Genomic DNA, 72,089 nt, shown 5'->3' with positions numbered 1-72,089 from the left:
TTGTTTTTCCTTGTTCATCTGACCTTGATATCTGATGTCTTCACTCGATAGATGTATATAGCTTTCCTCGCCGCTGTCAAGACTATTTTGACAAACCACGGGCTCATATTGACATGGACGTAAATGTGTAAGGTCAATGAGCTAATGTTTCATCGATGTCATTGTCTGGTGATGCCATGGTAAATACTACACAGACACAGTGATCGTCTGCAAGTCAACTCTCCACAGTGACATCAGGTCACGTGGTGACACTTCTGTCATTCATTCTAGGGTAGTTTCCCGAATACGAGTAGTTTTTTAAACTTATTTTTGGCTACTGGTATTGACTTTGGATTTCCCCCTTCAAGATACCTTGTTTTAATGTGTTTATAAATGATTTAATCCCATATTTATATTGTACATCACTTTTAATCCAATATTTCTGCAACACGAACGTGAGTAAGTGGAAACAAATAGAAGAGATCTACTTCACCCAAAATAGCTTTACAATATGCACATTTGCCAGCTCTAACAAAACGTTCAAAGAAAGAGGATGAATCTTGTCAAAAACTTCATGGTATCTTGTTCCCCAACTTTCTGTACCTTATAGCAGAATGGGGGCAGTTTTACCGTAAACAATGCTACAAGCTGACTTAGGGGATAATTGGTAATTTCTATTAAAAACAGTTTGGAATTGGAATCATTGCTTTGCACTCATGGCTTTGACTGATTAAGAACAGATAAAACTGTTATGCCAAAATATTAAATAAAATGTACAGCTTTCAGATCTGCATTGCCAATATTCCATTTTTCATGTTGTACTATATTTTCCCCATTACGGAAAACGATAGCATAACTTACTTCCAAACCCCAAGTTTGACAAAACTCGTCAAGCATAATAAGTTGCATATGGTGACCATTCACACAAAATGAAATTGCTACAATGTCACCAGTAAACAGTATACGCAAGAGCAGAAGATTTTCAATTTCTCGAGTTACACAATACCCACAATTACTACATTTATTCATATTCAGAACAAAAAACACCCCGGTCATACACCCATGGAAAATGCTTGAGTTTTACACACAGAAGTTAAAAGAGACGTCTTAACAGATGAATACATATTATTGAGGAAAGTATATATTTTACCTGAAATTAGAACAAAAACTATCTACAAAATCGAAAGGTTTTTTTTAAGTCTTGAAAGCACAGAAAAAAAACTATGGATATCTTTCAGTTGTTATTTTTAGAGTTGGTTGGTTGGTTTGTTGGTTGCCGTACTCACAATTACATTGATCGATGCTCATGATATCAATCACTAGAATGTCTGGTGCAGACTCGATTATTTACATTCCGCCGTCATATAGCTGGAATATTGCTGAGTGCGGCGTTAAACAACAAACCAACCAACCAACCAATCATAAGCATGTGTTTAGGAATCACCATCCAATAGTGATGATACAGGTGTTTGCCGAAAGGTAAGCGTTTAATGCTGCCCTACCAGTGGCACCTGTCAAAACACATGCAAAGGCAAGTCCGAGAGACCACGTTACCTCCCCTACTGTTTACACGAAGTTCATAACTTGCTTGCCAAAACCCATTTACAATTATCAGATTGAGGAACGATCGCGAGAGATATGGATGTTGATACTGGAACCAGGTGGTGAAAATCGGGACCTATAGCAAACGTAAGCATTGTCTAAAGTGACAGATTGAAACACTGACAGTATCGTTATTTTGGCCCCGGTTGTCGTGTGGGCATGTTGACTATCACAGTGTGTGGTGATGTTGACACTAATCCTGAAGCAACTGATCTTGCCAGAAGGCAGTACACAGTAAGTGAACTTTCAGCGAATGTTAGAGGTCTCAAAGAGGAATAGTTAAGTTAAAGGATCAATATGAAACTTGTTCATGAAAAACACCAGAAATCTCGTCAATAAGCTTGATCCAAAGTGAGAGTTTGTCATGCTACAAATGTCGCTGCGGTTTTTAGGTTGGTTGAAGAGAGAATTCTGCAGAGTTGAACAGAAGGGACTGACTGATTTCAGCATGGCTGTTTAAATTCGATAAGACAATGTGTAAATATAATGTTTGGTTGTTGTTGTTTTAAAATTTGCTATGGATGAAATCGACGAACGTTATAATGAATTTATATTATTAATTATGGTTACGATGATTACAGGTCTGATAACGGTGTGATAATGATGATTATGTTGATGATAGTAATATAGACGCTACACTACATTAATCCAGACAGTACCATTCCGACTCATGTACTTCTCCTCTTTTTATCACATTCCGGATTTACGTTTTTACATTATTTATGTAGACCTTCCCAACACCCGGATGTGTTACCGGAGGAATTGGAGAGTGTCACTGCTCCACACTGCGCCACATTTTCCTTCAAAGCATGAGTTTTCATTGAATGATGGAAAATAAATGCAACTGTAACAATGCCAAAACACTTTCAGAATGTGTCTGTCAAGTTCTTAACAGTATCAGTATGTGGAAAATCATACTCCTATATATGATCAGTGTGCCAAGGAAAATAAAAAAATGCGTCCTTATCTTCAATGCAACTTCATCCGACCCTCTCGATATTTCAACTTTTTTAAAATATAAGTTCCAGTCTTGGTGGAACTTGGTGAAACTTGGTCGACATTTAAACAATGTAATATAAAATGTCTAGTATTCGGAATATGACAATGTGACAGATTTGTCAAGGTGGCCGCTGACGATTATACATCACTTGTCAGTTCTTCACATATAGGTTGCACCTATACCCCCATCCCCACCCCACCCCACCACCCCCCACACCCACACACATGATAAAGCAATGATAAGAAAGAGCAAGTCTATTTCTGTTCATGTTTATTGTTGAGGTGGCATAAATAAAAACGTATATACATGTATAGTACACATTCGTTCAGTGGCAAACATTCATATCAGTATTTGTCCGATATCATTATCTTTACAAATTTCAATAGGCTGAGTGAGCTAATGAGTTTAACGCCGCTTGGAACAGTATTTCAGTTATATCACGGTGTGTCAGCTTAATTTGGGAGGAACGCCCGAATCTATGCACGTCTCGGATGTTTTCACTTTGCTGACACCCAAGGGTATGGTGCTGACAAACCCAGAAACATAATCGGGGCCAACCTGGATTCGAACCAACCATCAAAGGTTGTTAGAGTAACCAAGGGACTCAGCTTTGCACATCGAATTACTGTGCCTTTAGATGGCTTGGCCTTATGTTACTCCACTCGATCCCACGTCCCAACCCAAACAGATAAATGTTTATTAACATAATATTAACTCTTATGTACTCATTGACTTTGTGAGTATTGTAAGTTCGTTTCAGCTACAATTGTATTTCGCAGTGAACTGTTTGTACACTTAGTTTACGATGACCACCACACTATGACGTAGGTCAAGGTTACGTATAAGGTCGATATAGGTCAAGGTTACGTTTAAGGTCAAGGCTTATGCCTTCATCTCCTCCTCGTCCTGTTTGCCCTTCAGTTTGCCTGTGAAGGCCACATAGTTGAACTGGCCCTTAGCGATAGGTGCTTCCTTCCATGTCATTTTGATCTGGATTTAAAAAGACTCAGGTGAGTATTCATTTCATATCATATTTATACATTTTAATCCATAGATGAAAATTCAAGTGGAGCACCAATACTAGTTCATGGTGTTGAAAGGATTCGGCCTGTATAGCAAATATCCCAAAATAGTCGAGTTCTAGTTGACGAGGTATTGTGTTGTATCGAACTTCGTGATAGTATGGATGAAACGAAGCCGGATATAACGGAGTTATCACTCTGAGTAATAACGGAGTAGCTTCCCTTTATCTGTATAATGACCCTCATCTGCATATTGCATTATGAACTGTTACTGCACGCTTGTGTTTCGTGAAGCTCACCTCATCTTGGGTAAAGTTGTCTCCCATGTTCTGCAGGAGGTCCTTGATGCTGAAGTTGAGATAAAGGATATATATGGTTAGTGAGCTTCAACGAAACAACGATGCACATCTAAGTCATAAATATGTGTGCCAAGTTCTTATTCACTATTGATTTTAACTCCTCTTTTGAACACTGATTCAATTATTTTACGGCGTGGCTGTTTAATACGATACAAAGACAATGGAAACAGACCTTGGGATTTGAAGCCAAGATCAAAGCCTGGCTTAAGATGAGGGACAAATATTGCCATTTTGGTCTGGACAATACATATTTATTTTACATATCTTGAAGAAATTTCTGTGCATTTTAAAGTAACACTTGTATTATAGACGCAAAGATAAATCCATGTCTTCAAAAGGGGATATTTCGATTGGATGTGAACACCAGCCATTTCTTTCTTTGATCAAAATCGGGAATTAACAACAAAGTATTTGAACTGCTTACTAATCCTCGGGCAGTGTTCCTTTGCCATCTTCGTCAAACATAGCGAAAGCATTCTTGATTGTTTCTTCCGAATCAGTACCTTGAAGAAGAAAATCAAGTTCATAATTGAAACCGGTATTAGATCATAGAATGTACCATAGGAATGACTAAAAAATCCATTTCGTGCAGACAATGTTAAACATTACTTCTTTTAGAGTATTTACGTCACTGGTTTAATATTTATTCTGTATCATTTGGAGACTTTAGGAATACAATGTTTGCTATGACGTTATGATTTTGTCAGTAATATTGCTGTGTGACCTACCTCCCATCTTCTCCCCGAACATGTTGAGGAAGGTGGTGAAGTTGAGGGGACCAGGTGCTTCCTTCAGCATCTCCTGCAGTTCTGCGTCCGATGGGACCTTTCCTGGTGATATCAAGGTTCAGCTCAGTGAGTGAGGAGATATCATTTAAAGTCAAAATCAGCATTAACTCGGAACTATTCTGACATTGGTTGATCTTTTTAGCAAAGAGATGAAGCAGCCACTTTGCCTGACATTGAGACTATCAACTCTCATGACTGACAACCAAAAAAGTCAAGGTTTACAGTGGACATCGTCTGCCATTCAATTCGACCAATTTTTCACAAACGACGTAACTACTAATTAACATTTAATAACTATTTTGAACTACCATTATTTTCCCTGGACATATTTTATAACTATGTGGTCCTAATAAGTGAGTTGGACATGGTACTGGATCATAATCAGGACCACTGGCGGATCATGACAGGCTCATGGAACCTGTGCCTACACTTACATTTGAATAATGTCATCACAGGTGACACTTAATATAAGAATGAGATTTTCTGTTTAATATTCTACACAGGCATCCTTACCCAGGTTGGCGTAGATGCTCTTCAGGTCATCAACCTGGATGATTCCGTCCCTGTTGACGTCGATCAGAGCAAAGGCCTGAAATATACATGAAATATTCATGAAATATGAAAGAAATAAACATAATAGACACATGCAACAATATCATAGTCAAAGCTAAGCCCTTCGCATCAGCTTCTCGTAAATGTCATAAGAGCATTTTGTGCCAATGCAATATTAAGTAACATGTTTGCTAAATGCTTATTTAACTTATAAGACATCGCATTAGACAACTTTATATACTGTCAATCGGCAATATATCCCATCTTGTGGTGAACCTTTTCATTACAAAACTTGAACATTTCGGATTTTAACTTTTTCTGCGTTATTGCCGAATGATCTAAATTATAAGATTATGATATAAGTTTGTAGATAAGTAAATTGTTGTCACAATTGTCGTGCCAGAGCTGCAAATCGGTCTTATATTAGGTCCGCATAAGAAAGTAATTTTCATATTTTGGCATAGTTTCCAAAGATTAAGACTCAATTCTTACTCAAAGTCGTTTTTTATATTTTTAATTGACTTTTAAAAAGCTTCCCTCCTCCTCTGATTTTATTGAACGGATATCGCTGACATGGTGTATATTGTAACAAGGAATATCTTTCTTGACAGAAGTCGTAATTGTAGCCCATGTTACATTAATAAAAAAAAACCTTCTCATCACCAGTAATGTATTTCCATATTGGTGACACTGTCAAATATCTTGATTACAAGTCTCTGTCATTCCTGCGTACATTGAGGAATTCACAATTCAAAATCTACACTTACCTCTTTAAATTCCTGGACCTGAGCAGGGCGGAACATAGCGAGAACGTTTGTGGGAGCCATTGTTGATATCTACAATAGGAGAAACATGTCTTTGCTAAATAATAGAAATGCGAGATAATAATCTTCCTTAATTGTCGGAACGTTTTAACTTTCAAACTTTTTTTCCGAAAAAAATACGAGTAATCACGAATGTAAGAAATCGTGACTACTCGTGTAAGTTCGGTTGAAGAAAAAGAATTGAACTGGTTCCACTGACTGGATACGCAGTTAGGTATGCGCTTTTACTTGGAGAAATTAGCCCAAACTAGAACTGACAGCGGATCGTAAACAACAAGGGACTATATGAGATTTATAAATTCTTATCGAGTTTTTATGTAGTGAATCGAAATTAGAATGATTTTGATACAGTAACATGTACAGATTCTAGAATGTCAACAAATCTGTCGATCTTACCTTGAGTCAGCTGCTGCGAGCGAAGGAAGACTTGAAATATCTTGCTGGAAGACGAAGTGATACTGACAACCCTGAGGTCGACAGTGTTTATATACACCCATCTACAATACGTCAAAGCATATCAAGTGTCCGTTTCTCTGTGTAATGAGTCAACATTGCGTCACTTAGACGCATCTAATGAGTCTGGCCACGTGGTCACTCTGGTAGCGGTCATTTGAGCAGCCGCTAATGTTCTAACCACGTGCTCTCGGCTGGGGGTCGAATGTACTAAGTGAAATATACACGAATACAATATACACCACTGTAATATACATGTTGTGTGTTATGTCAGGACTCATGAACGACACATTACCCGACGGGGCGTGTAAATAACATCAGGCAATACACTGAATATGGCCGACTGCAGGGAATATAGGTAATTTGAATTATGTCACTGCATACTAATACATATAACAACCATTTAAACAGAGGGGCAAAAGATGATTTTATCATATGTTTGACTTTCAATTGAAAATATCACAACTTCGCGGTATAATACCCCCAAAACTGTACTGGCGCTTAGTCAGCACTCAAGGTATACTTCTACAAGGTTTTATATTGTAAATTAAAAGTTGATTTAAAACATTTATACATTAAGAAAACAATTGCGCATGTTACACAACTGCAGATGGGTATCGTAGACATGTTATCTTTAAAAATGAATAAAAAATCGGCACAAATTTACATTTCAAACCTTGCAGGTGTCCTGTGGTTGCAAATTTATTTCTTACCCCAGTCTTCATTGAACCAATTTATTTTTACTTTTACACATATTTACAAACTGTTGCAGGAATGAGTGATCGTTGAATAGATAAAATCAAATTAGGGTAGCCCATGGGTACCAAGTGTGAATCTCATTTCTGATGTCCCCCACCCTGATATTGCTGGAATATTGCTAAAAGCGGCGTAAAACTACACTCACTCACTCTTTCAATTTCCTGTTTCATAAAAAAACTCGGTATACTTTCTTTTGCCCCTCAGTATACTTTCAACTATCTTCCAAAACAGTCTAAATTACTAAAGTTATTATATGAGGGTGTGTTTTTTTCAGGAAGACTTTATTTTATACTGTCCTGCATAATTTAATGTGTATATGGCCTAACATGTGCAGTGTGTTTATTTCTTGAAACATTTCGAAATTATGTAGAAATGGTGTGTATAAGGCTCAACGATGCGTGTACTTAATGTGATTATTGTTTGGGGCATTACAAAATGATGTATCAATGTGCTTAGGGTAAATAAAAGCGACAAAGACATTTCAATAATCATAAATATTTTGAAGTTCGTTTCTTATCGGCGTGTAAATATATATATTTTTCCATTTTTTAAATTACAGCAATGGGCTAATGGCAAATAAAAGCGACGAAAATGACCTCTTCGAACATTATTAATTTGCCAGTTGAGTCAGTATATGAGTATAATTTCACGCCGCATTTCAATATTCCAACACCATCACAGCGAGAGATACTAGACTGGGCTTTACATATTGTACTCGGTGGCGAATCAAATCCGGGATTCGGCTTGACGAGCGAATGCTTTCACCACTAGGCTATCCCCCAATCGATTTGTCAATGTTCCAACAATATCAAGACGAGGGATACCAGAGTGAATTCTACCTATTGCACCCATGTGCGTAACCGATCAGTTACTGGGCTGTCCCAGTAACAGCCGAGTTTGAATTTTGTTTCTTATCGGCGTGTAACTATATATGCATATTTCCATTTTTTTTAAATTATACTCTTCCAAACAAGTTGGGGGTACTCGTTAATAACTTAATTTTCAAATTGTAATATGTAATACTGTCACGATTTGTCAAACATTTACTCATGTGATCACTTGACGAGGCATACTGCATTTTGAGTCTCCCAATGACGATTTGAGGGAAAATGTCACTCCTCTTGCAGAGCCTGGCCAAGTTAAACCAACGTGGTCGGCGGCCTATGACGTTGACGCAGACGTCTCCCTATCATATCCCAGACGTGTTAAATGGGGGAAAGGTCTGGGCGCATTGCTGGCATGGCATTCTTTGGATGCTGTGCTGCTGGAGGTGAACATTGACGATTCGTGCACGGTGAACACGTGCGTTGTCATCCTGAAGGACAAAACGTCGACCGAGACGCCTTGCCAACGTGACAACAAAGGATGCCAGACTGATGTTTCCATATTACCGTCCAATGACCCTTTCTTGCACAATATGAGCCTCGGTCAGTCATAGTGATGCCACTCCATGTCATAACCGACCCATCGCCACATTTGTCCTGAGATCTCAGGTTGACATTGGCTTGACAATCATTTCCAGACACAACCACGCTCATCAAGGTAGTGCAAACTGAAACGGGGCTCATCTGAAAAAATGAGACGTGACCGGCGAAGATCTCTGTAGAGTGAGTGAGTGAGTGAGTGAGTGAGTGAGTTCGGTTTGACGCTGCTTTTAACAGTACTGCAGTTATATCGCGGCGTGTCAGCTTAATGTGGGAGGAAAGCCCGAAGTGATGCAGGTCTCAGACGTTTACCACTTCGGTGAAACCCACGAGCATGGTATGGTGCTGACAAACCTAGAAACATAATCGGGGCGAACCGGGATTCGAACCCACAATCATAGGTTTCTGGTGTGCCCAAGGGACGCAACTGTGCACAGCGAATCGCGGCGCCTTAGACGACTGGGCCACCCGTGCCCCCCCCCCCCCCCCCCCCCCCCCCCTCCTCCCGTGCCCCACCCGTGCCCCCGTACTCTGTAGCTCTGTAGAAGACTGATGGGGGATATGATAAGATTTAAAGTGGCGGCACAAGCGTCGTCAAGCATGTAGATGAGCTGCATGTAGAAAATTTCCGCAATTGACCCTTAACTCCCACTCCAGTAGCCTGATGAAAGTTTGCAGCAATTTGATTCGCCGTTTGAGTCCGATTTCGTAGAGCCTGGTTTATGATCAATCCATCCTGAAGTTTTGTCGTTGACATGTTGGCTTTATTGGTACATGTTCCATAGCCTGATAATCATAGCCTGGGACACATTGAACGCATTGGCCACTGCACTTTGACGTCTTCCAGTTTCCAGCATGCCAATAGCCCGAAGGCGCTCAGCACGTTGCAGACGCTGCATCGATAGTTCATAAACAAACAATGAATAAAATCAATTAAATCACAACTGTATGATAAGCAGAACCAATAAAATTGACAGAAATAATGGTCCACAGAGATAAATCGTCCTTCCATCCAAGTGTCAAAATAAAAAAAAAAACTTTTTAAGACATCCTATGCACGTGTGTGGCGCCAGTGAGTGCAGCACGTGCAAACTATAGGGTGCGTTTTGTTTTTACAGAAATGAAGGTTCTTGTGTAGAATGTTTGCCGTCAACACAACATATTTGTTCTAATACTTGGTATTAATAATTATGTTTCATTACGTAAGAGTATATATATTTGGGACGGTAGGGCGGACTGGCGAAACATTTTTAATTTCCTCTTTTATTATAGTATTTTGAAACTAACGTCTGTTACTGTTTAAACAAACCTTCTCAGTACTTGATTCAATATTTAATATATAGGTAAGGGTTATTTGCTTAGTGATCAGTGCATACCAAAATCAATAATAAATGTGTCCAAAGATTCATTTAAACTCGGCCTTTGTATACCGCCTCAAAGAGAAGAAAGCAGATTTAAGGCGATGGTTTAGACATCCTTTACAGATTTGAAAGGTTACGTCTTTACATATATCCTTTCTGTTGTAAAGTTGTGTTTTCAGAGTTTTTTTTGCCTTGATGTTTAGTGTTTCATGAGTTGTATGTTTCCAGCTTTCTGTTACCATGACACCAGCTCGATTTTGTTGACTTGCTTTGAGGTAACGCAAAAGTTTGCTTCACTAAACCTGCAACATCTAAATGAGCTGATGGTGATACAAATGTCGCTGCTTGAATTCAGTAACACTGTTTAAATTTGATAGGAAATGAGTTATTTTGGTGGGGATTTATATTTTTTGCAATGTGTGAATTTGACGATTTTGATAATGAAATCATTATCTGGGTTATTATGTTGACGATTATTACAGTTATGGTAACGGTGAGATAATTATTATGTTGATGATGGTAAAATAAGCGTTACCCTGCATTAATCCACACAGTTCTGTTCTGACTGAAAAAAGGGCGGTCGGGTAGCCCAGTGGTTAAAGCGTTCGCTAGTCACGCCGAAGACCCGAGTTCGATTCACGACATGGGTGCAATGTGTGAAGCCCATTTGTGTTGTCCCTCGCCGTGATATTGCTGGAATATTGCTAAAAGCGGCGAAAACCTCACTCACCCACTCACTATGACTGAAACAGTTATCTTCTTTTTATCACATTTCCGGATTCACTATTGAATGTTTTTGTTATGATGTCATGTTTTTTTTATTCAGTTTTTCCGGATCAACGGCATCCGGAATAAAGAATTTAACTGTATTTCCCCAAAGTGGAATATATCACACTGCGTCACTTCTTATTCGCAAAACACAAGTTCCCCTTTAAATAATCTTAAATAAATTTAACTGGCATGATGCCGTAACACTGTCAGAATATGTCTTTCGGCTTCTTAACAGTATCAGTATGAGGAAAAGCACGATCATATATAAAAAAGTGTCCCAAGTAAAATACAAAGTGTCCTTATCTTCAATGAAACTTTCTCCAAAACAGAAATCTCGGTAAAGTACAGTTATATAAAATAAGTTCAACGCTTCGTGCGTCACTTAACCGCGTCGATATTTACACAATCGTATCATTACTAAAATTGGGAATATGAGTGAGTTGGGTTTAACGCCCCTTTTAACAGTATTCCAGTTATATTGCGGTGTGTCAGCTTAATGTGGGAGGAAAGCCTGAAGTGATGCAGGCCTCAGACGTTTACCACATCGGTGAAACCCACGAGCTTGGGAATGATGCTGATAAACCTAGAAACATAATCGGGGCGAACCTGGATTCGAACCCACAATCATAGGTTTCAAGGGACGCAACACTGCACAGCGAATCGCGGCGCCTTAGACGACTGCGCCCTCGGAATATGACAAGCGTTCTCATACAGATGATTGTTTCATAGAATGTATTTAACAATTAATCTGACTTTAAAATCAAACTATCTTTCGTGATATTCGGATATCCGATCCGTTAAAACTAATGATGCAAAGATGAGGTGAGGTGAGGTGAAATTGGGTTTAACGTCCAAGATCATTGCACTTATATAGCGACGTGCATGTACGTGTGTGTGTTTGTGTGGCTGCTTGTACTAGTCCGGACTGATGCCGATTTATAGTGCTAGCCCACTGAGATATCATGCCGCAGTTTAACATGAATAACCCACTCAGACACAGTATACTGACTCCGAGCCGACCAGTCCTTGTTTTAGCCCCTTAATGCCGAGCGCCAGACAGGGTAACAACAAGTACCATCTTTTAACGTCTTTTGGTATGACGCGGCCGGGATCGAACCCCGGACCTTCCACTCTCCGGGCGGACGCTCTACCACTAGACCACGGAGGCGGTAATGATGCAAAGAACAACACCACAAGCACATATGAATATGCATATTTTTACCACGACATTTTTGTTCGGTGTGTTTTATACAACTAAGTATGTCAAACTAATTGGAAGATATAGTTATAATCTACTGCTGAACAAAATGACAGTTCAAGTGCAATGGGAGGTACAACTTTGCAGAATTCACGGATCGTCACATCTGTAAAGCAAACAATACAGTATTCAAAACATCGAAAGCGGCACGAAAATAATAATTTGATCTTGTTATGTCAATTTTAAAGACTGAAGACGAACAGACAGGGGAAGCGAAGACTTTATGATATAGAGGCTCCATATATGGTCAGGCTTAGTCTGCCTGCTTCCGCCTAGGAGTTTTTAATCGCTTTGCGGAGCTTTTTCTGTCTACTCATCCGTTTGACTATCGTGTCCACAAGTCAAGTACTTATGCCTTACTATTAGCAACATTGACGAAGCCAGTTGAGAGGTAAGCCATGGCTGGCATTTACGCGTGGCAGTATTACCGAGGGCAGCATTGGTTTATGGTACCCAAACAGGAGGTTGGTTATAAAAAAGCTAATCACAGACATTAATTGTCCTTTGATTTATTCCCCATAGCAGGATCAAACGTCCTTAGATCACTCAACATTGATGCTATTTTATTTTGGTAGGATTAACCGAAATAGCACACACATAGATTGATTGCATCATGTGTATCCTACTGATGGCATCACAAGATAGAGTGAGTGAGTGGGTACGATATTACGCCGCTTTTAACATATTCCAGCAATAGCACGGCGGGGGACACAAGAAATTAGCTTCAGCCATTGTATCCAAGTTGGGAATGGAACACGTGTCCCCCCCCTCCCCCCCCCCCCCCCGCACGTTGCAGTGTAAGTGCAATAATATTAAACGCGACGTATAAATCAATGTTACCACACCTCATCACCCACTGAAAACATTCGTCACGCACGGCTGCACAATTGCGCCAGTGCTTCGTGATTTCAGCACTTTCAGTTTTTGTATCGCGAACTGACTTAATGTAACTAGGAAAATTGATATTCACAACAAATTCGCAATCGATTTTATCACGTTAAGAAAAATCACGACGTTCCACGTGAAGCCCCTGATCCGCAGAATTCCATGCAGTCAATAACAACAGAGAGGAGGTGGGGCGGGAGAAGATTGATATGGCAACAGTGCATGACGTATTCACAGAAGAACACGAACTCCACTGCACTAATTTTCCCCTGTTCCGTTGACATGGAGTCTTCTCTTGCACTTCTATCCAATAAACGCGGTCTTCACGCCGTTGTTTCTCAAATTTGTCTTGCTGAAAATATATTAATATAGACAAAAATACTTATAACGTGTTTAATAAAAAAACACCCAGTGCTACGAGCCCATTCGATTGTTTCAAAACATCAATTTCATACCTACACTTCAAAGAAATGATTTAAGAATGACATTTTTGTCTTGTTCTGATTGTATGTTAGCGTCTTCGGTTCAATATTTGCAACATCGCGTGGAGCGTACGATCAATAAATATTTCAAAGCGAACGAGAATCGTTTTATCAGCCGAGGAAAGAATGTATTCTTGAATCGACAATGATAGCTAGTGCACGTCATCCGCAACCGCATGTTTACATAAATGTTTACAAAGACATATTTTCCACCTCACTGCTTGCTTTTCCGATTATTATTAGCGACAGACACGGGTTAATTATACTGCCTTCGAGATTCAGGGAAATTCGAAGTTTATAGCTTTCATGTTTCCTTTGAGAATACAACGATCCATTCGATATTAGAAAGCGTAGGACGTAGGGACTAATATGGTAAAAAGTTTTGTTGCTAGGATTGGCTTTTCTTTTATAATAGAATCGATGATCATCATAGGTGGTGAATGTCATATTTTTATATCAGCAACCTTGGTTCATGTCGTAGTTTGCTTTAATAAATATATTGATAAAAAATGTGATCTTGGAAGCCATGTCAGCTAAATATTGATTCGACTTCTATGTATTTTGTTTTCATTCAGGCGCGCGAGCTAAAGTACAAGTGCGGGATTCGAACCCTTACTCATAGCTTTCTGGCGTGCCTAAGGGACGCAGTTCTGCACCGCTAATTGTGGTGCCTTATACGACTGGGCCACCCGTGCCCCTGAAGCAGAGTGAGTGAGTGAGTATGGTTTTACGCCGCTTTTAGCAATATTCCAATTATATCACGGCGTGTCAGCTTAATGTGGGAGGTAAGTGAAACCCACGAGCACGGAAATGGTGCTGACAAACCTAGAAACATAATCAGGGCGATCCGGGATTCGAACCCACAATCATAGGTTTCTGGCGTGCGCAAGGGACGCAACTCTGCACAGCGAATCGCGACGCCTTAGACGAATGGGCCACCCGTGCCCCCCAGAGCGGAACCATGAAGATTTTTATGTAATAAAAATATTAAGATATAAGAAATTTACCCCGTAGCAACTGTGTCCTCGGTAGCAGGGTGAGGTGAAATTGGGTTTTAACGTCACGTCCAAGATTATTGCACTTATATAGTGACGTGGATGTACGTTTGTGTGTGGCTGCTTGTACTAGTGCCACTGAGGTACCCACTCAGACACAGTATGAGCCGTTTTTCCAGGACAACGTATTCGAAGGTTCTAAAGGCATTGCTATGGCATCAATAATCGAAAACCCTTCCCGATCGACCGGGTACTTTTACAATAGCTAGAGAATCTGATATCGGACCATGGTTTATCATGGGTGAGGGGTGTTTTAGGGTGGGTGTTGTGTCGAGGCAACCGTTATGTTGCATGACCAAGAATGCTATACTGTTTCCATCGAAAATAGTTCACTGAGTTTATCCGTTCATCACAATACGTACCCATCTCTAGAAGATCTATGACTCATTAGCTGTGGCAAGTTTCCCAATAATATTCCTTGTCATTTTTCCTGTTTTCAATGATTGTACGATCCGCTGCGATCAATTTGAGTCTCTAAAAGAAAACACAAAAGACCTCGATTGAAGAATCAATACTTTTCAAAATAATTTTTTTTTTAAAAGCTTCAGATCTCGACAAATGTCATCAACTGTCTCAAGTAATATTCATGACGAGTAGTATTATGGGTAACAAATTCTTTGTTACTTCTTCAGCGCTACTTTTTGCTCCTTCATCTAGTGGAGGGTACATATTAGACACTGAGTACAAAATAGTCATATATATATATATGAACAGACATGCCCATGTAATAATGCATCAGGTCGTTATCAATCGAGGTCGAGGTTTATTTCACACATATACATGATTTCGTAAGGACACATGGGTGGTAGTTAGAAGACAATTAAAGTTTCAGATTGCTTCAGAAAGAATTGATTTTCACACAAGAGTACTAGATATCATGTGTTATCTTATGTATGACGTCATGAAGTGCACTTTGGGTGTCAGATAAACACTATTGATCATAACTTCACTGATGAACACTATTGATTATAACTTCACTGATAAACACTATTGATTATAACTTCACTGGGAGAACGGCTTGGCTCCATCGATTGCGTCCAAACCGTACTTTGGTTCTCTAACTAATGAATGATTCCGAGTTGTCTACAGGCATGTGACTTATAACTGTTTGCAAAGAAGTGAAGTATTTATTGCCTTGTTGCCACTGTAGACCAGTACACACAACGTTGGGTGTGGTTTGTGCCTCTGACTTGTGCAGTGACCCAGTACGCAGGGTATTTGTGTGAGAACATCATGCACAATGGAGTATTCATTTTCAAAGATACGATCACTGACGTTTTGAAGACGAGGAAATACGTAAGTATGCCAGTATTTCTGGAGACACACATCTACTTTATAATGACGGCGGATACGAGAAACATGTGACTGTGTCCTGGGAAGGGAGGGGTTTTATTATTATTATTATTATTATTATTATTATTGTTGTTGTTGTTGTTGTTGTTGTTGTTGTTGTTGTTGTTGTTATTATTATTATTATTTATTCATCCTCCGAGTTGGGAGATAACAATAACATGCTAAGGAGATTATGCAGTTGTGTACATAATTGGACGTGACTTATGATATAAACATCATTATTTATTTCTATAAAGTGGAGGGATTGCCAAACAAGCAAATTTTGCTTATCTGAATGCCTCTCCCAAACATGATCCTAAACAAATTACAATATATTGAAAGTGACATGAGAAATAGCATACAATATATAATTGATATTAAAGGTAAGTATTGTTATGTAAGTGTTTTATTACTGGATTATCTTTCGTAACTACAGCTACGTTATTATTTACATCCAGCACAACCACATCGCATTATTCATATTATAGCAAAGCCAACATCTCAGACAAAATCTCTAAATCGGCAAAAAGATAGAATAAAACTGTGCACTGATTTCAAAATTTCAAGATTTGTTACAGTCGTTTAATGTGAATTACCATTTAGAATTGAATTTAAATCGTAGAATTTTACGAAATAATACACATTTTGCCTTCATGTACTGTTTAAGGGACACGTAAGAAAGAAATGAAGTGCATCTTCCGTTTGATAACCACAACCACATCTCGGGCTGTCGGATATAAATCTGGCAAATTTGTCGGCGTTTAGATCACTGCAGCCAAGCTTGAGATGGGAGTGTATAACCCGACAGAATCTTGATCCACAATTTACAACAAAGTAAATACCGTTCTTATCATTGCTTTTTATTAAACTTTAAAAAAAAACCTAAGCTACTGGCATAAGTGTATTCAATGGGTAGTGATCATGAGTTCCAAACATTAACTTTATCTGGAATAAATTATTTGGCATAATTATGTTTTACACTTTATGTTTTGCAGCTGTGAGTAGTTTCTCAATTTATAATCACTTGCATCCGACACTCTATTTGGAACTAAGGATGAGAGATAACCCGGTACTAGATTGTTAACCATTTTATAAAAGATATTTAACTTTTGAAAATGCCTTCTTTCTTCTAATGACGTAGGATTTGTTTCTTTACCGTGACTAGTGCCACGAACAGTGCATCTAGATTCAAATTTTCAAGTAGTAACGCCTGCTTGTTTGTGCAGTTGTCCCATATGTGGCAACATTAATCAAATATCCGTAATATGAAAGATTTATACATAATTTTTTATTTTATTTTTCTATTTAAACGATACTTGAAACTCCTGAGATAGTGAATCATTGGACTGACTTTCTTAACTTGGCTGTCAACGTGACTCTTCTATTAGCAAGGATAATATATATATCGATGGCTTTAATGAACGTTCGTGTATCTGTTTGAAGTGTAGCTGGCTAATTATTCATATCATTAGAAAGCACATGTCCTAACGATGACAGACATTTATGTATACATATATGGAGAATTGTCCGTGAGTTTAACTGCCCGATAACAAATATCCACGAAATTTCCAGAGTATAAACACAGTGGGCGGAAGTGGGCGTGGTTTGTTGTGAGTAGACTAAAGAATAGGTTGCAATAAGAATGTTTTATTATATACCCTGATGAAATTACGGCGACGTCCATATACATATGTAGGTTTCAGTGTCAGCGCCCTTTTTCTTTTGGGGAAAGTATGCATGGGACATTTTCAAAGGTAGACAAAACCGATGTCCAAATAATCCATACAATCCTCAAAGTCACATCGCTCACATCACATTTGTATATGTGTATTGTTTATTAATCAGTAATAACATTGAGCTAACGTACCATCACCAAGGTCAAGTTGACGTGTTTTCAAACAAAATCGTTGAAAGCCTTTTCAGCGGCAGCAATTGTATTAAAACAACGTATTTTCGATCACTCGTAACATGGGCGCCATATGATATGATATATATAAGCATCGCGTTGTTGTGCACCCACGCAGACCGCTTATCAAAACGTCGAGTATTATCGCCGCTATAGTGTGTTGTGGGAGTTTGAAATGGAATTGATAAAAGTTTAAAATATGAACTAATTGGATAATTTTAATAGTTGAATCAGAAAGCGAAATACGTATCGAGTAGGCTATTTTTTTTATACAAGGCAAACGATACCCAGGTGAGAGAGGAAACTATACTCACACGCAAAAGAAACGCAAGTGGTTTTAAGAAAATAGGTAACAAACACGGAACCATAAATTGATACGAGTATTAGCATGTAGAGAAGCCGGATGGTGTTATCAATATTTTTGGTTGCATTTTGGAAGCCCCGAGTAAAAACGCAACATAAAAAAACGATTCGCCTAAACGCACCATTTCAATTAATATGTGGGTATCGTGCACCCAATTCTCGCGAAACCGAAAATGCACGAACTGTCACGAACTGTCACGAACTGTAGGGGGTATAAAACTGTGGCCGATTCTTGGACCTACCACTCCTTGGTCAACAATGCCACGCCTAACTCAAATCCAGGGAAACCAGGCTATCGGACGTTTGGCAGCTGGAGAGTATGTCCAAGATGTTGCCTGTCATTTCAACGTTAACATAACCACAATTTACCGTCCGCTGCGTCGATACAATGCTACACAGACCACAGATGACCTTCCTCGGAGCGGTCGTCGTAGGGTCACCACACCTCGACAAGATCGGCAGATTACTCGTCAACATCAGCGACATCAAGTGAAAGTGCTCAACAGACCATAGGAACACTTAATCGACACATTAGCCGGGACGCTGTGATCCGACGTCTCCGTCCCAACAACCTCAGATGTCGCCGACCAGCACGTCGTCCTGTTCTCCAACCACGGCATCGACCAGCACGACTTCAGTGGGCACAGGGTCATCACATATTGGCGTCATCGTGAGTGGAGGCGTGTAATCTTCTCTGATGAAAGTCGCTTTTGTGTCTCCAATGCAGACGGAAGAGTCAGAATTTGGCGGCGTCGAGGTGATCGTTTCGCTGACAAAGACGTTGTGGAAACGTATCCATGGGGTGGACCTAGCGTCATGATATGGCAGGGATTGGACTTAATGCGAGACTTGGACCCATGTGCTTTCTGAATGTTGCTCAAGGTCGGGGACACGGCGTCACTGCTCAGCTATATATCGAGCAAGTGATCAGTTGTTCCATTTTTTGCACAACACCAACAACACATTTTCCAGCAGGACAACGCTCGTCCCCATGTTGCCAGAGCTACCATGGCCTTTCTGCAACAACACAACATCTGTGTTCTACCGTGGCCAACCCTCAGCCCTGATCTGAACCCCATAGAACACTTGTGGGATGAGGTTCAAAGGCGTCTGCACAATGTGCGCCCAGTCCATACAACTGCCGATGAACTACGACATCTGCTCTGGATGTGTGCAGGAGGATCCCCAGGGCCTTCACAAATCGTCTGATCCACTCAATGTACAGGAGATGTGTGGCCGTGATCAATGCTAATGGTTGACATTTTTTTGGTATTGACCCGAAACTGTGTAGAGGGCTAGAAGACCTATCCTACCCTGGATCTTCACTGGCCCTGCCACAACACCTTCGGTAAGAAGTAAAAGAGGAACGCAACGCAAACGTTTTCTTGTTAAACTATGTGACCATGTGAATGACGACCCGTGAAGATTCCGGGGTAGAGTAGGTCTTTAGCAACCCATGCTTACAGTAAAAGGCTTCTACGCTTGTCGTAAAAGGCGACTAACGGGATCGGGTGGTCAGGCTCGCCGACTTGGTGGATGCATGTCATCGAACCAAATTACGTGGATCGATGCTCATGATATCAATCACTGGATTGTCTGGTCCAGACTCGATTATTCACAGACCGCCGCCATATAGCCGGAATATTGCTGAGTGCGGCGTTAAACAACAAACCAACCAACCAACCAAATCAAAGGAGAGTTCTTGTGGTGGAGAAAATGGTTAATATCAATAATTTTTCTTTATCAACAAACAAACAACCAACCAACACAGACTCATTTAGGAGAGAACAATAATATTCGTTCGAATGCATAATCTGTTCACAGATTCCACTTTTGTATGTTTCACTGTTGTTTTTGTCTTATATGCGGTTACCTCTCGAACATTCCACATTCATAAACTTCGTTGGAACCCCGTTGGAACCCCGTGGAATAAGCGTGGAAGGCTATTCAGTCTCCCCCTCTTTATTGTAAGAAATTTAGGGGTTTCGTAAAAAAAAAATGAACCACTAACAACATAACAGGAATTTGCAAAACACATATATCAAAAATTAATTATAGCAGATAACTGTAGACAAAATTAGAAATGCACGTATTTCACCTTTTTCTCACCTTTTTGCGAACACCTGGTATCATCACTATTTGATAGTGATTCATAAACATTTGCTAATGATATAATCGGAATCGCTTTTAGCAGGAATTTCTTATGAATATGGAAAGGGTTTTGTCGCTTATATTCCTATACAATTACCAATAAACTCTTATGTCCCTACAGACTTCTAACACAACTGTACATGTTACAAATAGATCAGATAATGGAGAGAGTGGTATCTCTAATTTAATCTAGCTTCTATGTTGTTTGTAATACACAAGATTATTTTACATATATATATACAGACTGTTAAAGAAACACGTAATCGTCTTCCATATTAATTATGTTCTTGCGCGGATTTTTTTAACATTTAAATAAAGATATTTAAGATCATATTTTAAATTTTATTAAATCTGGTTTTGTTGCCAAAATGGTATGTCCCTCAGCATGTCTTTATGAATTTCTAAATAGGGATGGTACCTGATGTTCGCGAAAATGTGAGCGTATCCTGTCACACCCGTGGCAAATAAAACAAGTTTCCTTACCTGAATAAACACTTGCGGTTTGTTTAAAACCTGAATTGATTTCCGTTACAGTGTAGATGTATTTACATGTATGTTTCATATTTTATGTCATCCTCGTTTAGATAAGAAACAAGGCCACAATGAAGTTGCTGATGGTGATCCTGGTGCATAGTGGTGAGTATATCAAGGACACGTGTTTTTCCTTTTTTGTTGTCTGGTCCTTTCCATTCTTTGTCGTTGGTATTATAAGCCTGGTGCAAGCTGGTAAGCATATCAGAGACACGTCCTTTCCATTCTTTGTCGTTGGTATTATAAGCCTGGTGCAAGCTGGTTAGCATATCAGAGACACGTCCTTTCCATTCTTTGTCGTTGGTATTATAAGCCTGGTGCAAGCTGGTTAGCATATCAGAGACACGTCCTTTCCATTCTTTGTCGTTGGTATTATAAGCCTGGTGCAAGCTGGTTAGCATATCAGAGACACGTCCTTTCCATTCTTTGTCGTTGGTATTATAAGCCTGGTGCAAGCTGGTTAGCATATCAGAGACACGTCCTTTCCATTCTTTTTCGTTGGTATTATAAGCCTGGTGCAAGCTGGTGAGGATACCAGAAACATGTCCTTTCCATTCTTTGTCGTTGGTATTATAAGCCTGGTGCAAGCTGGTGAGTATACGAGAGACACGTCCTTTCCATTCTTTGTCGTTGGTATTATAAGCCTGGTGCAAGCTGGTTAGCATATCAGAGACACGTCCTTTCCATTCTTTGTCGTTGGTATTATAAGCCTGGTGCAAGCTGGTGAGGATACCAGAAACACGTCCTTTCCATTCTTTGTCGTTGGTATTATAAGCCTGGTGCAAGCTGGTTAGCATATCAGAGACACGTCCTTTCCATTCTTTGTCGTTGGTATTATAAGCCTGGTGCAAGCTGGCTAGCATATCAGAGACACGTCCTTTCCATTCTTTTTCGTTGGTATTATAAGCCTGGTGCAAGCTGGTGAGGATACCAGAAACACGTCCTTTCCATTCTTTGTTGTTGGTATTATAAGCCTGGTGCAAGCTGGTTAGCATATCAGAGACACGTCCTTTCCATTCTTTTTCGTTGGTATTATAAGCCTGGTGCAAGCTGGTTAGCATATCAGAGACACGTCCTTTCCATTCTTTTTCGTTGGTATTATAAGCCTGGTGCAAGCTGGTTAGCATGTCAGAGACACGTCCTTTCCATTCTTTTTCGTTGGTATTATAAGCCTGGTGCAAGCTGGTGAGGATACCAGAAACACGTCCTTTCCATTCTTTTTCGTTGGTATTATAAGCCTGGTGCAAGCTGGTTAGCATATCAGAGACACGTCCTTTCCATTCTTTTTCGTTGGTATTATAAGCATGGTGCAAGCTGGTGAGGATACCAGAAACACGTCCTTTCCATTCTTTGTCGTTGGTATTATAAGCCTGGTGCAAGCTGGTGAGGATACCAGAGACACGTCCTTTCCATTCTTTGTCGTTAGTATTATAAGCCTGGTGCAATGTTGGTTAGCATACCAGAGACACGTCCTTTCCATTCTTTGTCGTTGGTATTATAAGCCTGGTGCAAGCTGGTTAGCATATCAGAGACACGTCCTTTCCATTCTTTGTCGTTGATATTATAAGCCTGGTGCAAGCTGGTTAGCATATCAGAGACACGTCCTTTCCATTCTTTTTCGTTGGTATTATAAGCCTGGTGCAAGCTGGTGAGTATACCAGAGACACGTCCTTTCCATTCTTTTTCGTTGGTATTATAAGCCTGGTGCAAGCTGGTGAGCTTACCAGAGACACGTCTTTAAATTTTTGTCGTTGGTATTATCAGCCTGGTGCAAGCTGGTGAGAATACCAGAGACACGTCCCTCCCATTCTTTGTCGTTGGTATTATAAGCCTGGTGCAAGCTGGTGAGGTTACCAGAAACACGTCCTTTCCATTCTTTGTCGTTGGTATTATAAGCCTGGTGCAAGCTGGTGAGGATACCAGAGACACGTCCTTTCCATTCTTTGTCGTTAGTATTATAAGCCTGGTGCAATGTTGGTTAGCATATCAGAGACACGTCCTTTCCATTCTTTGTCGTTGGTATTATAAGCCTGGTGCAAGCTGGTGAGGATACCAGAGACACGTCCCTCCCATTCTCTGTCGTTGGTATTATAAGCCTGGTGCAAGCTGGTGAGTATACCAGAGACACGTCCTTTCCATTCTTTTTCGTTGGTATTATAAGCCTGGTGCAAGCTGGTGAGTATACGAGAGACACGTCCTTTCCATTCTTTTTCGTTAGTATTATAAGCCTGGTGCAAGCTGGTGAGGATACCAGAAACACGTCCTTTCCATTCTTTGTCGTTGGTATTATAAGCCTGGTGCAAGCTGGTTAGCATATCAGAGACACGTCCTTTCCATTCTTTGTCGTTGGTATTATAAGCCTGGTGCAAGCTGGTTAGCATATCAGAGACACGTCCTTTCCATTCTTTGTCGTTGGTATTATAAGCCTGGTGCAAGCTGGTGAGGATACCAGAAACACGTCCTTTCCATTCTTTGTTGTTGGTATTATAAGACTGGTGCAAGCTGGTGAGCTTACCAGAGACACATCCTTTCCATTCTTTGTCGTTGGTATTATAAGCCTGGTGCAAGCTAGTGAGGATACCAGAGACACGTTTTTTTCAATCTTTGTCGTTGGTATTATAAGCCTGGTGCAAGCTGGTTAGCATATCAGAGACACGTCCTATCCATTCTTTGTCGTTGGTATTATAAGCCTGGTGCAAGCTAGTGAGGATACCAGAGACACGTTTTTTTCAATCTTTGTCGTTGGTATTATAAGCCTGGTGCAAGCTGGTTAGCATATCAGAGACACGTCCTTTCCATTCTTTGTCGTTGGTATTATAAGCCTGGTGCAAGCTGGCTAGCATATCAGAGACACGTCCTTTCCATTCTTTTTCGTTGGTATTATAAGCCTGGTGCAAGCTGGTGAGGATACCAGAAACACGTCCTTTCCATTCTTTGTCGTTTGTATTATAAGCCTGGTGCAAGCGGGTGAGTATACCAGAGACACGTCCAAACGTTAGACTTGCGACATATATACTTGTTCTAATGGCAATCCTTCACATGATTACGTCGAATGTGCGTGGGTCATTGAATTGCTTAGATGAAATTCGCACAAAACTAATGAGCTGTGGCATTTTGGTTATTACCGAACACTGGCTGGACGACACACGTGAATATCTACTCTATGACTTGGATGATGACTTTAACGTCTATGTTAAATGTCAGCATGACCACTTATCTCACAGAGGCGCAGGGGGTATAGCCATATTTATTCGTAAAAGTACATGTCGAAGGTCGTCAGCAATCAGTATACCTTCAAGCGAGCATATCATTGGGGCTAAACTCTTCATTAATAAATGCCCTATGTATATAATTGGTGTTCGCCTTCCCTCATCTAACGTATTAGATAGTGTATACATAGAAGAACTTAATAATGTACTGGAGATTTATGACAGATGTTCTCATCAAGGGGTGACAATTCTTCTAGGTGATTTTGATGCAGACCTGCGGCAGGGAATTATATTGAAACGCAGAGCGAAATATCTGCAAAGAGTGCTCATTGAACGGAATCTAATTTCTGTCGTACCCCTTGACGATAATGCCTGTTTTACCTTCACAAGTAAATGTAAAACTATAAGAAGTATGATAGATTATGTGTTCATTAATCTCCAACATGTCAGTAACGTTGTTGGTTATACTTTAGATACTGGTGTTCAGTACTCAGTATCAGACCTTTGTCCGATATTCCTATGTCTGAGTACTGATTCCCAGCCACGCCACTATGGCGGTGAACATCTGAACTGGCGTAAAGCTAATGACGTAGACTTTATGTTATACTGATATGAAACTGAAAACTATTTTAGATGTGCTCAGTTTGACGAAACTCAGTACGCATCTCCTCATGAATACATCGAAAGTTATCACAACTATATCCTACAATCGTTACACGCTGCAGCTAAACTAAGTATACCATCTTCAAAATTCCAATCTCATTTAAAACCATACTGGAAAAAAAGATAATATAAATACGTTGCATCGTACAATGCGACAATGCCGTAGTGAATGGATCTATAATGGTAAATCTCATGATAAAGTGGATGCAAATTACATTGAGTATAAAAGAGCAAAACGTATCTTTAGGAAGCAGCATCGCCGTTCAAAACAAAAGCTGAAAGACGAAAAGTTTCAGGAAATATATGAAGCAGCTGAGGTTGATATAACAGAGAACTTTAGAGTAACCAAGAAATATAAAAGAAAGAAGGAACAAACCCAGACGATTGTGTATAATGAAGAGTCCTGTAATACACAGGAAGGAATTTGTAATCTGTTTTCCAAATATTTCAAGGATTTATCAATGCCAAATCATGATATCAATTATGACTCAGATTTTACTGATTATGTGAATATTCGCATGGAACAGATTGATAATGATTCGTATAATGACCAAGGGAACAGTGACGTTAGTTTCACGTTGATTTGTCCTTTCACATCTGATGAGTTATTGACAACTATAAAACGTCTAAAAAGTGGAAAATCGCCTGGTCCCGATGGCATAGTTAATGAACATATCAAATACTCTGGTAGATCTATTATCCATCACCTTGTTATGTTCTATAATAAAATTGTTTCTCATGAATATGTACCTAAAATGTTTAACGTTGGAAAGATTTTACCTATCCATAAAGGCCATGGTAAATGTAAAGATGACCCCACTAACTACAGAGGTATTACCCTCACTCCAGTATTAAGTAAACTGTTCGAAAGACTCCTGCTGAATAGAATTGAAGAGTGGGCAAACAAATCTAAAGGCTTCCCCCACCACTTTCAATTTGGATTTAGGAGAGGGGCTGGGGCAGAAACTGCCCTGTTTACATTAATGGAAAGCATAGCTTATTATAACGAAAGACAGTCTCCAGTTTATTGCGCTTTTCTCGACAATGAGAAAGATTTTGACAGAGTCTGGCTTAATGGTCTTTTCTTCAAACTGTATAAGTTTGGTATTAATGGAAAGTTATAGCGACTTTTACGCACAATATATACCTCAATGCAGTCATGTGTAAGCATTGGAGGTTTTACCTCAAATGTGTTTCATGTTAAGCAAGGTGTTGGTCAAGGTCGCGTTTTATCGGCATGGCTTTTTACTCTATATATTAACGACTTGTTGTATTCACTTGATGATGGGAATATTCGCAAATCTGTCTGTCAATGTGTCTACATTAGTTCACAAGTACTTCCTAAAAAGGAAAATGTAACTTATGCTGGATTGCTTCTAAGTACATCAAAGTAAACCTTAGAACGTACCCATCTAATATGTGAAAAACTCAGAATATTAGTCAATATAAATTATAATCATGGACTATACTTTGGTTACTTAAATCCTATCCCAGCTGTTCGTATATGGGAAAGGGTAATTTTACCATGTGGACTATTTGCTTGTAGTGTATGGGGTAAACTGTCACCGAAGAAATACGAAATGCTTGAAATTATTCAACGTTATTTTTGTAAAAAGATTCAAGGACTGTCTAGACGCACCCCTTCCGTCGTCACCAGAGATTGTCTGGGTTTAATTTCTCTCCAGGCGTACATTGATCATCGAGCTCTCTTATTTCTGGGAAGACTATGTAATAGTGACATTAACTTTGCATTTAAAAGACTATTTCAGCACAGACTTGTTCAGTATGAACTCGATACAATTAAAGAAAAAAATGATAAATGTAAAATGTCACCCGTATACCACATGCTTTCACTTGTAAACAAGTATGAACTCAATAATGACATAAACACACATACCATTTATTCTCATTTCCCCTCAAAACATGCATGAGCGAGTCGAGTTAAAGAACAAATAAGCGTATGTGACCATAACGTAATTCATGCAGAGATTCATTCAAGAGAAACCCTAAAACGATACTCTCTTATACGATCGCCTAATGTACACAGACTTTGGTTACTAACAATTCAAAGGCCGGAACACTTCTATGATTTAGCATATTTATTATCTCTTAGCACCTACAGTATGCAATCTGATGAATGTTTATGCGTCACATTTGCTTTTGATATTATCAAACATGTGTTTATGTATTGTAAAAAGACTCAACAACAAAGAAATATTGTGGTTGAGTCTATTATTGATTTACTAGATGTGACAACTTTTTCTAGTATCTGGAACGATGATGACGATACCTTTCTGTCCTTTTTACTTGGCGGTTTGCCAACAGAAAGTACTATGGCAATTGAATACAATCTATGGACAAATATAATGCTTCGTGTATGTAAAACTGTTAAAACGTGGAAAAACCTACTAAGAAACATTATTTGATAACGATGTGAAACTGCCTGTACATACAATATATCAGCTGTTATATATATACATTTGTAGAACACCGTAATATCATATCAATGTATCTTCATCAACTGGAGGAAATAAAGATGATCTATCTATCTATGCTACGGTGTCCTAACGCGTGTGTATATGCTACGGTGTCCTAACGCGTGTGTGTATATGCTACGGTGTCCTAACGCGTGTGTGTATATGCTACGGTGTCCTAACGCGCGTGTGTATATGCTACGGTGTCCTAACGCGCGTGTGTATATGCTACGGTGTCCTAACGCGTGTGTGTATATGCTAAGGTGTCCTATCGCGAGTGTGTATATGCTACGGTGTCCTAACGCGTGTGTATATGCTACGGTGTCCTAACGCGTGTGTGTATATGCTACGGTGTCCTAACGCGTGTGTGTATATGCTACGGTGTCCTAACGCGCGTGTGTATATGCTACGGTGTCCTAACGCGCGTGTGTATATGCTACGGTGTCCTAACGCGTGTGTGTATATGCTAAGGTGTCCTAACGCGAGTGTGTATATGCTACGGTGTCCTAACGCGTGTGTATATGCTACGGTGTCCTAACGCGTGTGTGTATATGCTACGGTGTCCTAACGCGTGTGTATATATGCTACGGTGTCCTAACGCGTGTGTATATATGCTACGGTGTCCTAACGCGCGTGTGTATATGCTACAGTGTCCTAACGCGTGTGTGTATATGCTATGGTGTCCTAACGCGTGTGTGTATATGCTACGGTGTCCTAACGCGTGTGTGTATATGCTACGGTGTCCTAACGCGTGTGTGTATATGCTACGGTGTCCTAACGCGTGTGTGTATATGCTACGGTGTCCTAACGCGTGTGTATATATGCTACGGTGTCCTAACGCGCGTGTGTATATGCTACAGTGTCCTAACGCACGTGTGTATATGCTATGGTGTCCTAACGCGTGTGTGTATATGCTACGGTGTCCTAACGCGTGTGTGTATATGCTACGGTTTCCTAACGCGTGTGTGTATATGCTACGGTGTCCTATCCCGTGTGTGTATATGCTACGGTGTCCTAACGCGTGTGCGTAAAAACCGGTGTTCACGGCGCGTTAATCCGTGAAGATTCGTAGCGGATGTACGTAAAGTGTACACATCGCGATCGGTTTTTACGTTTACTCCATAAACAAACAATTACGTAGACATAATTTAACTTACAGACGCAGTTGGTTTTAAAACTTTCCTCGGATTTCTGCGTAAAATGTAATTGATTGATTTATGGCCTCATTTAGGCGTTTTATGGGACTATTACGCCGCCAGCGCTTGGCGGGTCATGGCAATAATCTAAACACTAATGGGGCGGTAGAGTTCCCACTACAGCAATGATAACTCATTATCCCCGAATGTCAAATGTGTAGTTTCTAATGTTTGAATGACACATTGTTCTAAATAAACCGTGACGTTGAAATAGATAGTTGTTTTAAAATCAACTATATTTCCGCTTTTCAAAGTGTGCAGTGAGGCCATTTTATCAACAATCATTTCTGAGTCGTACATTGCGAAGTTTAATTAATTAAGTCCAATCGCAGTTTTCGCTTTCAATTAACTATCACGTTAATTTCAAGATTTACTGTATATACTATTCAAAAGAAGTGCATAAACACACGATTCTTTCATATGACTATGGTTAGGGCTCAGTAACACATTCAGGATTTTTACTGCCGTCCTTGATAGGACCAGTGTCGATTAAAATTTGTCGAAAGTCTGATCAAGATCCTGTGATTCGTGGCGGGAAATTCACAAACAATTAGATATTGTCCCGACAGCGTCCCGATTCTCCCGAATGCGACCCGACAGAGATCAGACAGTGACCGGCCAGTGAACCGACAAAGGCGGTTCGCATTCGGCAAGATCTGTACGCAATCTGAACTGAAACGCCAGTAAACGGCAATGAAAAATTCATGCCCGTTCATCACGACAGCGTCCCGATCCACAGGACACCGTCCAGACAACACAGGACATTGTTACGATTTTGATCCAATGCAGCAGAATCTGTCACGACATAGTCACGATTGTAATCCGACTAGACAAAATCGGCTGAGTTTCCCGAATGTTACGGGACGCACCATACTATCGGGAGTGCTTGGCCGACCTCTCTGGGCCTTTCCCGATTCGAAGGACTATGTTGCGAACATATACGACTGCGTTCAGACAATGATAGGGCATTCCAGATCATTGAGGATAGTAATTCACGGTCATTATGGCTCAAACGGGAGCCATAATCGGCACTGTGTGAACCTGGCCTTATGTAGCGAGAAAGCGAGAAAGCAAGCGAGAAAGCAAGCGAGAAAGCGAGAAAGCGATATTTCCAGTAAGACCGTGAATTAAAAAGTGCCTTGTCGATATTCAGTGATCCATCCATTCCTATAATTCAGCTCTTTTGCCTCTTATACCATGAATATTTTCTTGTATTGTAGTAAATTAGCAAGATTCACATACACAAAGAAAGAAACATCTTTGCGTGTTTAATGTTTTTCCCGCTATTCCTATTTTCATTATATTCATAATACTACCCCATTCTTCCTTTTTTCAATCAGCAATGATTGATTAACTATAGACATATGGAAGAATCGGGTGTTCTTTAACGTCTTTTGAAAAAATATATATTTAGATTTTAAATGATTTATTTAGAACGTATTGACATGACCCGCCACGCGCTTTCGGCGTGATGGTAAAACTCCTAAATAGGGCCATAAATCAGTCAACTACTTTTTACGCAGAAATATGCGGATTGTTGTAAAATCACCTACGTCTGTACAGTTGAATTATGTTTAAGTAACTAGTAAGACAATTTCAACATTCCTCCATATAGGTATCATTTGAAATGTGACTGGAAACAATCACTTGATTTCTCGTCTAGCATCATAGCTTTCTCGTCTTGTGCTATCGCTTTCCCGTCTGGTGTTATTGCTTTCTCGTCTTGTGCTATCGCTTTCCCGTCTGGTGTTATTGCTTTCTCGTCTTGTGCTTTCGCTTTCCCGTCTGGTGTTATTGCTTCTCGTCTTGTGCTATCGCTTTCCCGTCTGGTGTTATTGCTTTCTCGTCTTGTGCTATCGCTTTCCCGTCTGGTGTTATTGCTTTCTCGTCTTGTGCTATCGCATTCCCGTCTGGTGTTATTGCTTTCTCGTCTTGTGCTGTCACTTTCCCGTCTGGTGTTATTGCTTTCTCGTCTTGTGCTATCGCTTTCCCGTCTGGTGTTATTGCTTTCTCGTCTTGTGCTATCACATTCCCGTCTTGTGTTATTGCTTTCTCGTCTTGTGCTATCGCTTTCCCGTCTCGTGTTATTGCTTAATCATCTCGTCTTATCGCTTTCCTGTCTCGTGTTATTGCTTTATCGTCCCGTGTTATCGCTTTCTAGCCGCCGTAATTGAAGACGATAAAGTGATGTCCCCTTACGGCCACCACATTTAACCACTAGGCTACCTCACCGAACCGTCACGTCTCGACGATTAGGCTCAGTAAATTTAGATTCCTTCTAGTGCATTGTACTTTTTTTTGACGGCGTTAATCGACACACCAAAAAAGGTTGCACAGGGGGCTTAGTCGTCTAAGGCGCCGCCATTCGCTGTGCTGAGTTGCGTCCCTTGGGCGCGACAATAACCTATGACCGTGGCTTCGAATTCCGGTTCGCCATAGTAATGTTAGAAGGTTTGTCATACCCATACGCGATACCGTGACCTGCATCACTTCGGGACTTCCTCCCACATTAAGTATAACTGGGATACTGTTACAGTCGTCATCTAATCCAACTCATTCACTCACTCATTGATCCGCTATGTGCTAATCCAGCTGAGCTTACTGGGAACACTACCGTCTGGATTAACTGAAAAACCACGCCGTGATACAACTGAAAAGCTCTGCTGAGGGGCGTTAAAAGAACTCATTCACTAAAGGATTTAAGTTAAACGTGTACCTTGTTGTTCATTCTGTTGTAGGCTTGACGTCATCGTTACCAACAACACCTGTGAAGTACACACTTTACGCCGGTTACAAAACCTGGAATGAGGTTTACGCAATATGTCAAGTTCAGGGTCAAAACATGCTCACACTGAATACATTAACGAAATATAACAACTTTCAGGAAATCAACGCTGAGTGGAGAAATAATTCACAAATGTGAGTATATTGTTGGCGAATCAAGATCATCCTTTAGTAGTTATTGATATAATTAAAAGGGAACAAGGATTGGATCAAAGGGCAGTTACATCAAATTTGATTTAAAAGCCACTCTTTTTGTCGCCGGTTGATATTTCGGGACAGACTATTTCATATTTGAGGGTAGGATGGGTTGGCGGATTTGGGGGGATGTCGTAGAAAAATGATCTCCAGAAAGGTTTAACAAAACAATGGCGTGTTTTGAAGCTTTGACCGACAAGAAACAAAACTGCCTGTGACAAAATTCCCAAGCACCACTTACGAATATGTAACGGCGAGTTCCTCAATGGTTTACCCTTATTACAGAGATGCAATTGAGATGACTGTGCTAGGTTTGTGACGGGTGACATCGGCGCACCGGGATACGCTCAAATTTTGGCCAACACCTGATATCACATACAAAACTGATGTGTATTGCAGGACCAACGACTACTGGACTGGTCTTCATCAATCTGAACCGAACAACACCGACGTATCAACCCTGAGATGGTCCACGGACTGTGAGCCTCTTGGATGGGTCATCTGGGGTGGCAGCAATGAGCCGGATTATCTAGCCGATCACCGATGTGTGCGACTACGCGATGCAGGGCCCACTGGGTTCATGACCAGGGTATGCAGCGCCCGATACCAGATTGTCTGCGAGGAATACACAGGTGTGTATTTATCCTCAGTGATCAAATGGTATGTCCACCTGTAAACAATACCAACAATACCACATTTTGGACCGAACTTGGCGGCAGGAGGGTAAAAAATATACAACAAACTAGAATCTCGTGTTGAACTGATCTTTAACATTTTGGATTTGAAGTTGTTTTTTTTTTGTTATGCCAAAGACAAGTACATCAAACTTGTCAAAAACGAGTCAAAACTTAGCAGTTAGCAGTTAAAATCAACATTTTAATCTCGACTAGACGCTTCATATAATGTCTTTAAATGAGATCTTTTACACTCTCTCATTCAATACCCTTGTAAATGAAGATCTCCATAGAAAGTCCAATCAGCTGAACCGCCTAATCTAAATGAAGATTCATTGATTCTTGAACTAATCATTTTTAGCTTTCTGAAACAAGTCCGCTATATTTCCGAACCCTCTCAATTCCGAAATATTGATTTTAACAAAGGAAAACCGACAAAAAATACTCATATTACCTCGACAGTAATTCCTTTTGGGCGAATACAGGATATTTAAATATTTACAATACTACAATAGTAGGCCATTGTTTCCTCTCAGAACTGCCCGTTTAAGTTCGTTTTCGAAATCGGAAATGGTGCTCTCAATGCGTCTGTCGATCGTAAAGATAATGCAGAAACATCGATGCTGATTGATTGGAAACTTAACCTGACGCATCCTCTTATGTAGACTCGTGAGGTCCTTACACAGAGAATGATCATATGGCAGTAAACGATGGACTTGTATTAGATTGTTTCTCACTTCCATTCCCTTATATGGACAGTGTTTCTTGTTTAATTTCTTTCTCTATGTTTTGTTGCAGGTGTTTGCTCATTTGAAATGATTAAGTTAAGGAAGACGTCAGGTCTGACCTTCCTTTGGGAGACGGCTGGGATGACAATACAAGAATGCATGGATGCTTGCAGAAATTATTCGTCAGGGTCCGAGGAATGTGTGGCTTTCCATCAACTAGCCTCATCTGGCGGGACACCCTTCTGTCAATTTTATGGTCGGGAGTCGGTTTTCGTTAAAAGTAATCCGTCCCTAGTAGCTGACAGTGAAGCAAAAACATACGTCAAAAGATGCATCGAAGGTAAACGACCGAAAATACCCACGATAGGTACCCTTTGTGTTAATTATTATTATTTACAGATCAAATTCTTTTTAAATGCAACAAAGAGGGTTTGGGCGATCCTTGCACAGTCTGGCTGGTTAGTCTCATCATCAGCTCAGGGCCCTTGTCTTGAGTTCTCTACACGCAGCCCAGACAGCGAATGGGACTTCTCCCAGATTGGTTTGGTTTGTTTGTTGTTTAACGCCGCACTCAACAATATTGCAGCTATATGACGGCGGTCTGTAAATAATCGAGTCTGGAACAGACAATCCTGTGATTGATATCATGAGCATCGATCCACGCAATTGAGATACGATGTCATGCATCAACCAAGTCAGCGACCTTGACCACACGATCCCGTTAGTCACCTTTTACGACAAGCATAGTCGCCTTTACGGCAAGCAGGGGTTGCTGAAGGCCTATTCTATCCCGAATCTTCAAACACCCCCAGAACTTTTCGGAGAATGTGCAGACTGCCTAACTCTGCACCCTTCTGCATCACCCAGATTGTCAGAAGTGCTATATTCCTGGTAGCAAACCCGGGTACTCTCCCAATGTCAGTCAACAGATTAACAGGTACCAAACCTAAGGCACCGAGAACAGTGAGGAGTCGGGACAACTTGGTACTTGCAATTGGGATGCAAGCGTGACATTTCGAAAGCGAGATCCGCATATTTGCCATGCTTTTCCTTAATCTTGTCAATCAAATTAGTGTCAAAAGGGACAGAAGATTCAATGATATAAACCATTTAATTGGACTTATCAAAAAGGCCAAGATCGGGTTTGTTGGCCTGGATACGTCTGAGGCTGACAACGGGCCTATTCCAATGATTTTCATATTTATTGAAAGTAGTTACTGATAGGTAACTTTACATGCCTGCCGCACTCGACAATATTCCAGCTACAATTCTGCGGTCTGTAAATAATCGAGTCTGGACCAGACAATCCAGTGATTGACATCATGAGCATCAATCGATGTAGTTTGTTTGTTGTTTAATGCCGTAATGAACTTGAGTAAACTCTATGACTCTAAGTCATTTTTTTTCAAAATTAAAGATGTGTGGATGATTTGCCTTTGTATGCAAACGCGTGATAAGATAATGTACCTTTTTCAAAAGGTTGGCTGGTTTGTTGGTTGGTTGGTTTGTTGTTTTACACCGCACCCAGCAATATTCCTGCTATAGGACGGCGGTCTGTAAATAATCGAGTCTGGACCAGACAATCCAGTGATTGACATCATGAGCATCGATCCACGCAACTGGAATCGATGACATGCATCAACCAAGTCAGCGAGCCTGACCACTCGATCCCGTTAGTCGCCTCTTACGACAAGCATAGTCGCCTTTTACCTCAAGCATGGGTTGCTGAAGACCTATTCTACCCCGGATCTTCACGGGTCCAATCCATGTAGTAAGCTTACGACATGCACCAACCAAGTCAGCGAGCCTGACCACCCGATCCCTTTAGTAGCCTTTTAAGACAAGCATAGTCACCTTTTACGGCAAGCATAGGTTGCTGAAGACCTATTCGGCCTAGCAGGAGTACTGTAGTGCCGCGTCAAACAAAAAGCAAACACTTACTTTTTTATGCAAACTGGACGGCGTGTGCTACCGGTAGGGCAGGCAATCGGCGTACATTTGGTGCCAGTTTAAGTGATCCATCCACGCGGTGGAATCTGTTTCGGTGGGTGATCGAGATTGGTTATTCTTTCTATGACGTTTTATATGTCTTCCCGCAGGTGTGTATGCCCCGAAGGCCCCGAAAGTTGCAGCCAATAATGACATGGCACCGGTAGTTGTCTGCAATTCAAGCGTTGATGAAACATCATCTGTTTTTCATTCAGTTTCTACTCAAACACAACTACTTTCAATTTCGCCAACGCCTACGCCAGTGGGTCCTTCTTCGCTTCTGACAACGCCCTTGCAGGATTTGACATCGCCATTGGTGCCCAGTGTCCATGTAACAGTCGACCCTTCGTTCCAGTCAACGTACGCGTCCGTGCAAGAGTTGACCTCACCATTGGTGCCAAGCGTCGACAAAGCATTCGAATCTTCATTTCAGTCAATGTCAATGCAAGAGATGACATCGCCGTTGATTCCAAGCGTCAATGCAACAGTCGACCCTTCGTTTCAGTCAACGTACGCGTCCGAGCAAGACATGACCTCACAGTTGATGCCAAGCGTCCACGAAACATTCACAGTGTCGGTTTTCGATGCATCACCAGTTCTCGAAGCGTCGCCAAGTGTATCCGACTGGGAAGGGTCCGTTCAGTCGATGGGGTCAGATTCTAATTCCAATCCTTCTCTGTACACCAAAGCTCCTAATCCCCATAAAGATCCGACGTCATTGGATTCAAAGACGTCCAGTGACGACCATCCGGTGCATTCAAGTATTCCCGATGGAAAAAAAGTAACCATGACAACACTGAAGTTGAAAGATGCTTCTTTGGCTCCAACTGAATCAAGTGTATATGGTAAGTTGTCCTTGATGAACTGTTTGAGTGAGTGACTGAGTATGGTTTTTAGCAATATTCCAGCACTATCACAACGGTCACACCAAAGAATGGGCTTCACACGTTGTACATATATTGGGAATCGAATCCGGGTTTTAGGCGTTACGGGCGAGCGCTTTATCCACTAGACTACCCCATCGCCCCATAAACCGTCTGGGTTCTTTAGGTTGTTTAACACAGCATTCATGACAACGGCTTTGGAAATAATGAAGTCTGGCAAGACAGTACTGTCGGGGTGCACGAATGTGACCATCCGATCGACGAAGTCACCTTTTACGACCAATATATACTCTTTTTCAATACATTTAATGACATTGTAAGCGATCTTCCTACTCTGTAAATGAATGGTTTGACCTCTTGCCCCTTGTCTTGTTCCTATATCAAGGTCTAGTAGCAGAACTTTGTTCCGAAACCCTGTTTTTATCTTTAACTGATATTCACAATATCGTGTACGAAGCGGTAACTGCGAAGTACAATGTCTACTGTAGCGGTTTCACATGTATCGTGTAACTGACAGGTCTGTATGTTGCGCACGTGACCCGTGTTTAAACTACCTTTAAATAGGTCTGCAGCAACACATTCTTGTCGTAAAAGGCGACAACGCTTGTCGTAAAAGGCGACTAACGGGCTGGCTGACTTCATTGATGCATGTCATCGATCCCAAATTGCGTGGATCGATGCTCATGATATTAATCACTGGATTGTCTGGTCCAGACTCGAATATTTACAGGGCGCCGTCATATAGCTGGAATATTGCTAAGTACGGCGTTAAAAACAAACCAGCCAACCTTTGAATACTAGTGTATTGGGATCGGCCTTCTGTTTATCATGGACCGTCAATCACCTCTTTGCAGTTGACATGTGCGGGTGAAAAATGGCATATTCTGATTATTTTTCCACAGAGGTTACCCTCTGCACCTGCAGCTGCAAGGACGACGACAACACTGACCTGGACGAAATGGATCTTGCAGTGGACAGAAAGAAGATGTCTGCCTACAGGAGGTCCAAGACTTCGGCTGTAGATGACCGCCCATCTGCCAAGGCTATTGGTAGTACAGGAATCGCAATCTTAGTATCCGTGTTCGTGTTCATCGTGTGTATGGACTTAGACATGGCTGTAAAGTTCATACAACATATCTTTAAAAAGCGGAGCACTGGACAGGTCTGATTTTCTTGAGGACCTGGTGACAATTTTTGATCTAGTTCCAGCCATGTTAAATGGTTTGTTTGTTTATTTGTGTAGTTTAACGCCGCACTCAATATTTCAGTTATATAAAGAGGCGACAACGGGTGGTCAGGCCCACTGACTTAGTTGATGCATGTCATCGTACCCCAATTGCGTGTATCGATGCTCATGATGTCAATCACTGGATTGTCTGGTCCAGACTCGATTATTTACAGATCGCCGTCATATAGCTGGAATATTGCTGAGATCGGCGTTAAACAACAAATAAACAAACAAACCCATGTGGCATCCATGCATGTGGATGCAATATGCTTACAAACCTATAATGCACTCTATTAAGGTGCTCAACAAAATGTGATGAGCTACAGCAACATGTCCGTGTGAGTGAGTGAGTGAGTATGGTTTTACGCCGCTTTTAGCAATATTCCAGCAATATCACGGCGGGGGACACCATAAATGGGCTTCACACATTGTACCCATGTCGGGAATCGAACCCGGGTCTTCGGCGTGACGATCGAACGCTTTAACCACTAGGCTACTCCAATCGGCCGACTGCAAACAGGAGCATCATCTTCAGTTGTAGTCCGGTTTTTCCACGGAGCAACAAGCACCATTACAATACTGAGAAACGGTTATCAGACACACGGGACAACACGGGACCTTCCCAGATCACTACTTGGGCACAGGACAGATTCATACGGCTACGCCACTTGAGTGAAAGTACCAGCACAGCCACCTCTAATACCGGGGTTGCGTTGGATATCAGTCCAGACAGCGAGAAACCGTTTACGCCTTGAAGACATTCTTGCCAGACGACCAGTTCGAACATCGTTGACTGTGTTTGTTTGTTTGTTGTTTAACGCCACACTCAGCAATATTCCAACTATATCACGGCGGTCTGTAAATAATCGAGTCTGGACCAGACAATCCAGTGATTAATATCATGAGCATCGATCCACCCAAGTCAGCGAGCCTGACCACCCGATCCCGTTAGTCGCCTCTTACAAGCATAGTCGCCTTTTACGGCAGGCATGGGTTGCTAAAGACCTATTCCATCCCGGATCTTCACGGGTCTCGTCGACTGTGACATTAATGGCTCCAAGGTCACAGAGTATGGCCACAACTGCGATGGAGACAAGTTTGGTTGAGTCACATTTTATGCTTCGCCGTGCTGATGATAGATATATATTTGGTGGTGGTAGTGTGCTGATGTAGGCAGCCATCTCCTACACTGGTAGAACAGACTTCGTGCAAGTTCTGAGAAAGTTAACGGCACAACGCTACATGGATGAGATTCTTCGGCCACACGTCCTTCCTATTATGCAACAAGCGTACGTCACATTTCAAAGAAGACAACGCCCGATCTCACACGGCAAGACTGACAACAGCTTCTTTTCAAATCAGAACACCCAGGTCCTGCCATGGCCCTCCAGGTCTCCAGATTTAAAACCAATAGGACATTTATGGGATGCACTGAATCAACGACTGCGAACACGGAGCAACAACCACAGAACCTACGACAGATGGCACAATCACTGCAGGAATAGTGGGTGAACATTCCAAAGGCCACAATTCGGGATCTGATTGCCGCCATGGGACGGCGAAGCCAGTCAGTTATGGTGGCCATAGAAGCCATGGGACGACGACGCCAGTCAGTTATGGTGGCCATAGAAGCCATGGGACGACGACGCCAGTCAGTTATGGTGGCCATAGAAGCCATGGGACGGCGAAGCCAGTCAGTTATGGTGGCCATAGAAGCCATGGGACGACGACGCCAGTCAGTTTTTGTGGCCATAGAAGCCATGGGACGACGAAGCCAGTCAGTTATGGTGGCCATAGAAGCCATGGGACGACGACGCCAGTCAGTTATGGTGGCCATAGAAGCCATGGGACGGCGACGCCAGTCAGTTATGGTGGCCATAGAAGCCATGGGACGGCGAAGCCAGTCAGTTATGGTGGCAATAGAAGTCATGGGACGGCGACGCCAGTCAGTTATGGTGGCCATAGAAGCCATGGGACGGCGACGCCAGTCAGTTATGGTGGCCATAGAAGCCATGGGACGACGACGCCAGTCAGTTACGATGGCCATAGAAACCATCGGACGACGACGCCAGTCAGTTATGGTAGCAATAGAAGCCATGGGACGACGACGCAAGTCAGTTATGGTGGCCATAGAAGCCATGGGAGGGCGAAGCCAGTCATGGTGGCAATAGAAGCCATGGGGCGACGACGCCAGTCAGTTATGGTGGCCATAGAAGCCATGGGACGACGACGCCAGTCAGTTATGGTGGCCATAGAAGCCATGGGACGACGACGCCAGTCAGTTATGGTGGCCTACGACAGATGGCACAATCACTGCAGGAATAGTGGGTGAACATTCCAAAGGCCACAATTCGGGATCTGATTGCCGCCATGGGACGGCGAAGCCAGTCAGTTTTTGTGGCCATAGAAGCCATGGGACGACGACGCCAGTCAGTTATGGTGGCCATAGAAGCCATGGGACGACGACGCCAGTCAGTTATGGTGGCCATAGAAGCCATGGGACGACGAAGCCAGTCAGTTATGGTGGCCATAGAAGCCATGGGACGACGACGCCAGTCAGTTATGGTGGCCATAGAAGCCATGGGACGACGACGCCAGTCAGTTATGGTGGCCATAGAAGCCATGGGACGGCGACGCCAGTCAGTTATGGTGGCCATAGAAGCCATGGGACGACGACGCCAGTCAGTTTTTGTGGCCATAGAAGCCATGGGACGACGAAGCCAGTCAGTTATGGTGGCCATAGAAGCCATGGGACGACGACGCCAGTCAGTTATGGTGGCCATAGAAGCCATGGGACGGCGACGCCAGTCAGTTATGGTAGCCATAGAAGCCATGGGACGACGACGCCAGTCAGTTATGGTGGCCATAGAAGCCATGGGACGGCGAAGCCAGTCAGTTATGGTGGCAATAGAAGTCATGGGACGGCGACGCCAGTCAGTTATGGTGGCCATAGAAGCCATGGGACGGCGACGCCAGTCAGTTATGGTGGCCATAGAAGCCATGGGACGACGACGCCAGTCAGTTACGATGGCCATAGAAACCATCGGACGACGACGCCAGTCAGTTATGGTAGCAATAGAAGCCATGGGACGACGACGCAAGTCAGTTATGGTGGCCATAGAAGCCATGGGAGGGCGAAGCCAGTCATGGTGGCAATAGAAGCCATGGGGCGACGACGCCAGTCAGTTATGGTGGCCATAGAAGCCATGGGACGACGACGCCAGTCAGTTATGGTGGCCATAGAAGCCATGGGACGACGACGCCAGTCAGTTATGGTGGCCTACGACAGATGGCACAATCACTGCAGGAATAGTGGGTGAACATTCCAAAGGCCACAATTCGGGATCTGATTGCCGCCATGGGACGGCGAAGCCAGTCAGTTTTTGTGGCCATAGAAGCCATGGGACGACGAAGCCAGTCAGTTATGGTGGCCATAGAAGCCATGGGACGACGACGCAAGTCAGTTATGGTGGCCATAGAAGCCATGGGACGGCGACGCCAGTCAGTTATGGTGGCCATAGAAGCCATGGGACGACGACGCCAGTCAGTTTTGGTGGCCATAGAAGCCATGGGACGGCGAAGCCAGTCAGTTATGGTGGCCATAGAAGTCATGGGACGGCGACGCCAGTCAGTTATGGTGGCCATAGAAGCCATGGGACGGCGAAGCCAGTCAGTTATGGTGGCCATAGAAGCCATGGGACGACGACGCCAGTCAGTTATGGTGGCCATAGAAGCCATGGGACGACGACGCCAGTCAGTTATGATGGCCATAGAAACCATCGGACGACGACGCCAGTCAGTTATGGTAGCCATAGAAGCCATGGAACGACGACGCCAGTCAGTTATGGTGGCCATAGAAGCCATGGGAGGGCGAAGCCAGTCATGGTGGCAATAGAAGCCATGGGGCGACGAAGCCAGTCAGTTATGGTGGCCATAGAAGCCATGGGACGACGACGCCAGTCAGTTATGTCGGCCATAGAAGCCATGGGACGACGACGCCAGTCAGTTATGGTGGCCATAGGAGCCATGGTACGACGACGCCAGTCAGTTATGGTGGCAATAGAAGTCATGGGACGGCGACGCCAGTCAGTTATGGTGGCCTAAGAAGCCATGGGACGGCGAAGCCAGTCAGTTATGGCGGCCATAGAAGCCATGGGACGGCGACGCCAGTCAGTTATGATGGCCACAGAAGCCATCGGACGACGACGCCAGTCAGTTATGGTGGCCATAGAAGCCATGGGACCACGACGCCAGTCAGTTATGGTGGCCTTAGAAGCCATGGGACGACGACGCCAGTCAGTTATTGTGGCCATAGAAGATATTGAGAACAGGAAATCTACTGTTCCAAGTGTGCCATATTGAAACCTGGGTCAATGACAATGATGTGTGCCAATTTTGAACAATTATCTGTTGATTATTTATATGATATATAATGTATGTCACTAATATCACTTTTGCGGGGTTTTTTTTTGCCGATAGTACAATAGTAACAGTAGTTGCTTAACTTGTGAGTGAGTGAGTTAAAATTAAAGTCACACAGAACTTCTGTAATTATTTTTGATAGACATGCTGCAATCCATGTGGAAACATTGTGGTACTAATGAGTGTTGGAATAGAAGAATATTTATCTTTCTTCAATAGTATTGTTGTTAATACACCCAAAACAAATAGGGAAATATTTGTGCAATGGACGTACATGATACTTAATCTGTTCTGTCCACATTTTACGTCAGTCAGAACGGTTCATCCAACATCAGTGATGTGTCAAAGCGTACATAAAATGATTATCCCGTCTAAGACTCCCTTGAAAGGTAGTTCAACTGGGCGAAAACCTTGGAGAGAAAGTTCGAGTGGAGATACTTAACCCATTGCTTGAAGTGTTCAAAAGTTTCAATAGCCTGGTTGCTATATCTGCAGTCAAATATCGTTCAAACAAGCTCCATGGGTACTTTTTTTAAATTGACCTATATCTCCGATTTGCAATTTACAATGATGTAACTAGCTTGAAAATGTCACTCACTTTATATATGCAGTTGCAAATACTATTTTGATAGGCAAGATGTTTGTGTGAAACTGATTGGAGTGTATCCACCTTTTACTTAATTTGCATGTGCATGTGTTTGTGTTGGTTGCCACCGGTAGGCCAGGATACATTCACTTACTGGGGAAGACCTGGTATCACCACTGTTTGATAATGTGATTAATGACCACGTGTTTGTGATATCAAAAGCGTTCAATGGACTTATTGCTTATGAAAGGTTTTGTCGCTTTTATTTAATAAAACATGACATTTGTTACGCATCCTATTGCAAATAAGTTAACGTCTTATGCACTTCATTATTCCTTCCCGCTGGGGAATGGGTGGCCCAGTCGTCCACGTCGCTGCAATTCGCTGTAGAGAGTTCGATCCTTTAGGCGTCCAAGAAATCATTAATCGTTGTATTCGAATCCCAGATTCCCCGTGATCATGTTTCTTGGTTTGTGTGCACCATATCCGTTTTCATGGGTTTCATCAAAGTCTAACACCTGCATCACATCGGGCTTTCCTCCCACATCAAAAGTTTATTTGTTTTTTTTGTTTTTTTTGTTTAACGTGTCCCTCAGCAATATTCCAGCTATATGACGGCGGTCTGTAAAATAAACGAGTCTGGACCAGACAATCCAGGGATTGACATCATGAGCATCGATCCACGCAATTGAGATCGATGACATGTATCAACCAAGTCAACGAGCTTGACCACCCGATCCCGTTAGTCGCCACTTTCGACAAGCATAGTCGCCTTTAACGGCAAGAATGGGTTGCTAAAGACCTATTGAACTTGCATGATGTTCAAAGTGGCGCCAAGCCCAACTCGCTCATATATTGTACCTGCTTTTATCCTTGCAGATTGTAATCAATAATACACTGTAGCTGATAGCTAACGATTTGTTTTCATTAATTGCATATTGGTCTATTAATAAATGCTGAAACATGTTCACAAGTAGGAGTACTTGACTTAACACTATGAAGGCACACCCACACAAAAATCACTTTATTTTAATTTATTATATACTTCATCGTGAAAGACCGGAAGTTGAGCAGAGATATTTTCCTTGCAGTGAACACAACACTTCATATTTCACTGCAGTGAACATGACACATTAACGGAACTATTGTCATGCAGGAGTTACCTCCCCTTAAATTGTCTCCCTTTATCGTAAGTGTCGAGCCCGTACACAAACTGTTGACGTGCTTCTTACGTTAATTCCGCACTAACAAGGCAAAATAATGACAGATGGTCATAAATGGAGTTCATATCGCTTCTTGTCGTTTGTTATTCTCTCGAAAATGTTTCGTTATAATCTGAAATATCTCATTTAACTCGTCAATCGAGAATGTTCGTTTCGCAAAGCGCCATTTGTGTTACTTGAGCAGCCTGTATTCTTTCGCTTCCAACAATGGTCTCATAGTTTCAAGAATATTTTTTGTTAAAGTTGATTTTGTATAGAATCATATCCACATGTATGATAAAGAATTTTCGTGACCCTAAATATGTTTTATACCTTTGTTTATATTTTTTTAAGATTTTGTAAACACGGAACTACTTTTTAAGTCGTAAATACAATGGGTGGTGAACCGTCCCTGTTTGTTAGGTAGGGAGAGGTTTCAGAGGAGAGGAGGTTTCAAGGTTTTACACTAGTAATGGAAAAAAGTAATTTTCCGGTAGACAGCAACACAAAAAGTATATAATAAATAGGATATTTCACGTGTCTCCTGAAATATCATGTTTCTCTCATCTCTTGACTGGGGGAAAGAGATATTTGTATTGTATATTGATTCCACTAAAATCACTTTTGCATGATCCACGTTCACCTATGATAAACGACATGAAGTTAATCTTTACTAGACACCTGGAATAATGCCATGGGCCGTGTACTGTATCCAACTTTACGTAGCCAGCTTTTGACATCGGATATCATTTATACATTTGCTGGCCAAACATACTTTTTTCTTTTTTTCAAAATGACATATATAATTGTATTACAGAAATCGAAATAAACTATCTGAAGTTTGTTTGTTCAACAAAAGGTTTTCGCTATCCTCTCGCTTGCCCTGCCGTTTTGTATCATATGATTGACGCGGTGTTTGCGACCATCTTGAGGAACATACAGTGTTCTGTGATATCTAAGGCATTTATACATGAGTGTCATGTGTAAATATTTCCAAAGATACACGACAGTTCAGAAGTGCTGGTGCTTAGTTGGTTGCTTTGTTGTTTAACGCCGCACTCAGCAATATTCCAGCTATATGACGGCGGTCTGTAAATAATCGAGGCTGGACCAGACAATACAGTGATTGATATCAGGTGCATCGATCCACGCAATTGAGATCGATGACATGCATCAACCAAGTCAGCGAGCTTGACCACCCGATCCCGTTAGTCGCCTTCTACGACAAGCATAGTCACCTTTTACGGCAAGCATGGGTTGCTGAAGACCTATTCTACCCCGGAATCTTCACGGGTCCTTAGTTTCGTGTATTTCGGGGAGTGTAGTGCTACCCAAGCTGTAGACTATGGGTGCACCATTTTAATTTCCCCGGGTGGGGGGATCAATGAACACTTTGCTCGGAAATATGCAATAACAAATAGTGGCAGGGGTGAAATAGAGGAAGTTTGAATTTTCAATTTTAGTTTCTAATGACTGTATTTTCTTGAAATCAAATTATTAATACAATTATGTAAAACGGAAGTCGCTGAGTTGTTGTATGCTTCAACCCTCAAAACAAATATGTATATCCCGTGTTCACTGTTCTCACTGTGTCATTCTAAAAGAGGAAGAGTTACCTGAACACTGTCATTTTTTAGGAAGAGTTACCTATTAAATGGGAAATCTGTCTCAGAAGATAGGGTGTTACAAACAACAGGAAAACATAAAGAAATTATAGGGTTTTTTTTAATTCTCAAGTGTAATTGTGAAAATCCCATTTGTCTTTGGACGGTAGATACAACAGTTAAAATACATAAAGCAAACTGTTTGTTCGTTTGTTGTTAGTTTATTTGTTTTTTTTACGCCGCACTCAGCAATATCCCAGATATATGACGGCGGTCTGTAAATAATCGAGGCTGGACCAGACAATCCAGTGATTGATATCATGAGCATCGATCCACGCAATTGGGATAGGATGCCATGCATCAACCAAGTCAGCGAGCCTGACCAGCCGATCCCGTTAGTCGCCTTTTACGACAAGCATAGTCTCCTTTTACGGCAAACATAATCGCCTTTTACGACAAGCATAAAGCAAACTGAAAAAGTACTCTGCCCTGAGGAACATACAATTCCATCACTGTGATCACGGCCTAAATACGCATTCGTTGCTTAATTGGTGTATCTTGACCACAAAAGAAAGAATTACATCAGTGGAATTGTTTTCATTTATATTTTTACAGGATCAGCAGGTTTACAAACAGGACCCCTGTTGATAGGTACAAAATATTTTGTGGAAAATACCCACCCGTTATTTTTCTATGTGAACAGTGAAACTGAATAGATTGTTCGATGATGCTCTGTTAAAAAAGGTGTTTTGGATATAGCTTAAATATAGATTGTAACGGATGCTCCCTTAATCTACTTGAGTTGACTCACAGGAGATGATTTTTTTTAAAAACATCCAAAAATGTTACTTTAATGAATATGTCAAAATTTAAAAAAGCAACGTAAACACCAAGTTTAGGTGAGGTGAGGTGAAATGGGGTTTAACGTCGCGTCCAAGATCATTGCACTTATAAAGCGACGTGCATGTACGTGTGTGCGTTTGTGTGGCTGCTTGTACTAGTCCGGACTGATGCCGATTTATAGTGCTAGCCCACTGAGACATCATGCCGCAGTTTAACATGAATACCCCACTCAGACACAGTATACTGACTCCGAGCCGACCAGTCCTTGTTTGAGCCCCTTAATGCCGAGGAAGTACCATCTTTTAAGGTCTTTTGGTATGACGCTGTCGGGGATCGAACCCCAGACCTTCCACTCTCCAGGCGGACGTTTTACCAGTAGACCCCGGAGGCGGTCACCAAGTTTAGCTGTTTCTATGAAGGCGTAATGGGAACTACAATAAAAGATCAAGTGATGACGACAAATTTAATAATAGCAAGAAAATGTGCCCAGCATTTCTGATATTAAGTACATGAATAAATAAACAACAATGTATAATAGGAATAGTAAAGAACATTTAGTGATCATGTGAAATAAACTGACGTGATGTCTTCCTGTATAATCTGTACAAGGGTGTTATACATTTGATTATCATGCCGCGTGTAGACGGCTGAAATAGGCACATGTCAATATAATTTTGTGAAATTATGTTATATTCACAATGACGTATATTTGAGAAAAAATATAGTTTATGTTCTTTATACTTGTATGTTTTACCACAGTTAAAATAAAGATTGAAATGGTTGGTTGGTTGTTATCCCTAAACAGAACAGCTAAAGGTTATGTTGAGGATCAGGGAAACATTTGTTTTTATATTGATAAACTTGTGTTCTTAAATTTAAGATTTTGGTTTGGTTTGTTGTTTAACTCCGCACTCAGAAATTTGCTAATTATATGACGGCGGTCTGTAAGTAATCGAGTCTGGACCATACAATTCAGTGATTAATATCATGAACATCGATCCATGCAATTGGGATACGATGACACGTATCAACAAAGTCAGCGAGCCTGACCACCCGATCCCGTTAGTCGCCTTTTACGGCGATTTATAGCTGGAATATTGCTGAGTGCGGCGTTAAACAACAAACAAACAAAAAACAAAAACCATTGGCACTTCCCAGCCACTGATTTACCCAGGCGAGCTAGGAACGAGAGAATTCGAAACCAGTTAAATTGCCTCTTCATTACCGTCGTCAGATCTATGCATGAAGATTCATAGTGACAAAATACCCTGCACAAGACTGTATGAAAAGAAGTGATGAATTCAACTTTCCAGTAGTCAACTTTCACTTAATGTAGAGCAGTATTCCGGCAGCTCCAGTCTTTTGTGTCCACGTTCAACAACTTTTGAGACGCCATCGAGCATGCTATTTCTACGAAGATTTCAGAAACATTATACGACTCTTCAATGCAGGCAGCAAAGGCTTTCGGGATCTCTCGTTAATGTTATCACACATTATTTACATGATAAATGATACATGACAAATATTTTCATGCCAAACAATCATCACTAGCAGGAATTAGTTACATATTTACAGTTATGAACGCATAACAAAACATATATCCAAAATCATAAATACTTCGAAACATGTAAGGCACTTATGACATGCCTGAATATGAGTATATTTCAAGTGTTGAAATAAGATTATTTTTGAAGTCCTTGGTTGCAGGTGACAAAACAAGTAATTTAGGTAATGAAGGCCTCAGAGCAAGAGCACAATTCAAAAGCAACATCAGTTCTTGTGCATTCAAAACTACATACACATGTAGTAGGTATGAATATATTGACGATATTTCTTTCTCATCGGAACATATATTTTAAAATTTGTGTGTTTGTTTGTCCACGCATTTGGGATCGATGACAAGCATCAACCAAGTCAGCGAGCCTGAACACCCGATCCCGTTAGTCGCCTTGTACGACAAGCATAGTCGCCTTTTACGGCAAGTATGGGTTGCTGAAGACCTATTCTACCCCGGATCTACAAGAGACAGAGAGCTGCTTTGAACATCGTGTCAGTTATATCACGGTTGTAGACGGTAACAACAAACGAGCATGGTTATTGAGTTGACAAAGGATCATACTGAGGACGAACCTGGGATTGGAACCAATGACCAACGAATCCTTGCACAACAAAGGGGCGTAGCTCTTCACAGCAATTTGAGGCGCCTTTGACTACTAGGCTGACAACGCCTCCAAACGGAAAGTAGGTACTCAAAATAAATACTGAATATTTGCAAAAGAAGCATGATTCTGTTACGGTTATATCGTTTTTACTTTTTTACTGAACACTGCACTAGCTGACCCTGTAAAAAGGCGTGTGTAGTTATACTGCAGCTGCTACTCCTACAACTGTGCCTGGATAATGAGGTAATAATAATAATAATAATAATAACAACAACAAATAACAATAATAGTTGTTATAATAATAATAATAATAATAGTAATAATAATAATAATAATAATAATAATTTATATCGCGCTGTACTCAATGCTCTTAGCACTAAGACATTTCTTACCCCGGTCAATGGATCAATATGCACTCAACAATCATTCTCTACTTCCCGGGGAGTATACAACCCAAAGCTGCCTGTTAGGCGCCAGAAGGTTAACAACAACATTGCCATCTCATCCTACCAGGTACCCATTCACTGCTGGGTGAACAGAGACACAATCTCGAACAAAGTCACTTGTCCAAAGAGATACCACATGTGCTGCGTGTGCTTTAGTGCGGACTCGAAGATACATATTTTGTTACTTAACAATTAATTTTCCATCACGCTATGAAACAGTTGGAGTTACAAATATATATTAGATTATATATATTAGAAAACAGAAATTGAAAACATGTGCAATGTTGAAAACGTTTCAAGGCTAAGGCGTTTAAGAATTACGTAATATCAACGTCGCCATTTAACACAGCCAGTTTCCTTTAAACATAGCTTAGATGCCATGCTGAATAGTCTCACCATAAACTTTTCAAAGCATCTACTTATGTTACAGTTTTCTTGTGGCAGATATTTGAAATCGAATTGCTCTCCTAAAATACACCTTGAAACAAATATGGCCAATGGTTTGGAATACGCTTATAGCTGATCTCCGCTTGTAGAGCACATCAACTTAAGCATTTTAAGCACTCGACGCGTTCAGTTGTCTGTATCGTGCCGTCGCTCGTATGATCCCGTCCACGTCCAGACAAACGACGAGTGCAGTGACGACTGCGATGATGGTAATCCCCGTACCGCCGATAGCCTTGGCTGAAGGGCGGTGATCCTTGGCCGATGTTTTGGACCTTCTGTAGGAGGAGAGATTCTTTCGGTCAAGGCGATTGTCAAAGGCGTTGACGATCATCGACGTAAGAGGATGCATGGATGTACAAACACAGTGGCATTCGCTCGGCGTAATGGAACCTGGGGAAAATGAATTATGCAGGAATAAATATAGATGTTTACAGAGAACTTTAGTGTTTCATCATGTTTCAGTCCCATCGCCCACTGGCACTTCGAACTGTAAGACCCGTGAAGATTCCGGGGTAGAATAGGTCTGCAGTAACCCATGCTTGCCGTAAAAGGTGACTATGCTTGTCGTAAAAGGCGACTTAGGGGATCGGGTGGTCAGGCTCGCTGACTTGGTTGATGAATGTCATCGATTCCAATTGCGTGATCGATGCCCATGATATTAATCACTGGATTGTCTGGTCCAGCCTCGATTATTTACAGACCGCCGTCATGGAATATTGCTGAGTGCAGCGTTAAACAACAAACCAACCAACCAACCATCGAACTGTAAACACATGATGTCATTGAACGTTAATATTCTCAAACGTGGAATGTGATCAGATTAGACCTCTCGAGACGACAGTAAACATAAATTTATATTATTTGATGGCAGTGCATTGGATTCAAAGATATAGGACTCTGATTGAATTCCGCTGCTCTCTACGCCTTTCCAGATAATGGCAATCTTACTAAAATCAGATCTAAGTTCTCGCTGCCGCTTAACAAAGACCTGAGGACGTCAGAACGACCTTTTGCGAACTTTGACCGACCACTGAAACAAGAAGTCGCCATCAGCCAATTAGAAAGCGGCTTTCTCGAGCTTTACGGCACTCGTTTCAACATGGCGACTTCCACTTCAGACTACGCTTGAAAAATATGTTGACACAGTTCTCGATTAAAATTTTGAAAACTGAACACACGAACATTCCGGAATGTCTAATATATGGTTGAGATAGTGTGGCAGTGCTTCCCACGTACTGTGCAACGCCTCCTCCGTTCAAATGTTTATCCCACAGAAGCGGGAGATAGACGATAATTTTGACGGAATCAGTCGCACGGGCCGTAGCTGTCGTTCGGAATACCCCATGTTAACGTTTTCGACTTTGCATGAGTAGAAAAAACATTTCTACTGTCACTATCATGATCTGGTAAGCGACGCTTTGTTTGGTCGGATGAAAGGTCGTTCTGACGTGACCCGAAATGGGATGTCCTCAGATCTTCGTTCAGCGATATCGTACGGTCGCTATATAATGTCAGTTGCTCGAAACAATCATATCAAGGTTAGTAGAAAGAAGAACCAGCATCAATGTTTGATTTTAATATAAAAAAGTTATTTATGCGTGCAGCATGAAGTTTTAAATATTATTGATTGATATAATATTGACAGAACTCAAATGTGAAAATTGATTTCGAGTTTCCAGGCCCGAAAGTTATCACAATTATAAATAATCCCTGCTTCAAAATTCATGGTCGCTTTGCATTATTATACAACTTCCTTAGTTACATATTTACAGTTATGAAAGCATAACAAAACATATATCCAAAATCATAAATACTTCGAAACATGTAAGGCACTTATGACATGCCTGAATATGAGTATATTTCAAGTGTTGAAATAAGATTATTTTTGAAGTCCTTGGTTGCAGGTGACAAAACAAGTAATTTAGGTAATGAAGGCCTCAGAGCAAGAGCACAATTCAAAAGCAACATCAGTTCTTGTGCATTCAAAACTACATACACATGTAGTAGGTATGAATATATTGACGATATTTCTTTCACATCGGAACATATATTTTAAAATTTGTGTGTTTGTTTGTCCACGCATTTGGGATCGATGACAAGCATCAACCAAGTCAGCGAGCCTGATCACCCGATCCCGTTAGTCGCCTTGTACGACAAGCATAGTCGCCTTTTACCGCAAGTATGGGTTGCTGAAGACCTATTCTACCCCGGATCTACAAGAGACAGAGAGCTGCTTTGAACATCGTGTCAGTTATATCACGGTTGTAGACGGTAACAACAAACGAGCCTGGTTATTGAGCTGACAAAGGATCATACTGAGGACGAACCTGGGATTGGAACCAATGACCAACGAATCCTTGCACAACAAAGGGGCGTAGCTCTTCACAGCAATTTGAGGCGCCTTTGACTACTAGGCTGACAACGCCTCCAAATGAAGTTTTAAATATTATTGATTGATATAATATTGACAGAACTCAAATGTGAAAATTGATTTCGAGTTTCCAGGCCCGAAAGTTATCACAATTATAAATAATCCCTGCTTCAAAATTCATGGTCGCTTTGCATTATTATACAACTTCCTTGATAATAACAGCAGTAGGCAATTCTTAAGAGAATGCATTCTTACCGATACTTGACGTCAAACAAGGTGTATCGACAACCTGGTTGGAAACATGAATGCTTGACTCCAGTCCCAGAGAAACGCTGACAATGATTGATGAAGGTTTGGTGCCCTCAGATGTTGCTGAATCCACCACATCAGGCGACGTGGTGATTTGTGAGGATTCAGACATGGTCATGGTTAAAGTTACCGAAGGTACAGCGTTCGACTCTGATGCTGTATTAGCCATTGTGCTGTCGGTGTATGACGCCACATTATCAATACTCCAGTGCATATTGAGAGTTGTACTGTCGATGAAGCCAGCGGGTGAAGTTGATGCGTACAGAATAATAGACGTTTGCATATGTGAACTCATTGTGGATGTCAGATGGGATTCGGCAGAAGTATCGCTCGCACCGCCGAATGCATTTTTAGAATTCATTGAACTGGACGTCATTGAACTAGCGACTGAGGTCGTCTCAGGGAAGGTGTTTGCGGATGTTGAAAGACTTTCATTAGCAAGATCACTTTCACTGAAGCTCGTATATGAAGAATATATGGCCTCCGAATGAGTAATGGTTAAAGCAGATAGTTGATTAGTGACAGTTGTACCTGGATATGTAGGTGATACTGATACTGATTCTGACGACATAATAGATGTTGATGACATCACAGGGCACGCGGTTATTGGGTCAGTGTCTGTATTTTTGTTAACCGATAAGGCAGAAGACTTGTAATCACCTGAAACATATTATATAACACTTGAAACAAAAAGGAACAAATGTTTCTTCAAATGGCACCAGTTTGTTTGTCGCTCAACGTCGCACTGAGCAATATTCCAGCTATACGACCGCGGTCTGTAAATAATCGAGTCTGGACCACACAATCCAGTGATTAACATTATGAGCATCGATCCACGCAATTGGGATACGATGACATGCACCAACCAAGACAGCGAGCCTGACCACCCGAACCCGTTAGTCGCCTCTTACGACAAGCATGGGTTGCTGAAGACCTATTCTAGCCCGGATCTTCACAGGCACAAGTTAGTAGGTAACGTTCGTGGTTGTATACCCCAAAACAGTTCTTATCATATTGCTGAAATACTCATGTTGCTTTTCTTTACACTGAAATATTATCACAACATGAACTACAGTACGGCTGAAGTATCAGTGAGATGCTAAAATTAATTGTGCATTCGTTTGTTGTTTAACATGGTTGTATTCCTGCTGTGGGACGTCAGCCTGTAAATAATGAAGGCTGAACCAAACAATCCAGTTGTTGATATCAGCGATCCACCCCGTTTCGGTATGATGATATGCAATCCACCAAGCCACATCCATTAAGTCGCATCTTACGACAACACAATTTACTTGGACCAACTCTACACGAAGGGGTTAAGACATAATTAAGATACATGTACACCTCATACATATGTACCTTCGACACACCGTTTGACCATAACTGTTTTTTCAGACGAAGACGTCATTTCCGGATTGTCGTTTATGTACACACGCTGTCTGGTATAGATCTTACAGGGCTCAGCTGAAGATTTCTGGCTATCGTAGACTATGGCCACACATTGGCTGCTTCCGGTATATGCGAGACATGTGAGCTGGCAGTCATTAATGCTGGCATCGTTGGAGGAGGCCAGACCAAGAGCAAGAACGTCCTGGTTTTCAAATCTTTCAAAGGTACATACTTCTGGTGGATATATAAAATATATTAACTACAGTAAACTACGGTTATAACGAACACGCTTATAACGAACTTACGGATATAACGAACTTACTTTTTTGGTCCTGACTATTTGCTGTAGTTATGCTGTATATATGCTTAAAATGAACTACGGTTAAAACGAACTAAAATTAGCAGTCCGTTTGAGTTCGTTATAACCGTACTTTAATGTATTTTGTTGGCTACATCGGATGAGTCACGGGAAGGCGTCAGACAATGCAGGACTGGATTTGCTTTAGGGCCAGGTTCCGGTTTCAAAAGAGATCTTACGCATATCATATATTAACATAGACTTTTGACCTGCACTGCGATAGGTTTTTGCAAAATGGATCAGCAAGTAAATTTAACTCTTTACATGGGACATTGTGCCCACACACAGTGCCCAGACAAGCTGATACATGAACATATAATATTATTTTGCCCTGCCAAATCTATTTATGTCTTGTGTTGGAAAACGACGGATATACGGACGTTTTTTGTGTGTATAAACTTAATTCTCCTTCGGGACAGCAATAGTTTTCCTTGAAGCCATATTTCAGAACTGAGTGAGGGAGTGAGTTGGGTTTAACGCCGCTTTTAACAGTATTTCAGTTATATCACGGCGTGTCAGCATAATATGGGAGGAAAGCCCGAGGTGATGCAGGTCTCGGACATTTACCACTTCGGTGAAACCCACGAGCACAGGTATGGTGCTGCCAAACCTAGAAACATAATCGGAGCGAACCGGGATTCGAACCCACAATCATAGGTTTCTGGCGTGCCCAAGGGACGCATCTCTGCACAGCGAATCGCGGCGCCTTAGACGACTGGGCCACCCGTGCCCCCTATATCAGAACAAGTGAATGAGTGAAGGTTTAGTACACCCACTACATCACGATTTCTTAAACGTTCATCTCTCAAGCGCACAAGAAGGTGTTGAAACCTCGACTTAGATAGAAAACCCTCTGTCATGTTCATAATTTCATAGACACGTTTCAATTTTCACACTGGGCTGGTTACAAAAGAGGGACCGGAATTCAGAGTGTGAACTCCCGACATTATCAGACACCCGGAATAGTTGTTCAAATTGCACTGGGCCACAAATGCTACAGTGAACGAGCCCCAGTCTACATGCCAACAAGGGGCAACTAATATGTAGATATCTGCATTCTGAAAATGCTACATGCTACTGTCATAATTCTATATTGCATGTTGCTTGATGTCACAAGATGTGTATACGACATGATACATTGACCAAGAATGAAAAGTATAGACCCTTTTGACAATTACCACTCGGGCTGATACTCGACACATTTTAACGAAGTTTCCTACCTGCGGACTCTTGACAAACCACTTGATAGTCAGCATCACATGCAACTGAGCGAAAATAATTGTTTTCAACATGCAGCCGTATGCACTTCTCTGTCTCGGGGTGGTTTGGTTCCCATGATTCCCACAGCCCCCAGGCTCCAACTGGCTCACAGTCATGCCACTCCAAGTTGAACACCCCAGGGTCGCTGAGAACGCGTTGGTGAAGCCCGGTCCATATATCTTTCGTTCTGTAATAGAAAAGTTATTTATCGTAATGAACTTGAGTAAACTCTATGACTCTAAGTCATTTTCTTTTCAAAATTAAAGATGTGTGGATGATTTGCCTTTGAATGCAAACGCGTGATAAGATAATGCACCTTTTCCAAAAGGTTGGTTGGTTGGTTTGTTGTTTTACGCCGCACTCAGCAGTATTCCGGCTATATGACGGCGGTCTGTAAATAATCGAGTCTGGGCCAGACAATCCAGTGATTGACATCATGTGCATCGATCCACGCAATTGGGACCAATGACATGCATCAGCCAACTCAGCGAGCCTGACCACCCGATCCCGTTAGTCGCCTTTTACGACAAGCATTGTCGCCTCTTACCTCAAGAATGGGTTGCTGAACCGTCGTTACTCAGTGCTCAAGATTGGGAGGTATGATCCTCTTTACGCTAAGATCGCTGTTTTGAATTAGTCTGTGGTCACACAACAACCCAGCATGTCAAACACAAATCACAACAACTGAAATCCATATTTGATGTCTACTACGTTAGAAACCACTCCAGAATTTCGGAATGACTGATTATATGAATAAAGGCACATCACTTTCAATATTCTGATGCTGCAGAATTTAGGAACGACCATTGTATCAGTGGAATTGGGGGTGGGATGGGTTAAGGGTATATATATCTTGGAATGTTTTGTCGGAGACAGATAATCGTTTTTGGTCACTGCTGCGCACACAGTTTTGTTCATCGAGAGTTGGAACCATCATATTCAGTTTGGGTTTCCTGCGAACGAATTTGTTTTCGTAAAAACCTAATGCCAAATGATTTTTTCCAGTATTTACCCCCACCCCACCAAAATATATCCATTGGTTGGTCCCTGTAATGCAATCAGACATACCTAGAGCCTATCAGTAGAGCATCTCCTTATCCTGATGGTAACCCAAAGTTTGAATGCGAGATGTCATGCAGAAAACGTAATTTGATAGCATAAATAGACAGTTCTCCGCGAAATTCTCTACATGAAATAGTTTCCATAAATTGTTTACACACATCTGTGCATTGGCTGTCCAGATATTTGTCCACTTCAGGAAGTTCTCATACTTGTCCTCAGTGTCCAACTTGACCATCTGCTGGCCATATGACTCACAAATTGCACGAGCCTCGTTCCATGTTTTTGTCGTGCTGTAAAGCGTATACCTTACTGCAAGTGTCGGTGTCGTTGTTGCAACATCTGAAAGATCATGTGGGCTTCCAATCACAATCAAGTTGTCTCGTTAGCAAATCAAGAATTCTGCACCATATTAGTTGCCAGCTCAAAGATATAGATTTAAATATTTAAGGGTTTGAGAACGACATTTCACTTGGAGTGAGTGAGTATGGTTTTACGCCGGTTTAAGCTATATTCCAGCAATATCACGGCGGGGTAAACCAGAAATGGGCTTCAAATATTGTACCCATGTCGGGAATCGAACCCGGGTCTTCGGCGTGACGAGCGAACGCTTTAACCACTAGGCTACCCGACCGCCCCTATTTCACTTAAAAGAAACAAAACAGTCTTTAATATTGCAGAATCTCGTATTATGACGCTTCGACAAGGTAGACCAGCTAAGGACGCAGAAACTCCAGTAATGTTAGAAAAGTCCAAAGCAACAAACATTTGTGAGAGACGCCGAAAATAGATGATGAACACGCCCTGGGGCTTCATAGTGAGTGAGTGAGATAGGTTTAACAGTATTCCAGTTATATCACGGCCTGTCAGCTTAATGTGTGAGGAAAGCCCGAAGTAATGCAGGTCTCGGACGTTTACCACTTCGGTGAAACCCACGAGCACGGGTATAGTGCTGACAAACCTAGAAACATAATCGGGGCGAACCGGGACGTAACTCTGCACAGCGAATCGCGGCGCCTTAGACGACTGCGCTACCCGTGCCCCCTGGGACTTCATAAAAAAATCTATATATGAACATTAGATGGTGTCTGAATCACGTATTGTCACAACATAAAACTCTTTTCTGTTTGGCCTGCTTCATACACTTTTTGGTCGCATATGCTTACTCTAAGTTCTTAAGCCAAGACGAAGCTATGATGTACCTGAAGGAATGATGAAAACCCTTATTGTACAATACAGGAAGTGAAATAATTTAAAATGCCCTATTCGCAGGCTTTCATAATTGGTTGGTTGGTTGGTTTGTTGAAATTTTCCAGCTATATGACGGCGGTCTGTAAATAATCGAGTGTGGACCAGACAATTCAGTGATTAATATCATGAGCATCGATCCACGCAATTGGGACCGATGAAATGACATGTATCAACCATGTCAGCGAGCCTGACCACCCGATCCCGTTAGTCGCCTTTTACAAGCATAGTCGCCTTTTACGGCAAGAATGGGTCCTTTCATAATTACGAGCCACAGCAATACACGAGGCATAGGTCATGTGGCCCTGTTTCGACTACTTATCAATTTCATTCAGTTCCATGTACTTTCCCCCGAATATGCCACATCCAAATCAAGAACATGTTAACGGTTCAAATTCATTGACACACACACCAAATGCCTGAGATATGTGAGCATTTTTAAAAATCATTTTTACACCACGAATCGCAATTTATATTTGTTAACGAAATTATTTCTCTGCATGAAAAGAAAAGAAATAATTAAATTATTTTATACAGGTTCACGATCAGATTTATTCGTTTGTTTGTTGTATAACGCCGCAATATTATCAGAGGTGTGGTGAGGGTGAAATGACTTTGCTAAATAGTTTATAAAGTATGTGATCACTTTTGAATTAATAGCCTAATATTTCCCCCATTTTCAAGTTTCCAGAGGATGCTTGACATCATGAGCATCGATCCACGCAATTTGGATACGATGACATGCATCAGCCAAGTCAACGAGACTACCCGACCCAGTTAGTCGCCTCTTACGACAAGCATATTCGCCTTTTACGGCAAGAATGGGTTGCTGAAGACCTATTGATCACTTCATCACTTTGGTGACACCCACGAGCACAGGTATGGTGTTGAAAAACATAGAAATGTAATCGGGGCGAGCCGGGATTCGAACCCACAATCATAGGTTTCTGGCGTGCCCAAGTGACGCAATTCTGCCCAGCGAATTACGGCGCCTTAGGTGTCTGGGCCATGTGTGCCTCCTGACGCTTGGGTGATCTCCTGACTTCTTCTGAAACGAAGCTATTGTTGTGAATAGGTCCAGGGTACTTACCATCATGGAATACAGAGTTAATACCCTGGATACTCGAGGATGACTCTTACTGACCACCATGCGACAATTACACTGGGTACTCATTTCATCCAATCAGCTCGCTGAGCCTCATACTTACCAACAAACGCTACCAGGAACACGATCGTTACCTCCTTCACTGTTCGCATACTTAAATTGTACGTAGCAAGAGAAATATCAGATGCGTCATCCAGATCTTTGCCTCTTGGTGTATCTGAAGAAAGAAAATTGTCTGCCATTGAAATTAAAATAGTGACATACTACCAAAAAGAGCGACCAAAGATGTAGTGAGTGTGTTTAGATACAACGTCACAACGGCGTTATTTCAGCCATATAGTTAGGCTAATGATATTAGTACACCAGAGAACGGTAGGACTAGGGTGAAAACACTTAATAAAATCTTCATAAAGAATAAACACGCTCTTAACATGCCCGCATCAATATAAACCTGTAGCATATGTCTTTAAAAAAGTCAAGACATTTCTGACAACTTTAGAGGCTTCATGAGCATGTAAGGCATTCAATGTACACATTCAGATTCGTGATCGTCATAAACTGAGGGCCCATAGAAAGTATACCGAGTTGTTGTTGTTTTTTAATTTGATTGTGTCTTTTAAACATTACATGTAAGTAATCTGTAGCTGGGTAGTTTTGTGAAAACATAAATTGGATCAATGGAGACTGGGGGGTTAAAAACGAATTTCCAACCCCGTGATTCCTGCAATGTTTGAAATATGCATTGGTATAATATCGCTTAAGATATTTTGAAATGAAAATCAAACATATAGTAAAATTAACTGAGAGGTATAAGTTTCTTTTGATCCTCAGCTAATGTTAAAGAAATACTTTTGCTTATTTCTTTCTTTGTTGTTTAACGCCGCACTCAGCAATATCCCAGCTATATGACGGCGGTCTGTAAATAATCGAGTCTGGACCACACAATCCAGTGATTGACATCATGAGCATCGATCCATGCAATTGGAATACGATGACATGCATCAACAAAGTCGCTTCTTTCTTACAAGCATAGTCACCTTTTATGGCAAGCATGGGTTATCCCGGATCTTCACAGGTCTAACGAAATACGAATAATATTTGGTTATATGTGAAATACGTTTTTTTAAAAAGAAAATGAGACTCTCATCCTGAATTGTAACTCCGTGCCCGTCACAAAAAATCGAAGGTTTACCCTGATTTTGTTTGTCAGCACCATACCTTTGCTCGTAGGTTTCACCAAATTGGTTTAACGTCTAAGCCTGCCTCGCACGTCGTGATAAATTGTGGCGCCCAAATTGCTGAAAGCTAAAAGTGAAACGGTCCCAAGCTAGTCGATACATCGGAAGGAATGCGTATCATTAAAACTAAAAAAATTGTTAGGCCTAAATTTACTATGAATCAAACTTTAAAGTTTTCTTTTCTTGCTGCTTTTGATAATTTTGGAATTTAGGGACATAGTTGCAAGAGGAAGAATGTTTAGCCAGACTTGGATTCCGTTTCCAAAACTCCAAAACCGTTCAATATCTTTTAACATCTTTCAACTATATCAAACAGATCCTGAAGTGGTGCCTTTGCTTTTTGCTCCATTTTCATGGTGGTAGGTGTAGTTTCCGGAGCACAACTTGAAAACTATGAAAGACTTTTCATCCAAAGATGCTACTCGTATTTACCAAGGGCTGAAGTGGTGCCTTTAGCTGTTTAGGAGTTTTTTCAAAATTTCATTCTCACCTGTTTCCATGGCAACAAGACTTTTCATCCAAAGCTGGTACTTGTATTTACCAAGGGCTGAGGAGGTGTCTTTTCCTATTTAGGAGTTTTTCAAAATTTAATTTTTCCCCTGTATCCATGGCAACAAGTTAGACTTAGCTGCAACGGAGGTGTCATTTCCGAAGCAGAACTAAACAAACTATTCAACATTGTTTATCCAAACTTGGTACATGCATTGATCAAAGGCGAAAGTGCTGCCTTTTGCTATTTAGGCATTTATTAAATATTATATTTTCCTATTTCCATGGCAACACGTTTGATTTTGATGCTATTCATAGTGGTGTATACCTGACATAGAAATACAAAGTTCTGAATCACATTTCCATTATATTGTTTTGATAGGTCAATAACTACTCTTATATAAAGACAGACAGATTAGATAGTAATTCTCTCATCAAGTTGGACTTAAAGCTTGAGTCAGATGATTTGTTCTTTCGCATTTGTGGGAATCGGGAGGATTTGTCAACTTCTGATGACTCTTGTTAAGGTGGTGGATAATAGATTTAGAACCGTTACCTTTGATTGTCTGAATCCTGTTCCTTACCTCAGACATCGGCGTAAGTGCATTTATCTTGGTGACATAATTTTGCCAAGACCGGCGTTTATGTTTAAATGGCTTTAGTAAAATTTCATCGAGATGACCGAGGAACATCAGATGGTGATACAGATTTTAGAATGGTAGGAAAATGATCATCCTCGACTGACCATTCAAATTCACTTAGTAAGTTGGAATCTGATAAATCCAGACAAGAGTAAGCTCCAGTTGCAGGATGTAAATATGTGTTAGAACCATCATTAAAAATGCATAAATCGTTTTTTAAAGAAAAAGTCCACTAGTAATATTTATTTATTCTTTGATTTGCTGTCATTACTACCCGAAAGTGGGTTATGGCCATTTAAATCTCCCATGATAACACAGGGCTTCGGAAGCTGGTCATAAAGTGCCTGAACTGACTTTCGAAGAGAATGAATAAAACATATATGTACTGCCACAGAGGGGTATTTAGAGGAACATGACTGTGAATGACGCCCTGCCTCACCATAACAGAAGATCCTCCAGTAGCTTTATCACCGGAGGAGAAAAACAATGGTAGGAATCGTACTGTCTTAAATCAAAATTAAAAAGTGTTTTTGAGGACAGTTTTTTTGTGAACAGAATGCTGATGGTTTGAAATCTTGAATTATAGCTGAGGACCATTTCATTGGGAGAGCGACTCATGGAGGCTCAGTTAGAGATCGTGATCAGGGAGCAGGTCCTCTCTGCTGAACTTGCAGTGGTAGATTCACTTCCATGACCAGAGGTTTAAAGCTGTTGTGAACCTCCAGAAGAACAGTCAAAGGAGTAGGCACCTCAAGATGTTTCAGGGCTCTAATCTATTTTCTTCTTAGTTGGTTGGGCGGTCGGGTAGCCTAATGGTTAAAGCGTTCGCTCGTCACGCCGAAGACCCGGGTTCGATTCCCGATTTGGGTACAATGTGTGAAGCCCATTTCTGGTTTACCCCGCCGTGATATTGCTGGAATATTGCTAAAAGCGGCGTAAAACCATACTCACTCACTCACTCTTCTTAGATGGTTCCTTTTTTTATTTGCGAGTCGTTCATTTCTTTTCACAGGTTCTGGTTGAGTTGAATGGTCTGGTGAAGTGTCAGGCCGAGTGTCTGGTTCTGCTAGAGTATCAGGCACTGTTTGAGGTTCATCTGGAAGCATATAGCTGGAATATTGCGGCGTTAAACAACCAACCAACCAACCAATGCCTGTAAATAATTGAATCTGGACTATGCAAACCAGCGATTGATATAACGAGCAACGTCCCGGAAACATATGATTGTGGATTAGGCTCGATTAGCCCTGATTATTGTTCTAAGTTTGTCAGCACCATACGCTTGCACGTTGGTTTCACCAAAGTGGTAAACGTCCGAGACCTGCATCACTTCAGGCTTTTCTCCCACATCAAACTCTATCACGTTATATTACTAAATGCATGTTTAAACCTCCCTCACTTACTCTCAAATTGATGTCATGTCTAAACTGATAATATACAGTTTAACAAGGCCTGTTTTAAGAGTGAATTATCATGATCATATTAATCTCTTTTGTTGCGACAACATATTTTCTGTCAGCAGATTATTTATAATATATTTTTTTGTAATCAAAGTTGTCAATGATTTATTAGGACGGTTACGTATTTTGTAATATCCTTTACTTCCTACATGGTGTATATGAGGTTATGCGATTGATAATCAATAACGAATTGTATAAAATGTATCTTAAGCATCTAAATAGTTAAAAAAAAACTGAAACCGAAAAAGCTATGTAAATAATGTCACGAAAAGCATACCGATTACCGAATATGCCTAGGTACACCACAGGAGTCCGTATCTAAAAATAGACGCCCTCATGCATATTCATGACCATCTCCACACGCGAGCCCTCATGCATATTCATGACCATCTCCACACGCGAGCCCGATTCGGTCATGAATATGCATGAGGGCGTCTATTTTTAGATACGGACTCCTGTGTGCACACACATACATGTGCGTGCATGCGTGCGTGCGTGCATGCGTGCATACATACACACAATGTCAAATTCTTTGCTTAGCAGGTGTCTCTTTTCACCTGAGATGGGCCCACTGGCTCCATTTCTGTGCCCCGTCATTCCTCATGTGCCGCCGCTTCTCGGCCTAAAATGCGAGGAGAAGGTCGGCCAACTCAGAAACCGGAATATGGTAATTCCGTCTACGGATATTGTCTCGGATGACCACTCGGTAAAACAGGTAGGCACGGTTTTTGTTTTTTTTGGGTTTTTTTTTAATTTAAGTTTCTTTCCTTACCTTTATATGTTTTATGGTTTCTCAAAATCTTGGATTTTTTTCCCCATACGATAGTGAATCGGGTTTTAGTTTTGGATTGATCAGGAGCAGTCGCTTTGATCATTGTCAGATCACATCTGAGCAGGGTAACGACATTGTGTTCATTGGTACTAGATTCCTGTCATTTCCGAAAACAAGGCATCAAAGTCAGTATCGCTGATTTAATAAATCAATTTCGTTCACCTCAGTAATTTTAAAGAATTCTTTTTCTTCACTTGCGTTATTAGTATTGAAAGATCGCCATTCCATATCCAAATCGACGTGAGGACAATCCATTTTGTTTCATCTAGGCCTAGCAGCTAGATGACATTTAACACCAGAACCAAAGCATTTACATATTTGTAAGTCAGACGAAATTACAAGAGAAAGGCAAAAATACTAAATTAAATATATTCCTGATAAATGCACGGAGAAGGTCGGCCAACTCAGAAACCGGAATAGTAATTCCGTCTACGGATATTTTCTCGTCTCCGATGATCAATCGGTAAAACAGGCAAGTATTTTTTTTAAAATTTATGTTTTATGGTTTCTCCAAATCTTAGATTTTTTTCCCGATGCGATAGTGAATCGTGTTTTAGGTTGGAATTGATCAGGGGAAGTCGCATTTGCTCTGTGTCAGCGGCCAAATCTGAGCAGGGTACTACATGGTTTTCATTGTTGCTAGATTCCTGTCACTTCCGAAAACAAGGCATCAAAGTCAATATCGCTCAGTAAATCAATTTCGTTCACCTCAGTAATTTTACAGAATTAATTTTCTTTACTTGCATTATTAGTATTCAAAGATAGCCATTCCATATACAAATCACAATCCATTTTGTTTCATGTAGCAGCTAGACGACATCAAACACCAGAACCAAAGCATTTATTTATTTATAAGTCAGATGAAATGTTACAAGACCAGGCAAAAATACTAAATTAATTATATTGCTGATAAATGCAAAGGATTAAAAAGAACATAGAAAAACGAGTTGATCGTAAACACCGATCGAGAATTCGGGGAAACCCCGGAAAGTAGTTCCGGCAAAGTTCACACGATCAATTTCACACAAAAAATGTTCACATCGTGTGAACTTTTTTGTCCGTTCACAGGTGTGTGAACTCCAAATATCAGATCACGTGACTACCCATTCAATCCAATCAGCATGAAAGAAACAGTGCAAACTTCAAAGTATGAAATTATTTAAACATGAACATTGTGATAGAACCTATTGTATCTCTAATTTTGACGGTGCCAGAAGAAGACGACTCATGGGCCAATACAGACCGCTGAATTATATGTTTATATGTATATATTATGTGTTTCTTAAGGGAAATGCCATGGGCAAAACCAGCCTCACATCTACTTTCAGTAACCAATTTTCATGTCTATTTTTATGAAGTGGTCAAAGATATAAAAATATGTTTTGCATTTCAGGCCTCCGGCCTATATACATTACAGTTACAAATAAGTAGGTTTACATATTTGGTATGTACAAGTGTATAACAATTCGTTTCTGAGAGAGCATGTTTAACATATATATAGCCAGTTTCTATATGACAGCATCATATTTTGTCATTGCTGTTAAGCGGTTTATAAGAAACAACCAGATAAACTATCAGCAAACCCCATACCTACCTTTTCCCTTTCTCCATTACATTTCTGCTTAATATAAAGCCCGTTACTTCAACATCGGAGTGGAGGTCTGTGCCAGAAATTAGATGTAATTATAACTGTTTGAGCCAGTGAATAAGAAAGAACCTGTCACTGTTGATAAATGCTAGAAATGCTCAGAAAGGCGGACCCTACTTTACTTGACTTGAGACTAGCTGGTTTCATAAGGTCTTCTGAGTTGCTACAAATGATTCCCATGTTGCTTTGAAAAATCGAAAATAGATATTTATAGGAATGGAGCTTGGTGATTTGTAGGTCGATGTAATTACAAACTGTGTCCTTTTTAATTTTTACAGATATATTAAGATGCTGCTTTAATTTCTCCAGGTTCTTCGCTTTTTGTATACAGGAATGTTACAAAGCGTTAAAATGGCTTTGTTCGCATAAAAGAAACTATTCCCTTGGGAATTATTAATTGGAGCATTAAGACCTGTTGTTGACAATGTCAAGGTGTACGGTTTACACAGTGTCCATACAGATGGTGAAACAGCTGCGGCTAACAGTGACATTCCTGATAGCATGGCCACTGGAGAAGCGAAAAAGTATAACTGTCGTAAAGCAACCTTCAAAATAGATGGGAAGTGTCAGTCTCGTTTAGATGTAAATGAAGGTATGAATTATTACTTTCATCCCTCCTACTTGCTTTCACGGCGCTTACATTTTGGTTTTTAATTTCCCGAATATGAAATGACTTTGTTTAAAAATTCAAGCTTATTTCAATTATATTTATTTAGATTCATGAGTGGTTCCTTAAAGTCGTTATAATACTTGGTGTATCATCACAAGTTTGGGCGTGTCTGATAAATCCTTATAACACTATGTGAATGAAAAAATAAGTTACTTTATGTGTGACTGAAAAGCCTTGATAATACTTGTTGAACTTTTCGTATGGCTGCAACTATATTTACCTGTATCTAACTGTTTATTGTTGTTATTTATATAACAAATGAAATCAAATGTTCATAAGTTTTTTTGTCTGGATAATTTAGTACATTGTAAGTTTACACTTGTACATGTACTTTGTGTCGATATGTTTTGTCGATCTTACTCCAGTAAAGTGCAGCTGCATTCAGTGGGGGTACAAGATTCCAGTTTTTTTTATCTCTTGTTTTATGTGTCGGACCGTTTCACAGTGTTCACCTTTTTGTACCGTTAATATATTGCAATTTTACTTGTGCTATAACAGTATGCTCCGTTGAACATTATGCTGTCGATTTGTTGTAATTGATGTTTCTGAACGGGGATGAGATCATACTGATCCTTCCAATTATCGACTAATTTCATTTACGCGCTGCCTTGCAAAATTACGCAATGCTTGATCAATAATCGACGGTTTGTTTGATACTTTTAAACCACAAATGTAATTGACAATAAACAACGTGGTTTGCATAAAGCAGTGGTGCCATCGATCATTCATTTCGTTTGGCATGTCCTGCATGGCTGTGTTGGTTTTTCCATCACTAGGGATCAATATTTCAAAGTTGCACTTTTAAAAGAATAATTTTTATATTATTTCTACGGAAAAAAGTAACCGAGGTGAGTGAGTATGGTTTTACGACGCTTCTAGCAATATTCCAGCAATGTCACGGCGGGGGACACCAGGAATGGGCTTCACACATTGTACCCATGTCGGGAATCGAACCCGGGTATTCAGCGTGAAGAGCGAACGCTTTAACCAATAGGCTACCCGACCGCCCCTGTGCGTCACATAAAGTTCAATCAAAATATTTATTCTTAAATTAAATGTTTTTTCACAACACATTCATGAGTTACTGAGTTAAGATTTAAAGTCACATCGGCAATATTTCAGCCATATCGTGACTATCAAGGGTTATTCATAATACATACATTTAAACAAAATAAAAACCGGCCAATGAGTGAGTGAGTGAGTGAGTCGGGTTTAACGCCGCTTTTAACATTATTCCAGTTATATCACGGCGTGTCAGCTTAATGTGGGAGGAACGCCGGAAGTGATGCAGGTCTTAGACGTTTACCACTTCTGTGAAACCAACGAGGACGGGTATGGTGCTGACAAACCTAGAAACATAATCGGGGTGAACCGGGATTCGAACTCACAATCATAGGTTTCTGGAGTGTCCTGGGGACGCAACTCTGCACAGCGAATCGTGGCGCCTCAGACGACTGGCCAATGAAGGACAGTAAAATAACTAGACTTATCACAGAAACAGATCTAAAACTGGTATATAATGATAACAATTTATAACAATACATGATAAAAACAGGCTATAGCTCGCCAGTAACTAAAAGGAGATCACCGAACAAGGGACCATAGGGACTTAAAGTACCTTTGCTACCTGCATGGACCCCAGCTTATGACCATCTGGCCATTATTAATTTCAATTTCTTTATTCAACGTACTGAGTACGGCCACAGGCCTATAGTACAATCATGGTTACAGGAGCAATTGGTACAATCATATAGTTTCCAAACTTGATTTTCTTTGTATAAAAGCATGATATATGTACATAGAAAGATTTCTTATGGTTTCAATGTTGCTAGTGGTCAGTAATAGTTTAAACTTCAATGTTAAATGGTTTATATGAAAATATTTTGGTAAATATACTTTTCTTATCTCATCATAATGCGGACATACTAGTAAAAAGTGATACTCGTCCTCAATTAATCCTAGGTCACATAGCGGACAGAGTCTATTTTCTCTCGGAATATTTTGATATCTACCTTTTTCAATTAAAAGATCGTGTGATGAACATCGGAATCTATTGACAAAGTTAGCCTCCATTAAACGACACATTGTCTACGACCGAAAACGTGATAGTTCTAATTTTACTTTCAATTGTGGAACCGACGTAACCTCTCTAGGGAACAATAATTTTACAGTACCTTAACCCTTTCAAGGATGCCGCCACTAACAATCGCAGTTGCTAATTCAATCTACCAACGTTAAAACGACATATTTTTGACAAAACAATTTGTTCAAAGCATTTCCAACAATTCTTTTCCTTTACCAGAAATAATAATTAAACGAGAATTGATACTATTAAAAAGATCGTCAATATATCCCTACTTATTCATGAAGATAGCTATCTTCTCGAGTTTAAGGTCGTGATTCACATTTTGCACGTGCTTGTTCAATCACGGCGCACAATGTGGATGTTTGCGTGTTTGTTTGGAGCTAATACGCATACACGAGTGATTCGAGTGAGAGAGTTAATGCCGAGCGCCAGACAGGGTAACAACAATTACCATCTTTTAAGGTCTTTTGGTATGACGCGGCCGGGGATCGAACCCCGGACCTTCCGCTCTCCGGGCGGATGCTCTACCACTAGACCACGGAGGCGGTCTCAACAGGGAAATGAAAGCATATGAATGTATGAATTGAGTGAGTGAGTTCGGTTTAACGCCGCTTTTAACAGTATTAAGGGGCTAAAACAAGGACTGGTCGGCTCGGAGTCAGTATACTGTGTCTGAGTGGGATATTCATGTTAAACTGCGGCATGGTATCTCAGTGAGCTAGCACTATAAATAGGCATCATTCCGGTCTAGTACAAGCAGCCACACACACACATACACGTGCATGCACGTCGCTATATAAGTGCAATAATCTTTGACGCGACGTTAAACCCCATTTCACCTCACCTCACCCCATTTCCCTGTTGGCCCAGTCGTATGAAGTGCCGTCGAGTTTCGTCCCTTAGGTGGGCCAGAATGCTGTGACCGTGGATCCTGATTCGCCCAGAATGTAGGTTTGTCACTGCAATACCCGTATAACTAACCGGCTTTTCTGAACACGACACACCGTGATACAACTGAAACACTGTTCAACAATGGGCGGTCGGGTAGCCTAGTGGTTAAAGCGTTCGCTCGCCACGCCGAAAACCCGGGTTCGATTCCCGACATGGGTACCAGGTGTGAACCCATGTCTGGTGTCCCCCGCCGTGATATTGCTGGAATATTGCTAAAAAGCGGCGTAAAACCGTACTCTCTCGCTTCATGCACTGTTCAACAAGATAGTTAAACCGTACTCACTCAGACGTTTGAAATTTGAACCCAATTTTACCTTTAATCATATTGTCATTTTCTCCATTTTTAAATCTGAACAGCACCTTTAATTTGGAGATGTGCTGTGCCTGTGCTTGCAGTCGTAACGAGCACCCTGTAGCTTGTGTTGTTGAGTAATCTGGGCCTGTCATTAAAATTAGGGGCGGTCGGGTAGCCTAGTGGTTAAAGCGTTCGCTCGTCACGCCGAAGACCCGGGTTCGATTCCCGACATGGGTACAATGTGTGAAGCCCATTTCTGGTGTCCCCCGTCGTGATATTGCTGGAAACCATACTCACTCACTCATTAAAATTAATTCTCTGTTAATTCTCTTGGTGAGACCAAAGGCACCACCAATCATGTATTAGACAACTGATTGTCACGTGATCCAACCCATCAGTAGATATGTTAACGGTACTCAAATGACAGTGTCGAGGCAATTTCGGGTCTCATAGACACATGTTAATATAATGAACAGAAACAGTTAGGGATCATGAAAACTTTTGTGGACAGAAATATTTCATGATCACTAACTTTTGTTGTTCAGTATACATGGCTTCACATTGATATTTGTTGCGTGAACATAACAAACTGTCTCCACAACAACGTGTTCAAAGCTTCCAAAACAAGCGTGTAACTTTCCTCAAACATCTGTATGTACATAAGAGCTAATCAGTTGGATACCAGTCTCTCCCTAAGCGTTATAATAACTGGTATGTGTAAATCACTCCCCTCAAAGCAAACGTAAACAATTAAAGACGTTCGGCATGTTCAATATTTTTTTTGGAAAGAAGGATAAAGCACGTGCTTTCAAGGTTTGTTTTTACATTCCTCTGCGATATACTACTCACAGATATTTCCAGCTTGTGTCTTCTATCGTAAATACGTGCTTGTTTGTGATAAGCATTTTCTTTAAGTTTCTACATAGTTCCAGATAATAAAACTGAAAACCACCCACGCAATTTATTTCACAAAGGCGAATCAATCAATAGCAATGGCCACTTAAAACCATATTATTAAGGCGTAAAGAAATACCCATGGGAGTATATGTCTTCCATCGTAAATACACTCATGTTTATGGCTAAACATTCAGCTTTAACTATATAAATAGTTCCTGAAAATAACAATCAAATTGAACAAGACCAAATAAAATATTTCATAAAGACAAATCAATAACTCAAATATGCCAATGGTACGTGAAATAGGTTACGAGCGAAATTAATATTTGTATTGGACTCACTGAATGGAGGACGTTCTTTTACCGAATCTTTTTCAATGACATATTGTCAAACAAGAGTTTGCCACTAACGTGGCTGTATCCATATTTATGACATAATTAAATCTAAACAAACCTTAACCTTTTTTAACCGAGGTGGAACTTGTCATGGAAATTGTTAAAAAAGAAGAATTTGGAACCTAAGTCCATCTTGTTGCCATGGAAACGTAAAATTTTTCTAAAATTGCTAAATATCAAAAAGGCAACAGTTCAGCATGTACCTAACAGACCTGCAAAGTTTAATGACAAAATATTGAACGGTTTCTGAGTTATGCTCCGGAAACGAAACGTGACGGACGTACGGTCGGACAAAGTTGGCGGGGGATATAGAAACGGGCTCGGTCCGTCCGTCTGTTTGTATGATAGCGATTGTACGATTCCGACTTTATCATGAGCATGTTTTTTATGAATCTCTGTCAAATAGTAATGATACCAGCTTTTCGTGAAAAACGTCGGCGTGTCCTGCACCACCACCCCCTTTCTTAGTAAAGTACAGATTCTCGTACTTTTCATCCGGATGGGACTCAGCCACCCAAAAGTACGAGAATCTATGCTTTACTAAGAAAGTGTTATCTCAAATATAACATTTGTTAGAGAAAGATGTTCGTTAACGAATTCCACATTTATTGAATTTACCCTTGAAAGAACAGACAGACAATAGAATCCAACAACAGCATGTGCGGTCAGAAGCTGCTATTCGCACAAAGAGTTCAACAGAGGTCAAGGTCAGTGTGACACTAACTTAAATAGTTGGAAATGTCATAAAGGTCAATTATAAGTCACGTGATGTCCTTTGACCTTGTCCTTCGATTCCACCAACAACGAAAGGAGGCTATCTCATGAGTTATTTGGTGGTGTGGAGTCATTCACTTTAAACACATGGTGTCATTCTTTTGTTTCCCTCTTTCGTCAAGGAAAGGGAATACAGTATTCGAATTTTGTAAGAATTTACATGTTCTAAGATCTTAGTTCCTTCTATGTCATGAATAACTTTATCAACACAATCAAAATGTTCCTAATGCAACAGTTCAATCGTGGTACTGACATTTTCTTGCGAATGAGCTTACAGAATCGTCCACAAAATGGCCTAACCTTGAGCACATTGCAATAGAAATACTTCCAAGGGTTTGTTACTCTTAAATAATCGCAAAATCACATATCAAAATGAAGAACATGCAAGCGGTGGAACGGTATGAGTGAGTGAGTGAGTTTGGCTTGAAGCCGCTTTTTCCCGGCAATATCAAAGGCAGGGAACACCAGAAATGGACTTCACACATTGTACCCATGTCGGGAATCGAACCCGGGAACATTATGAAAAACGGTACTGTGACAACCAACCCCAACATACCAACAAAAAATACAAAACATTGACACTTCCAAAGGTTCCGAAGAATATTTTCACCCATATATTTAGAAATAAAAAGTTATTTAATAGAAGGTAACCCTGTTTTTCAAAGGTCAAGGTCAACATGTCACCAAAGTCAACGTTATTATTATTACACGATAAAAACATGCCTTGCAAGTTCACATTAAACCTTTTCTTAAACTTGTAGTTTCCCCGCTTATTAAAAACAACTGAAAATATGGATTTTTTAATTGTCCCCCAAAACGTTTCCGTATTTTGATGTTTGTCGATTCAGCTTTCTATACCTTCAATATGATTTACTGATTTTAAGGATTGGTTTGTTTGTTGTTTTACGCCGCACTCAGCAATATTCCAGCTATATAACGGCGGTTATCATCGATCCCAATTGTGTGTATCGATGTTCATGATGTCAATCACTGGATTGTCTTGTCCAGACTCGATTATTTACAGACCGCCGTCATATAGCTGGAACAACAATCAACAAACAAATCTGTAAATAAGCGAGTCTGGAGTAGTCACTCTAGTGATTGATATCATGAGCATCGGTCAACGCAATTGGGATCGATGACATGCTTCAACCAAGTAAGCTAGCCTGACCACCCGATCCCGTTAGTTGCCTCTTACGACAACCATAGACATAGACCTATTCTGCTCCGGATCTTCACAGGTAGTCTATATGAGAAGGTATGGTTTGTTACAAGATTGACATGTTTTGTTTGTTTGTTGTTTTACGCCGCACTCAGCAGTATTCCAGCTATATGACGGCGGTCTGTAAATTATTTAATTGAGTCTGGACCAGACAATCCCGTGATTTACATCATGAGCATCGATCCACGTAATTGGGATCGATGACATGCATCAACCCGATCCCGTAAGTCGCCTTTTACGACAAGCATAGTCGCCTTTTACGTCAAGGAAGATTGACATGTACGTAAATACATAGACATTAATAGCATCATATACATAATAAAGCTGGATTTGGCGTTCAACAACAAATAAACAAGACATGTTGGATTAAACATTTACAACGGTTAAAAAAGATTGTGTATGACGTCGTTTCTTTCTTTGTTGTTTAACGTTACACTAAAGAATAGTCCTACATGATAGCGGGCTGAAAATGGTCGACCAGACAAGTCACGCAGTTGGGACACGATTATATGCAAACAACAAAGTCACCGAGCCTGACAAGCCGATCCATATTTCGCTTCAAATAAGCAAACAAAGAAACAAACAAAAAATTAACCTAAAATCATTCATCTTCGCAAAGAATAATGAACAGTAAACAAGATGGTTGAAAAACAGATCCCTACCTGCTCCCGAAAGAGTTCTTGCCGCACTGTAATGAGTGATCCAGGAAGACACTGGGTCTCAGTTTTCCTTGCTGTCCTCCGCACTGACAGGCCTGGGATAAGACAGCATATCAGCGTATGTTCTGCCAGAGAGCATA

The 72,089-nt window shown here is 40.9% G+C and overlaps 3 protein-coding genes across 3 annotated transcripts; 1 reads left to right on the top strand and 2 right to left on the bottom strand.

Moving 5' to 3' along the window:
• Positions 1 to 3,463: 3,463 nt before the first annotated feature.
• On the bottom strand, positions 3,464 to 6,129 carry LOC139453129 (myosin regulatory light chain B, smooth adductor muscle-like). The gene is made up of 6 exons (XM_071234759.1): positions 6,070 to 6,129; positions 5,264 to 5,339; positions 4,691 to 4,792; positions 4,387 to 4,465; positions 3,903 to 3,951; positions 3,464 to 3,571 (listed from the first exon to the last, which is right to left on the bottom strand). The coding sequence occupies exons 1-6, from the start codon at positions 6,127 to 6,129 to the stop codon at positions 3,464 to 3,466; spliced, it is 474 nt and encodes a 157-aa protein (XP_071090860.1).
• A 9,673-nt stretch (positions 6,130 to 15,802) lies between these two features.
• On the top strand, positions 15,803 to 36,821 carry LOC139453272 (mucin-5AC-like). The gene is made up of 7 exons (XM_071234907.1): positions 15,803 to 15,870; positions 20,911 to 20,962; positions 31,138 to 31,318; positions 31,778 to 32,010; positions 32,851 to 33,120; positions 34,880 to 35,614; positions 36,556 to 36,821. The coding sequence occupies exons 1-7, from the start codon at positions 15,808 to 15,810 to the stop codon at positions 36,819 to 36,821; spliced, it is 1,800 nt and encodes a 599-aa protein (XP_071091008.1). The 5' UTR covers positions 15,803 to 15,807.
• Positions 36,822 to 48,702: 11,881 nt separating this feature from the next.
• On the bottom strand, positions 48,703 to 58,991 carry LOC139453320 (serine-rich adhesin for platelets-like). The gene is made up of 7 exons (XM_071234987.1): positions 58,911 to 58,991; positions 57,796 to 57,909; positions 55,501 to 55,681; positions 54,241 to 54,467; positions 52,633 to 52,896; positions 51,220 to 51,933; positions 48,703 to 48,983 (listed from the first exon to the last, which is right to left on the bottom strand). Exons 2-7 carry the CDS (start codon positions 57,842 to 57,844, stop codon positions 48,703 to 48,705), a joined length of 1,716 nt encoding a protein of 571 aa, XP_071091088.1. The 5' UTR covers positions 57,845 to 57,909; positions 58,911 to 58,991.
• Positions 58,992 to 72,089: the final 13,098 nt, after the last annotated feature.

The sequence above is a fragment of the Haliotis cracherodii genome, unplaced genomic scaffold (genome assembly GCF_022045235.1).
Source record: "Haliotis cracherodii isolate W230 unplaced genomic scaffold, xgHalCrac1.p SCAF_9, whole genome shotgun sequence".
In the NCBI taxonomy this organism is placed as follows: Eukaryota; Metazoa; Mollusca; class Gastropoda; order Lepetellida; family Haliotidae; genus Haliotis; species Haliotis cracherodii.
Note: the sequence above shows the minus strand (reverse complement) of the source record. Positions and strands in the feature narration are given on the sequence as shown.

Coding starts and splice junctions, on each gene's coding strand:
- LOC139453272 (XM_071234907.1), top strand. CDS start 15,808: ATGCACAATGGAGTATTCATTTTCAAAGATACGATCACTGACGTTTTG. Junction 33,121..34,879: donor CGTCAAAAGATGCATCGAAG/GTAAACGACCGA, acceptor GTCTTCCCGCAG/GTGTGTATGCCCCGAAGGCC. Junction 35,615..36,555: donor AACTGAATCAAGTGTATATG/GTAAGTTGTCCT, acceptor ATTTTTCCACAG/AGGTTACCCTCTGCACCTGC.
- LOC139453320 (XM_071234987.1), bottom strand. CDS start 57,844: ATGCGAACAGTGAAGGAGGTAACGATCGTGTTCCTGGTAGCGTTTGTT. Junction 52,897..54,240: donor GGTTTGTCAAGAGTCCGCAG/GTAGGAAACTTC, acceptor TATATCCACCAG/AAGTATGTACCTTTGAAAGA. Junction 48,984..51,219: donor TTGTTTGACGTCAAGTATCG/GTAAGAATGCAT, acceptor CATTTTCCCCAG/GTTCCATTACGCCGAGCGAA.
- LOC139453129 (XM_071234759.1), bottom strand. CDS start 6,129: ATGGCTCCCACAAACGTTCTCGCTATGTTCCGCCCTGCTCAGGTCCAG. Junction 5,340..6,069: donor AGGTCCAGGAATTTAAAGAG/GTAAGTGTAGAT, acceptor TGTATATTTCAG/GCCTTTGCTCTGATCGACGT. Junction 3,572..3,902: donor ACAACTTTACCCAAGATGAG/GTGAGCTTCACG, acceptor TTTTAAATCCAG/ATCAAAATGACATGGAAGGA.